This window comes from Pseudophryne corroboree, chromosome 2 (genome assembly GCF_028390025.1).
Source record: "Pseudophryne corroboree isolate aPseCor3 chromosome 2, aPseCor3.hap2, whole genome shotgun sequence".
Lineage (NCBI taxonomy): Eukaryota > Metazoa > Chordata > Amphibia > Anura > Myobatrachidae > Pseudophryne > Pseudophryne corroboree.
In genome coordinates, this window is record NC_086445.1 from 38,496,891 (window position 1) to 38,568,979 (window position 72,089).

General features: G+C 49.3%; 1 protein-coding gene across 2 annotated transcripts; it reads left to right on the forward strand.

The window, feature by feature from the left end:
• Positions 1-3,219: 3,219 nt before the first annotated feature.
• Positions 3,220-43,810, forward strand: RAB6A (RAB6A, member RAS oncogene family). 2 transcript variants are annotated; one of them, XM_063951181.1, is made up of 8 exons: positions 3,220-3,505; positions 36,040-36,098; positions 36,447-36,500; positions 38,392-38,497; positions 41,068-41,179; positions 41,329-41,422; positions 41,514-41,580; positions 42,681-43,810. In XM_063951181.1, the coding sequence occupies exons 1-8, from the start codon at positions 3,436-3,438 to the stop codon at positions 42,743-42,745; spliced, it is 627 nt and encodes a 208-aa protein (XP_063807251.1). In that variant the 5' UTR covers positions 3,220-3,435; the 3' UTR covers positions 42,746-43,810. The 2 variants fall into 2 exon arrangements, with proteins under 2 accessions (XP_063807251.1, XP_063807250.1); XM_063951180.1 differs by lacking the exon at positions 38,392-38,497 and adding an exon at positions 38,193-38,298 and having other exon boundaries at positions 3,336-3,505.
• The last annotated feature ends 28,279 nt before the right edge of the window (positions 43,811-72,089 follow it).

Sequence of the window (72,089 nt, forward strand, 5' to 3'; positions counted from 1 at the left end):
TCAAAAGGTCGACAGGGTCAAAAGGTCGACAGGAACAATGTCGACATGGAAAAAGGTCGACATGATTTTTTCACGATTTTTTTCTTTTTTTGAACCTTTTCATACTTAACGATCCACGTGGACTACGATTGGAACGGTAAAGTGTGCCGAGCGAAGCGGAGCGGAGCGAAGGCACCATGCCCGAAGCATGGCGAGCGAAGCGAGCCATGCGAGGGGACGCGGTGCACTAATTCCGGTTCCCGGTCACTCTACGAAGAAAACGACACCAAAAAAACATAAAAAACTCATGTCGACCTTTTTCCATGTCGACCTTGTTGTTGTCGACCTTTTGACCCTGTCGACCATTTGACCCTGTCGACCTAATGTGTGTCAACCAATTGGCGTCGACCTAAAGTTTGTCGACCTTTGTGCTGTCGACCCTGAGTCCCAGACCCGTCTTATTATATAGCCATGCCGCACATATTCGTTATCTTAAAGATTGGTTGACCAATAACCAAATCTATGCCAACTTTCTTTTGGAACAAGGCTTTATGCCAACGATATTCCTTGTGGCATTTCTACACTTAGCTGACACCGATGTTCCTACGGAACTGTTCAATAACCCTCTTTTAAAGACTACACGCAAAGTATGGCTGATACTTCGACACAACTATAAGGTCCATCAACATTACACCATTCATCTGCCTCTTTTGAAAAGTCCACAATTTCAAACTGGTGAGGCTGCCCAACCGTTCACTAGATGGGACTCGGTAGGGCTATCTTACATCGGTCAATTAATTAACCCCACTTCTCATAAACCTCTCCTGTACTCGGATGCTTCCAAGTTTAAAAGTATAGTTCCCCATAGGATGGCGTTTTTACAAGTGCAACATTATGTAAACTCGGTTATAAAACAGATTCCAATAAATTACTAGGACAATAACCTGAATAATTTCTTATTAAAACCTCCTATGTCCAAGGGGGCTATCTCTTCATATTATAAATTTCTTCACCACAACATTGATTATTCTTTGATAAAATCAGGGATGACAAAATGTTTGGAACATTTCCCCTCTTTAACAATAGAAAACTTCTTGAAAATGCTACTTGTCTCGTCACTACGTTTCCAGCAGCTAAATATGCCGAGATGTATTACAACATATTCCATCGCTCATACATATGTCCTCATAGAGGGTACACAATTGGTTTATTAGCGGATTCCTCTTGCCCTAAATGCGGTCACCCCTCCGCTGATTTATATCATTGCCTTTGGGCTTGTCCATTGCTTAAGCGGTTTTGGTTACAAATCTGGAGGTTTTCTATAGAACATTCAGGGCCGGAGCTTCCACTAGGCAGCTGCCTAGGGGCGCCGGGACCTAAGGGGGCGGCCTTCTACAGATGCCTGAAAAAGGTAGCGTGGTCCTACCTCCCACAACCGCCACAATTGCCCCGGCACTCATATCTTACAGTAGCCGTGACTGCCAAGCTCCCGTATTGCAGCCTCCAGCTCCTGCTCCACCCGGAACAGGCAGTAACTTTAACAGTTCCTGGAATCCTGGCTGGGGGTGACATGCGGCGCTGCTCTTCATTCCAGGCACTTTCACAGACTACTCAGTCCCACTCTGCATCGCAGTCCGCAGGTAAGGTGGCTGCACAGTGCACTCTCTGCATTTGATAAGGAAAGAGGGGGAGAACAGCAGTCGGGAAGGGGGTGGGGGGTGGAGATGAGCAGCAGAATGCACACAGATAGTGGGGGGATAGAACAGCAGACATTTAACACAGTGGGGAGGGGGTGAGAGCAGCAGGAACCAACACGGACTGGGGAGATGGGGAGAAGAGAGCAGCCATGCAATAGACTGGGGGTGGGGGAGAGCAGCAGTATGCCTTTCACCTGAAGGACGGGTAGGGGGAAAGGGCAGTAGGCAGAAGTTTTGCCTAGGGTGCCGAGAAACCTTGCACCGGCCCTGAGAACATTTAGTCAATTACGCGCCTCTTACACCTGAATGGGCAATTTTCGGCATACTACCCATGGGTACTAGAGCCCCCAAAGCAGTTAAAAAACTTTATTAGCAATATCCTCTGCAGCCCAAAAATCCATCCTACAACTATCCTACAAAGTTCGATCCCAACCCTAGAGATGTTCAGGGAAAAATAGTTTTTCATCTGCCACATGGATTGGCTGGAAGCCTCTCTTCAAAAAGAATCCCATACGGAAAGATTCTTTGACACTTGGGAAAGTTTTATTGAAACTCTACGCATTCCTACCAAAGAAGCGATTATGCAATGTTTCCACAATACTTTGTGGCATGAAACGAGAGTCTATCTGAGAGACCCCAGTGTTATTATATAACCCCGTGTTTTATGGGTGTTAGCAGCGGCTCTGGATCTTGTCCAGTTTATGTTCACTTAATGTCTATTTGGTACTAAAGTTTTGACCTGTATCTGTTATCGTTAATCAAATGATCTTGTTATTTGTACGATTTGAGATTTATTATCATTGTATCTACATATTCACATTACTTATGTTTCAAGAAAACATGTCAACTGTTATTGATTTCTCTGTTTCAATAAAAGAAATGTTTAAAAAAAAAAAAAAGTAATGCAAATAGGCTGCCAGGAGGTGCCGCTACCCTTAGCCTCTCTTTGGGACAGATTCAATTAGACGTGCATAATGGTCAGGTGCGGAAGCTGATTTCTGCTCGCAGCCTATAGAGAATCAGCGGGACACAGATACCGCTAACCCATTGCGGCGCCCGCTCACGGCTAACTGAGACTGCCCCTTTGTGTGGTAAAAACAATACATAATTATTTAGTAACAATATATTTGGTAAGCAGTGATGTCATAACTTATATTTGCCGAGTAGTGATGTCACTAGGGTAGAATATAAGGATTCAGTAGGATTTCCTGATAGTTGGGATCTTGGCGGTTGAAAATAATGAATATAACTTTTATTGGGAGAGCAGTGGTGTCAGTGCCGTCACCTGGATCACATCCATCTATCTATCTATCGCTATACAGATAGATATATCTATATATATATTAAATATACACATATTGAGTATAGAAGATAATGGAAGTTTGTTTTATGGCCAGGAGACTCAGACAAGGCTGGGTGTTCCTCTCTGCTCTGCCACACTTTTAATGGCGTCCTGCTCCTGCCGCTCAGCCCTAAACACTCCCCAGCGATTGGCTGTCATTGCGGCGCTGTGATTGGCTGCTCTGGCCGGTTGCCACAGAGACAAGCGCAGGCAGCAGAGCTCTCCGGGGACGGCTTGCGTGCTCTGGGCACAGTCGGGGCGGGGTTTCCCTATCAGGTGTGTGTGAGAGGTCACGGGAAGCGGCTCCCTCAGCAGCGACGCTCCCGGTTCCCAGGCCTCCCCCATCTCCCCGGGACCCCGCCACGGGCAGGACTGCCATCAGCAGCACCGATTCCCTGCGCACCCTTACCCGTCACCATGTCCACGGGAGGAGACTTTGGGAACCCGCTTAGGAAATTCAAGCTGGTCTTCCTGGGAGAGCAAAGCGGTAAGAGATTATATAGGTCACCCCCTGATCAGCCCCATGCCACTCCCAGACCTGCCTCTGATCAGCCCTATGCCATGTCACCCCCAGATCTGCCTCTGATCAGCCCTATGCCATGTCACCCCCATGCCACCCCCTATGTCACCCCCAGACCTGCCTCTGATCACACCCATGTCACCGTGCCAGCCACTGATCAGCCCCAGGCCTGCCTCTGATCAGCCCTATGCCATGTCACCCCCAGATCTGCCTCTGATCAGCCCTATGCCATGTCACCCCCAGACCTGCCTCTGATCAGCCCCATGCCATGTCACCCCCAGACCTGCCTCTGATCAGCCCTATGCCATGTCACCCCCAGACCTGCCTCTGATCAGCCCTATGCCATGTCACCCCCAGACCTGCCTCTGATCAGCCCCATGCCATGTCACCCCCAGACCTGCCTCTGATCAGCCCTATGCCATGTCACCCCCAGACCTGCCTCTGATCAGCCCCGTGTCACCCCCAGATCTGCCTTTGATCAGCCCCGTGTCACCCCCTGATCTGCCTCTGATCACACCCATGTCACCCCCAGACCTGCCTTTGATCAGCCACATGTCACCCCCATGCCACCCCCTATGTCACCCCCAGACCTGCCTCTGATCACACCCATGTCACCGTGCCAGCCACTGATCAGCCCCAGGCCTGCCTCTGTCCACCCCCTTGCCACCCTCGTATCACCCCCACATCAGCTCTAGACAATCCTCTGAACACCCCCATGCCACCCTCTGATCACCCCATGTCAAACCCTGATTGCCCCCATCTCATCCCCCAAGACCATCCTCTGATCGCCCCCATGTCATTCCCCAAACCAATACCTTGATCAGCCCCATGTCACCCCCAGACCATCCTCAGATTGCCCCCAAACCATCCCCTGATCACCCCACCCGATCCCCCCCAGACCATCCTCTGATCCCCCTCCCCCAGACCATCCTCTGATTTCCCCCCCCCGACCATCCTCTGATTTCCCCCCCCCCCGACCATCCTCTGATTCCCCCCCCCCCCCCCCGACCATCCTCATTTCCCCCCCCCCCAGACCATCCTCATTTCCCCCCCCCCCAGACCATCCTCTGATCCCCCCCCCAGACCATCCTCTGATCCCCCCCCAGACCATCCTCTGATCCCCCCCCCCAGACCATCCTCTGATCCCCCCCCCCCCCCACCATCCTCTGATCCCCCCCCCCCCAGACCATCCTCTGATCCTCCCCCCCCAGACCATCCTCTGATCCTCCCCCCCCCCCCAGACCATCCTCTGATCCTCCCCCCCCCAGACCATCCTCTGATCCTCCCCCCCCCCCCAGACCATCCTCTGATCCTCCCCCCAGACCATCCTCTGATCCTCCCCCCAGACCATCCTCTGATGCCCCCCCCCCCAGACCATCCTCTGATGCCCCCCCCCAGACCATCCTCTGATGCCCCCCCCCCAGACCATCCTCTGATGCCCCCCCCCCAGACCATCCTCTGATGCCCCCCCCCCCAGACCATCCTCTGATGCCCCCCCCCCCAGACCATCCTCTGATGCCCCCCCCCCCCAGACCATCCTCTGATGCCCCCCCCCCAGACCATCCTCTGATCCCCCCCCCCAGACCATCCTCTGATCCCCCCCCCAGACCATCCTCTGATCCCCCCCCCCAGACCATCCTCTGATCCCCCCCCCCAGACCATCCTCTGATCCCCCCCCCCCCCCAGACCATCCTCTGATCCCCCCCCAGACCATCCTCTGACCCCCCCCCCCCATCTCATCCTCCCAGACCATCCTCTGACCCCCCCCCCCCCACCCAGACCATCCTCTGATCCCCCCCCCACCCAGACCATCCTCTGATCCCCCCCATCTCATCCCCCCAGACCATCCTCTGATCACCCCATCTCATCCCCCCATACCATCCCTTGATCAGCCCCATGTCGCCACCAGACTATTCTCTAATTACCCCCATGTCCCTGGTCATCCTCATCTATCCCTCTCCTGTTCCACACATCCTCCTGTCACGCCTAGCCACCCCGATCACTTATAGATCTCTATTATACATAATGATATAGAGCCCCTGCGCTGTATACGTGCTGATATACAGCGAATCCCTGCATGTAATGACCATGTGTATATAATCATGTATAATATGTGTGTATATATGATGTACATGTCTGGTGTGGGAGCAGCCTGCAATCACTGTGTATATATTGATAGCCGTGTGTGTGTGGTTTCTGATGTGAGAGATGGCCGTTCTGTATCCTCAGTGATGCCAGGTGTTGTTACTGACCCTTATACACACGTGATGCTAATGTATATAATCTCCTGTACGTGGCTCTCTATAGGGTGAGCGCAGGAAACCATGTGTCACCCTCTCCAGAATTTTTCCAGATACTGGGAATCACTGAGACCTGTAGAAAGCATCTCCCCCGTGCACTTATATGGTCCTTACATCCTTTTCATTTATATGCAGTTTATTATCCTATATGCACCTACACACCTATATGTATATTGTTTTGTACAGGCATACATTATTATTTGAACCTATAATGAGCAATTCAGCCATAAGACTTGAGCTGAGGCCTGCGTTGCCTATATATTCTGCAGGCGCAGCCGGAAACGGTCCCGTCGCATACATCTCTGCGCATACGGGGTGTGCAATTAGTGCCCTTATCAGGCAGCTCTTCATTGAGTATGCAGAGATCTGCGTGTGATGAGACAGATGCGTCATCTCTTTGCAGGTGATAGGTTACCAGTCAGTGCCTGATGGCTGCGATTGAGCAATCTGAGATGTTCTGCAGACGTCACACACAGACACAATGAGTGGAAGAGCTGCAGTACAGTGCTGTGTATGTGACAGATCCCATTCTCAGCAATCACTCCTGCATGCCGCATCTGCAGCTCCTTCTCTGATCAATACGGACTATTTACTGCAAGAATCTGGTGGATGTTAATATTCATTTGTCACTGCCGGATGAATCCACGTGGTGCTTTAGGGTTTGTCTGTATTAGAGCATGCTGGGTAATTGCTGCTGTGGTAAAGCAGGAGCAGGCCAGACACATGGGCCCGTGCTGTGCAGAATAATATACAGCAGGTGCTAATGTACAGCACTGAGCATGCTGTCTGTGAATTTGGACAGAAATAATAAAGTTGGAATTGCGCATCACGTTCTAACTCAGAGCTTGGCGGCCTAATACTCATCAGCTGTTGCTCAAGCCGTCCTGTGTGAGCGACTCTGCCGGTTTCTCCCGGATGGCAAAAAGCCGGACAAAGTTTGTCCGGCTTTTTGCCATCCGGGAGAAACCGGCCAGTGTGTTACAGCCCTTATACTCTGCTCCTGGGGACCCTGCTCCTCCCACTATATAACTCTCAGTCTATGGCTTCCTGCTGCCTCCATTCCCCTCCTCACATCATGTCACTGTCCCTGTCACATGCAGCCCTGTCCTCACTGACACATCACTCATCTCCTGATATACTCTGTGCTGCTGGGGACCCTGCTCCTCCCACTATATAACTCTCAGTCTATGGCTTCCTGCTGCCTCCATTCCCCTCCTCACATCATGTCACTGTCCCTGTCACATGCAGCCCTGTCCTCACTGACACATCACTCATCTCCTGATATACTCTGTGCTGCTGGGGACCCTGCTCCTCCCACTATATAACTCTCAGTCTGTGGCTTCCTGCTGCCTCCATTCCCCTCCTCACATCATGTCACTGCCTCTGTCACATGTAGCCCTGTCCTCACTGACACATCACTCATCTCCTGATATACTCTGTGCTGCTGGGGACCCTGCTCCTCCCACTATATATCTCAGTCTGTGACTTCCTGCTGCCTCCATTCCCCTCCTCACATCATGTCACTGCCCCTGTCACATGCTGCCCTGTCCTCACTGACACATCACCCCTCTCCTGATATACTCTGTGCTGCTGGGGAACCTGCTCCTTGCACTATAAAACTCTGTCTGGGGTGTTATCGCTGCCTCCATTCCCCTCCTCACATCATGATTTGCTTTGTGCTATTGTGAGTTTTATGATCAAATTAGTTTGAGTTTGTTGTGTGTGCGTCCACAATTGCGGCCACACGGATGAACACGAGACGAAGGTTGATAATTAAATGTCACTATGGCCTTATTGATATGCACTTTTAAGATCCATTATTGTGCTGACATGTTTAATAGCGTGGTATAATATAGTATAGTACAGTACAGCATAGCATAATGTATTGCAAAATATTATATAGCCTATTATGACATAGCATATAATGGGGCAGATGTATTAAGCCTGAAGAATTGATAAAGCAGTGTTAAGTGCAAGGTGATAATGCACCAGCCAATCAGCTTCTATCTGTCAATTTACATATTGGAGCTGATTGGCTGATGCGTTATCACCTTGCACTTATCACTGCTTTATCACTTCTCCAGGCTTAATACATCTGTCCCATTATAACAGGGGTGGGGAACCTTTTTTCTACCGAGGGCCATTGGATATTTATAAAATCCTTCGGGGGCCATACAAAAATTCTCAACTTAAAAAATTACTCTGCCCCCCCAGTAGGTCTGCCCCTTAGAGGTACTGCGTGTGCGCGCCGGAGGCGCGCGTGCCAAAAAAACGGGTGTGGCCAGTTAAAATGGGACGCGATACACATATGCCCCCAATAGTGCAGTGTCAGATCCACAATTGCCCCCACAGTGCCAGGTATACAGATGCCCCTCACAGTGCCAGGTATACAGATGCCCCTCACAGTGCCAGGTATACAGATGCCCCTCACAGTGCCAGGTATACAGATGCCCCTCACAGTGCCAGGTATACAGATGCCCCCCCGTGCTGCTTACCGCTCCTTTCGGCGGGAACGCGGAGGAGAGCGCGGCTATGTTGGGCGGCGGCGTGTAGGACTTGAAACCAGCCGCCGGTTCGAGAGCCAATCAGAGCTCGCGGACCGGCAGCCGCGGCTCCTGATTGGCTGCCGGTCCGCAAGCTCTGATTGGCTCATGAACCGGCGGCTGGTTTCAAGTCCTACACGCCGCCGCTCCCACCCGACAGCTGCGCTCTCCTCCCTGTTCTGACAGCTGAGACGCTGCCGCCGGACTGAGCGGTGGCGTGTCTCACTGAGAAGCGGGTGGGCCGGAGCAAACGGCTTTGCGGGCCTTATACGGCCCGCGGGCCGGAGGTTCCCCACCCCTGCATTATAACATAGCATAAAATAGTAATAGTATAACATAACATAGTACAGCATACTATAACAGAAAAATATAGCTTGGTAGTATAAAATAGTAATAGTATACATAGTATGGCATAGTACTGTATAATATAGAATATAATAGTACAGCATACTATAACAGAATAATATAACTTAGTATAGTATAAAATAGTAATGGTATGGCCTAGTACTGTGTAATATAGTATAAAATAGTACAGCATACTATAACAGAATAATATAGCTTAGTATAGTATAAAATAGTAATAGGATACATAGTATGGCATAGTACTGTATAATATAGAAAAGGGGTTCTCAAACTCGGTCCTCAGGACCCCACACAGTGCATGTTTTGCAGGTAACACAGCAGGTGTACAGGTGTATTAACTCACAGACACATTTTTTAAATGTCCACAGGTGGAGCAAATTATTTCACTTGTGATTCTGTGGGGAGACCTGCAAAACATTCACTGTGTGGGGTCCTGAGGACCGAGTTTGAGAACCTGTGATATAGAATAAAATAGTACAGCATACTATAACTGAATAATATAGCTTAGTATGGTGTAAAACAGTAATAGTATAACAGCATAACATAGTACTATAGTATAGTGTAACATTTTTACAATGGGGGTCATTCCGAGTTGTTCGCTCGCAAGCTGCTTTTAGCAGCTTTGCACACGCTAAGCCGCCGCCTACTGGGAGTGAATCTTAGCTTATCAAAATTGCGAACGAAAGATTCTCTAAATTGCGAATAGACACTTCTTAGCAGTTTCTGAGTAGCTCCAGACTTACTCGGCATCTGCGATCAGTTCAGTCAGTTTCGTTCCTGGTTTGACGTCACAAACACACCCAGCGTTCGCCCAGACACTCCTCCGTTTCTCCAGCCACTCCCGCGTTTTTCCCAGAAACGGTAGCGTTTTTTCACACACTCCCATTAAACGGCCAGTTTCCGCCCAGAAACACCCACTTCCTGTCAATCACATTACGATCACCAGAACGAAGAAAAAGCCTCGTAATGCCGTGAGTAAAAAACCTAACTGCATAGCAAATTTACTTGGCGCAGTCACACTGCGGACATTGCGCATTAGCGACTAATCGCTCCGTTGCGAGAAAAAAATAACGAGCGAACAACTCGGAATGACCCCCCAATGTCAAAATGTGATTTTCAGAGTCCTATGGCCTCTCCTGCATTATATTTGTGACCAGTGCATCACACAGACATTGCGCTGTGGGTGCTTCCTCAGCTTACAGTTGTGGGTCGCTCTGGCATTTATTCGGCACACTTGGCGTAGCGTTGCGGTGTAGGTGCTTTCTCAGCTTATAGTCATGGGTCGCTCTGGCATTTATTTGGCACACTTGGCGTAGCATTGCACTGTGGGTGGTTTCTCAGCTTATAGTCATGGGTCATTGTGGCATTTATTTGGCACACTTGGGTTGCTCTGGCATTTATTTGGCACACTTGGCGTAGCATTGCACTGTGGGTGGTTTATCAGCTTATAGTCATGGGTCGCTCTGGCATTTATTCGGCACACTTGGGTCGCTCTGGCATTTATTTGGCACACTTGGCGTAGCATTGCACTGTGGGTGGTTTTTCAGCTTATAGTCATGGGTCATTGTGGCATTTATTTGGCACACTTGGGTTGCTCTGGCATTTATTTGGCACACTTGGCGTAGCATTGCACTGTGGGTGGTTTCTCAGCTTATAGTCATGGGTCACTCTGGCATTTATTCGGCACACTTGGCGTAACGTGGGTAATGGCACCAGTCCTCGCCCAGTTCTCCCTCAGTATCTGAGATCAGAAGCTTCTGGCATTCCTGCTGGATGAGCCCTGGATAAGCTTCAACCCTGTAAATACAGCTGTTGTTCTGGGGGAATGTGACCGGTGTGTACTGAGGACGTATCAGACACAGGCTCCAGTGTCACAATGACATTTTATTGACCTTTAATCTTCTTTTATTGCATCTGTCCACAGACATTGTATGAAATGCTGATAACAAGGAGCTGACTCCCAGCCTCTGATCAGTCACCTATGACGTTATTCTCACCTTTAACCCTTCTGATGCTTATTACAGCGGCAGCTCTCACATAGGTGACCCCGAGAGGGTACAGGTGCCACCTGTCTCATTAATAAAGGGAATATACAGTATCTGTGATCTGATGTGTATAGCTGTAGCACAGGTCATTGCTGAGGGGCTCATTGCTGGAAGGGACCCCCCTCACTGTGGGTATAGGATGACGGATTTTGCTATGTGCACCGTACAGCGAGAAGGGATCCTTCTTCTGCCTATTGGGCCGCACTGTGGTGCGCTGAATATTCCGTAGATGTCTGTAAATGAACACCTCGTTCTGTAATAAACTAGACTGTAAATGCCACCAGGTTCCTGCTTTGTCACATACGTCTGCGATAGCCTCGTACTTTTAAAGCGCATCTGTAAAGCCTTTTAAATGCACTTTAACTCCTAAGGTGGATGGACCTGTAGACGCCATCAGATAAGTATTCTCCTAGTGCGAAGTCTGACGGATACATCAATGGTTAGTGAACACAACAGCGTTCTGTGGGGGGCGCAGACTAAGCACCTGATACCGCTGCTTTCACCTAGTGCCATCTCCCAGCTCACAGTGTATCAGCCCTTTACCGAGCCGCTTCCCATTCCTGTGACCCTAGTGAGACTCATCCCCATTGTCTGTGCGACCTGTCTCCCAAGACTCCGGAACTAGAGAGGAAGAGGGTGTTGCTTCCCCTCGCAGCTCTTCCATGTGATACGGATGCCCCCAGATGTGTGTAATGCTGCTGATCCCAGCTCCTGGGGGGGTAGTAAATGTAATCTATCCATGAGTCATGAGTAGGGAATACACTTAGGGCAGGAAATTGGAATTCTTGGCAGTGCGGACGAGCAGAGCACTTCCAAGCGGATCAATACGTTTATGTGTCCGGTAGTGCGTCTGCAGATCGCTCCTGATAAATCTGCGCTGAGTGCCCCAGGTGTTTCTACGGCATACCCTCTAATGAGCTGGGGCAGTAACGCCCTGGCATCATACATTGGTGGTGACGGCAGGCCTGGCACTCGCAGCTTACTGGTAGGTAAATCCTGGTTTTAGGTTTACTAGGCAGACATTCAGTGAGTGCATTGGCTGCTGCAGAGAAATGCGTGCCCCAGTGTGTTATACGAGTACTGGGATAGCTAGTCCTAGTGTACATCGCACAGTGCGCCACATTCTGATGCGGCCGCAATGCCGACGCAGCATCGATCCTTTTCAGTGACGGAATTGCAAGGCAGTGCAAGTGTAGCAGCCGACCCACAAGTGGACAAAGACACCCACCGAATCCATCGCAACATTTTAAGCAACTGCGTACCCCGTCGCAACCACGACACAGAAGCGAGGAACATAGACTCCCATCAGTGTCTCCGCAGCTGCGCAGAATGGCTGCGACACTGGTGCCACGTTTTATGCGTAGGAGATTGCATTTGAACGCAGACACGCCCAGAAATCGGTCACGCCTGCATTTTAGCAGACACTCCCCGTTACCGCCCCCCAAATGGCCTCTTCCTGTCACTCACTCTCTGCGAGCGGCATCGCAAAGGTACCTTGGCGTGTTTGCACTGCGGCTGTGACGTATGCGCGGTCTGCTGATAATCGCTCAGTGGTGACCGCATCAGGCCCTATGTTATTCTTAGAGGTAGTCACTGACTAACGTGGTCTTTACATGTTATTATAACTCACGCAATCACAGACGCTGTTAGCACAAAAATGAAAGTGTTGTGTTTATAATGCGTCATTATGTCCATACATCGCTTACGTCGTTAATGACATATTGCTGGCAGTATGCAGACTTTGTATACATGGGTCACGTTACATGTTGTTGGAATGAAGGGTTTCCAATGTTAGGCCAGACTGAATCATATATAAAACATAAGGGGGGGGGGGGGGGTTTCAATTCAAAGCGCTGTCCTGTGGCAATGTCCTTCTGTGCACATGTCGACCACAAACACTATGGCTAATGTTGCCAGCTTTTGCTGCCACCGGGGGGCAATGTGTCATCCCGGAGCTGCTCATAGCATCCATTGCGCTGAATTGAATCTCCCCATAGTGTTCCATAGCGACATACAGGAAGATTGGGATCATCTTGTATTAGCCCCAGTATACACAATCATCTGAAACTGAATGTGTAGTGCTGAAGGTCTCTAGCCAGCCCCTATTGGGGCGTATATGGATGTTGGCTGCCGGGAGATTTACCATGGTATGCTATTTGTCCCTTCCCTGCCATACATTCTGCAGCTGTACTGGGTGATTTCCCTCCGCTGTCAGGTAATTTAATATTAGACGGCAGATAATAACCAGATGACCCATCCAGTTTGCCTTTAGGGTTAGTGTAGGGGATTGGGTTAGGGTATTAAGGAAAGGGTATTGGGGTTGGTTTAGTGGTTTGCGATAGGGTATTAAGTTAGTTTAGGGGGATTGGGAGAGGGGGTTAGGGTTTGTATAGCGGTTTGGGATAGGGTATTAGGGTTAGTTTAAGCAATTGGGGTAGGGTATTGGGGTTTGTTTAGCGGTTTGGGATAGGGTATTAAGTATAGCGGTTATGGTTAGTTTTATTGAGGATGGGCCTTAATCTTCTTCCCCTGGATTTTCCCGTTTAATTGTAAAGTAATTAATTGTAGGAAGATTTGCTGGCACGTATTTGCTGGTACGTCATTATTATACTTTTACTTTTCAGAAAAATTTACCAATCCTAAAGAGGTTAAGTGGATGTGTTGCCTGTAGCAACCAATCAGATTGCAGCTATCGTTTTTATTAAACATACTAGATAAACAATTGGCAGAATCTGATTCGTTGCTGTGGGCAACACCTCCTTTTTAGAAGGTTTGATAAATCTTCCCCATGTGGTGTGGGGCTATATGAATAAATGTGTTGTTGTCTGTTGCGTCCCTTTACTCTTGGCTGGGAATACACCATCCGTACTGACCAGCCAATGACAAGTTTCTAACTTCTTTGTATGTATCTATGTATTGTTCGCTCTAAGATTTTTCGGGCAGGGTGCCGATGACTGAGGAGGGCAAAAGTTTGGATGCAACGCATCACTAAAGCTTTTACATACAATTATCGTAATAAATTATATATACTCTAATGCACCCAAAATCGTGTACTACCCCCAGTTCATATTACGCTTCACAGTAGTGACTCACAATCCTATTGCACCACAAAGTAGTGACTCCTAATTTATATGTAGACCTCTGGACTGTGTGATTTGTACACAGGGGCGGAGCCATTTGTGTCACAGTAGCCCAAATAACGATCGGATTCTATAAAGATGTGGGAGGAGCTACAGCTGTGCGTGTGTGTGCTCACGTGTGGAGTAACAGAGGTTCCCAAACGCAGTCCTCAAGGCACCCTAACAGTCCAGGATTTAGGTACAGATGGTTAAATCAAATTGACCAAGGTGCTAATTAAGTTACCTGTGGCCAATCATGGATAACCTTTATATCCAGGACTGTCGGGGTGCCTTGAGGACCACGTTTGTGAACCTCTGGAGTAACACTTTACCATTGTTACAGCTGCAGTGCAAGCAACAGCACATTTTGGAGGGGAATTAAATTTCCTAACATTGATGCGTTCCATGAGATGTGAGGGAAAACTTGTTATGTGCAGGCTATTGTAACTGGCTGATATATGTGCACTTGGGCGTCCTCGCACATTGCCATAAATCCTAATGCGATTCATCGTTTTACCTTGAAATAACCAGTGTCTGTATTTCTGCTGTGTTCAAATTCAGAGACAGATCTTTTCTCTGCCTGTGTATGGCAGATAGGCTTTCCTCAGTGGAATGATGAGCATGCTGTGGCTTGTAGTTCCACTTAGGAGGGCTCAGAGCATAGTTTGAATGCTGGACTTGTTGTGTCCCGTGTTATCGATGGGCGCAGTTCCATTTCACAGTAGCGTCTAGGTCCAAGAGTTTATGTAGTGGCGTCTGCGTTGCGGAGAAACGCGACTTGAGTTGTGCGGCTATTTTTTGCCATTGGGTGTGGTGCTGTCCTCTTGTGCTGCAACTCAGTGTGAAAGCAGGGGTTTGCCATTGTCTTGTAGTCTCCTAGGTAACGGAAATGCGTTTTCATATACTGTGGGAGTAGCTGCTGGAGAGGGAGGAAGAGATGAATTTACTATATAACAGACTAGTGGGACTGACATGGGCTGTATCTGTAATTTTAGTGAAAGCTTGTTTCCGGATCCTGTCGAACCTGCGGCGAGGTTATAGGATAGACGTCCATGTTGTTGGGTGGAGTTGGGGGTATGCTCCTGAGGCTGCAGTGTGACTCCCGCCTCACCATTAGCACAGCTTTGTAGGGTTGATGATGTCTGGGAGCCTCCAGCCCAGCTGGAAAGACACGTTTGCTTTGTGAGTGCAGCCGAGCGAGGGATACGTGTCCGGACAGCTGGGATGGGAGGTGCAGCGGTGTCTGGGCAGAGAGCTGCGCTGTGCTGGGATTATCTCTGCAGTGCTGCTGAAGGTATCTTGTGTTCCTCTTCTGGTCCCCAACTATTCTCATCACAGACCGTCCGGGTCACACAAGGCGCTAATGGGCCTATGTACTAAGCCTTGGGTGGAGATAAAGTGGAGAGAGAGAAAGTATCAGACAACTCACTGTCATTTCTCTGACGTCCTAAGTGGATGCTGGGACTCCGTAAGGACCATGGGGAATAGCGGCTCCGCAGGAGACTGGGCACGACTAAAGAAAGCTTTAGGACTACCTGGTGTGCACTGGCTCCTCCCCCTATGACCCTCCTCCAGACCTCAGTTAGATTCTTGTGCCCGGCTGAGCTGGATGCACACTAGGGGCTCCTGAGCTCCTAGAAAGAAAGTATATGTTAGGTTTTTTATTTTACAGTGAGACCTGCTGGCAACAGGCTCACTGCATCGAGGGACTAAGGGGAGAAGAAGCGAACCTACCTGCTTGCAGCCAGCTTGGGCTTCTTAGGCTACTGGACACCATTAGCACCAGAGGGATCGACCGCATGGAACCGGCCATTGATGTTCGGTCCCGGAGCCGCGCCGCCGGCCCCCTTACAGAGCCAGAAGCAAGAAGAGTCCGGAAAATCGGCGGCAGAAGACATCAGTCTTCACCAAGGTAGCGCACAGCACTGCAGCTGTGCGCCATTGCTCCTCATACACACTTCACACTCCGGTCACTGAGGGTGCAGGGCGCTGGGGGGGGGGGGGGGGCGCCCTGAGAAGCAATAAATACACCTTGGCTGGCAAAATAATCACAATATATAGCCCCAGAGGCTATATATGTGATAAATACCCCTGCCAGAATCCAGAAAAAAGCGGGAGAAAAGTCCGCGAAAAAGGGGCGGAGCTATCTCCCTCAGCACACTGGCGCCATTTTCTCTTCACAGTGCAGCTGGAAGACTGCTCCCCAGGCTCTCCCCTGTAGTTTTCAGGCTCAAAGGGTTAAAAAGAGAGGGGGGGCACTAAATTTAGGCGCAATATTGTTTATACAAGCAGCTATTGGGGGGAAAAATCACTCAGTTATAGTGTTAATCCCTGCATTATATAGCGCTCTGGTGTGTGCTGGCATACTCTCTCTGTCTCCCCAAAGGACTTTGTGGGGTCCTGTCCTCAGTCAGAGCATTCCCTGTGTGTGTGCTGTGTGTCGGTATGGCTGTGTCGACATGTGGGATGAGGAAGGTTACGTGGAGGTGGAGCAGAGGCCGATAAATGGGATGTCGCCCCCTGTGGGGCCGACACCAGAGTGGATGGATAGGTGGAAGGTATTAACCGACAATGTCAACTCCTTACATAGAAGGCTGGATGACGTAAAACAGCTGTGGGACAGCCGGCTTCTCAGCCCGCGCCTGCCCAGGCGTCTCAAAGGCCATCAGGGGCTCAAAAAAGCGCCCGTTACCTCAGATGGCAGACACAGATGTCGACACGGAGTCTGACTCCAGTGTCGACGAGGTTGAGACATATACACAATCCACTAGGAACATCCGTTACATGATCTCGGCAATGAAAAATGTGTTAAGCATTTCTGACCTGAACCCAAGTACCACATAAAAGGGGTTTTATTTTTGGGGAGAAAAAGCAGCCAGTGTTTTGTTCCCCCATCAGATGAATGAATGAAGTGTGTAAAAAGTAGCGAGGGTTCCCCCGATAAGAAACTGGTAATTTCTAAAAAGTTACTGATGGCGTACCCTTTCCCGCCAGTGGATAGGTCACGTTGGGAGATATCCCTTAGGGTGGATAAGGCGCTCACACATTTGTCAAAAAAGGTGGCACTGCCGTCTTAGGATACGGCCACCTTGAAGGAGCCTGCTGATAAAAAGCAGGAGGCTATCCTGAAGTCTGTATATACACACTCAGGTTATATACTGAGACCTGCAATTACCTCAGCATAAATAGTGCTGCTGCAGCGTGGTCTGATACCAAGTCAGATAATATTAATACTCTAAGACAGGGATAATAGTTTGCTAACATAGAGCATATTAAAGACGTCGTCTTAGATATAAAGGATGCACAGAGGGATATTTGCCGTCTGGCATCCAGAATTAATGCAATGTCCATTCTGCCAGGAGGGTATTAGAAACCCGGCAGTGGACAGGTGATGCTGCCTATAAAAGGCACATGGAGATTCTGCCTTATAAGGGTGAGGAATTGTTTGGGGATGGTCTCTGGGACCTCGTATCCACAGCAACAGCTGGGAAGAAAATTTTTTACCTCAGGTTTCCTCACAGCCTAAGAAAGCACTGTATTTTCAGGTACAGTCCTTTCGGCTTCAGAAAAGCAAGCAGGTCAAAGGCGCTTCCTTTCTGCACAGAGACAAGGGAAGAAGGAAAAAGCTGCACCAGCAGCCAGTTCCCAGGATCAAAAATCTTCGCCCGCTTCCTCTGAGTCCACCGCATGACGTTGGGGCTCCACAGGTGGAGACAGGTGCGGTAGGGGCGCGTCTCGGGAACTTCAGGGACCAGTGGGCTTGCCCACAGGTGGATCCCTAGGTTCTGCAAATAGTATCACAGGGATACAGGCTGGAGTTCGAGGAGACTCCCCCTCGCCGTTACCTCACATCAGCCTTGCCTGCTGCCCTCGGAGAATGGTAGTACTGGCGGCAATTCACAAGCTGTACTTCCAGCAGGTGAAATCAAGGTACCCCTCCTTCAACAAGGCCGGGGTTACTATTCCAAAATGTTGTGGTACCGAAACCAGACGGTTAGGTGATACCCATTCTAAAATTGAAAGCCTTGAACACTTTTATATACGAAGGTTCAAGTTCAAAATGGAATCGCTCATGGAATTTCATGGTATCACTGGACATCAAGGATGCTTACCTGCATGTCCCTATTTACCCTCTTCACCAGGAGTACCTCAAAATTGTGGTACAGGATTGTCATTACCAATTCCAGACGTTGCCGTTGGTCTGTCCCCGGCACAGAGGTATTTACCAAGGTAATGGCCGAAATAATATTCCCGTACTTGGAAGATCTCCTTATAAAGGCGAGGTCCAGGGAGCAGTTGTTCGGCGGAGTAGCACTATCTCGGGAAGTGCTACAACAGCACGGCTGGATTCTGAATATTCCAAAGTCGCAGCTGGTTCCTACGACGCGTCTACTGTTCCTGGGTATGGTTCTGGACACAGAAAAGGATAAAAAGGGTTTCTCCCGGAGGAGAAGTCCAAGGAGTTGTCGTCTCTAGACAGAGACCTCCTAATACGTATACAGGTGTCGGTGCATCAATGCACGCGAGCCCTGGGAAGGATGGTAGCTTCTTACGAAGAAATTCCATTCGCCAGGTCCCATGCAAGGATTTTCCAGTGGGATCTGTTGGACAAGTGGTCCGGGTCGCATCTTCAGATGCATCTGCGGATAACCCTGTCTCCAAGGGCCAGGGTGTCGCTGTTGTGGTGGCTGCAGAGTGCTCATCTTCTAGGGGGCCGCAGATTCGGCATACAGGACTGGGTCCTGGTGACCACGGATGCCAGCCTTCGAGGCTGGGGGGCAGTCACACAGGGAAGAAACTTCCAAGGCTATGGAGAAGTCAAGAGACTTCCCTACACATAAATATTCTGGAACTAAGGGCCATTTACAATGCCCTAAGTCAGGCTAGACCCCTGCTTCAACACCGGCCGGTGCTGATCCAGTCAGACAACATCACGGCGGTCGCTCATGTAAACCGACAGGGCGGCACAAGAAGCAGGATGGCGATGGCAGAAGCCACAAGGATTCTCCGATGGGCGGAAAATCATGTGTTAGCACTGTCAGCAGTGTTCATTCCCGGAGTGGACAACTGAGAAGCAGACTTTCTCAGAAGACACGACCTCCACCCGGGAGAGTGGGGACTTCATCCAGAAGTTTTCCAAATGATTGTACACCGTTGGGAAAGGCCACAGGTGGACATGATGGCGTCCCGCCTCAACAAAAAGCTACAAAGATATTGCGCCAGGTCAAGGGACCCTCAGGCGATAGCTGTGGACGCTCTGTTAACACCGTGGGTGTACCAGTCGGTGTATGTGTTCCCTTCTCTGCCTCTCTTACCCAGGGTAATGAGAATAATAAGAAGGGGAGGAGTAAGAACTATACTCATTGTTCCGGGTTGGCCAAGAAGAGCTTGGTAACCAGAACTCCAAGAAATGATCTCAGAGGACCCATGGCCTCTGCCGCTCAGACAGGACCTGCTGCAGCAGGGGGCCTGTCTGTTCCAAGACGTACCGCGGCTGCGTTTGACGGCATGGCGGTTGAACGCCGGATCCTGAAGGAAAAGGGCATTCCGGAGGAAGTTATCCCTACGCTATTTAAAGCTAGGAAAGAAGTGAACGCAAACCATTATTACCGCATATGGTGGAAATATGTTGCGTGCTGTGAGGCCAGGAAGGCCCCAAAGGAGAAATTTCAGCTAGGTCGATTTCTGCACTTCCTACAGTCAGAGGTGACTATGGGCCTAAAATTGGGTTCCATGAAGGTCCAGATTTCGGCTCTATCGATTTTCTTCCAAAATAGAACTGGCTTCACTGCCTGAAGTTCGGACTTTTGTTAAGGGAGTGCTGCATAGTCAGCCCCCGTTTGTGCCTCAAGTGGCACCGTGGGATCTAAACGTGGTGTTGGATTTCCTGAAGTCGCATTGGGTTGAGCCACTTAAATCCGTGGAGCTACAATACCTCACGTGGAAAGTGGTCATGCTGTGGGCTGTGGCGTCGGCCAGGCGTGTATCGGAATTGGCGGCTTTGTCATACAAAAGCCTTATCTGTATTTTATATGGATAAGGCGGAATTGAGGACTCGTTCCCAATTCCTTCCTAAGGTGGTATCAGTTTTTCATGTGAACCAACCTATTGTGGTGCCTGCGGCTACTTGGGACTTGGAGGATTCCAAGTTACTGGACGTAGTCAGGGCCCTGAAAAGTATATGTTTCCAGGACGGCTGGAGTCAGGAAAACTGACTCGCTATTTATCCTGTATGCACCCAACAAGCTGGGTGCTCCTGCTTCTAAGCAGACTATTGCTCGCTGGATCTGTAGCACGATTCAACTTGAACATGCTGCGGCTGGACTGCCGCACCCTAAATCTGTAAAAGCCCATTCCACGAGGAAAGTGGGCTCTTCTTGGGTGGCTGCCCGAGGGGTCTCGGCTTTACAACTTTGCCGAGCTGTTACTTGGTCGGGTTCAAACATTTTTGCAACAGTCTACAAGTTTGATACCCTGGCTGAGGAGGACCTAGAGTTTGCTCATTCGGTGCTGCAGAGTCATCCGCACTCTCCCGCCCGTTTGGGAGCTTTGGTATAATCCCCATGGTCCTTACGGAGTCCCAGCATCCACTTAGGACGTCAGAGAAAATAAGATTTTACTCACCGGTAAATCTATTTCTCGTAGTCCGTAGTGGATGCTGGGCGCCCATCCCAAGTGCGGATTGTCTGCAATACTTGTTTATAGTTATTGCCTAACTAAAGGGTTATTGTTGAGCCATCTGTTGAGAGGCTCAGTTATATTTCATACTGTTAACTGGGTATAGTATCACGAGTTATACGGTGTGATTGGTGTGGCTGGTATGAGTCTTACCCGGGATTCAAAATCCTTCCTTATTGTGTCAGCTCTTCCGGGCACAGTGTCCTAACTGAGGCTTGGAGGAGGGTCATAGGGGGAGGAGCCAGTGCACACCAGGTAGTCCTAAAGCTTTCTTTAGTTGTGCCCAGTCTCCTGCGGAGCCGCTATTCCCCATGTTCTTACGGAGTCCCAGCATCCACTACGGACTACGAGAGATAGATTTACCGGTGAGTAAAATCTTATTTTTTTTCAAACACAGCCTGTGACATATACCCGTTAGTCTGCGCACAATGGGGTCGATTCAATTCGGCAACAGTTGAATAGCGCCGGGAGTTTGCTCCCGGCGCTATTCAATACAGCGACGACTGACCCGCAATTGTTGGGAATTCTACTCTCATCCCCGGGGGATGAGAGAAGAAACCCGACAAAAGTGCTGCCGCGAGGCTGATTCTGTCGGGAATCAGCATCGCCGCGGGTAGTTAAGTCGGAGAATGCCCTTTCTCCCGACAAAAATACCTGTTAAGTTGGCGAGAACGGGCCATCTCCGACTTAACTGGAGCTGAATTGAATAGCGTCGGGAGCTAATTCCCGGCGCTATTCAACTGTTGCCGAATTGAATCGACCCCAATGGAGGAAGCCATTTTGTGGGTGGAACTGATGCGCAGTCTATCGGTTCACTTTAAACTAGTGATCTGACTAGTGATGGAGCCTCGTGCCTCAATGATGTCACTAGTTCTTGGTGGCTCTGCCCACAAGGAGAATGGAGGATACACCCTGGGGCAGATATAAGTGGGAGCTTCCCATCCATTCACCTGGGTGAGATACTGAAATCTCACGGAGGGGGAGATGTATCAAGCCTTCTAGAGAGGAAGGGGAGGTGTTGTCCATAATATCCAATCCGTTTTTGGCATGTAGTGGATAAATGGTAGCTGGGCAGTGATTGGTTGTGATCAGATCTCCCCCTGAGGGACAATGGTTTCATATTCCAGGGTCAGAAATGGGAAAACTGAAAATGTGCGGCTGTGTAACCGCTATATCCTCCGCTATGGGTGATGTATAGTGTCTGCAATATGTATATACCTGGTGCCTTCTGTGTATTCCATAGGAGACCCATCAGCCCCCTACAATGTCACCCTGTACTTACCTGTAACACGGCACTGTAACTCATGCTACCCTGCAGCCCAGATGCCTCCTCTCACAGCAGGTATTTACTTACTGCACATCTGCCCCCTCTGATGTCATCCTGTACTTGCCTGTAACACGGCACAGTGCCTGATGCTAGCTTGCAGCTCATCATCCTAATTATATGCTGCATGTATTGGGGTACCTGTTCCCCAGCAGCGATGGTCTGGTTCGGCCCGTAGAGATATTACAGGAACGTACGTTCCATGCAGTCTGTGGGATTCTACCAGTGCCGGAAGCTTCCAGCCAATTACAGTTGTAGCTGAGAGCAAGGTGCTCAGTGGGAGATCATTCATCCCGCGGACAAGGCTTCCTCCTGCTTTCCCAGTGTGGATAATGGGCGCCGGGGTCAAGGCAGAAATGAGACAAGGTTTTATAACTGTCTCTATTCAGAGAAGATGGCGTCCCTCCCTCTGTAGTTATCCTGAGGTAACAGCCATCCCACCCATACTATGAAAGTTGACATTTGTGTATAGAACAAAGGCAATTTACTGGGAATAAAATATAAGAATACGGTGGCTGGGTTCTTAACATCACATGCGGTCCACGAGTATATTATACGCTATTTCCGTTCTGATGATTACAAAACTGTAAAGTATTGCCTTGTAATGGGCAGGTGACCGTCTCGCACAGCTCTCCTGCTTGTCGTAGTCATGTGTGATAGCCCCCTGTGGACGTAGTGGCGAGTGCCGCAGCGATGGGGTCGGCTTGTCAGCATTGTGCGACGATATTGGTTGCGCAGTGAAAGGTTCTGAAAATATCCTAGAGATCAGTCTGAGATAACACAGGCTGAGTCTCTCACACACAGTCCTCCCTCTGTTATTCAGTAGAGCACCTGCAGTATCAGCGCCCTCTTACGGACAGGAGGCCAGGTAGTTATTACCTGTGTGTACACCTGGAATGGTCCCAGGTGATACAGTTTTAGCTCTGTGGAATGCGGGAATGGTCTCGTGTATGGAGAGGGTCCTTTCTCAGGATGGAGATGAGTTAATGTTTGCGCTGGAAGGGAACGTGCCCCAGGGATACGGTTTTAGATAGTAAAGACTCTCTCATCTGTCTGACTTCCCCAATTACTACAGCACAACTTGGTTGGAAGCCAGGGCCACTGTCTGCAAAAAATACATTATAGTCGTATAGAAGAATCTGCTCTACCCAAGCATGCGTTACAGTATAGTGTAGCAGGTCAGTGGTCGCTGTTCCCCAGCATGCTTTACAGTATTGCGTAGCAGGTCGATGGGTGCCCTTCCCCCAGCCTGTGGTACAGTATAGTGTAGCAGGTCGGTGGTCGCTGTTCCCCAGCCTGTGTTACAGTATCACATAACAGGTCGGTGGTCGCTGTTCCCCAGCCTGTGTTACAGTATCACATAGCAGGTCAGTAGACTCTGTTCCCCAGCCGGCGTTACAGTATCACATAGCAGATTGGTGGTCGCTGTTCCCCAGCCGGCGTTACAGTATCACATAGCAGGTCAGTGGTCGCTGTTCCCCAGCCGGCGTTACAGTATCACATAGCAGGTCAGTGGTCGCTGTTCCTCAGCCGGCGTTACAGTATCACATAGCAGGTTGGTGGTCGCTGTTCCCCAGCCGGCGTTACAGTATCACATAGTAGGTCAGTGGTCGCTGTTCCTCAGCCGGCGTTACAGTATCACATAGCAGGTTGGTGGTCGCTGTTCCCCAGCCGGCGTTACAGTATCACATAGCAGGTCAGTGGTCGCTGTTCCCCAGCCGGCGTTACAGTATCACATAGCAGGTCAGTAGACGCTGTTCCCCAGCCTGGGGTACAGTATCACATAGCAGGTTGGTGGTCGCTGTTCCCCAGCCGGCGTTACAGTATCACATAGCAGGTTGGTGGTCGCTGTTCCCCAGCCGGCGTTACAGTATCACATAGCAGGTTGGTGGTCGCTGTTCCCCAGCCGGCGTTATAGTATCACATAGCAGGTCAGTGGTCGCTGTTCCCCAGCCGGCGTTACAGTATCACATAGCAGGTCGGTGGTCGCTGTTCCCCAGCCGGCGTTACAGTATCACATAGCAGATTGGTGGTCGCTGTTCCCCAGCCGGCGTTACAGTATCACATAGCAGGTCGGTGGTCGCTGTTCCCCAGCCTGTGGTACAGTAACACATAGCAGGTCAGTGGTCGCTGTTCCCCAGCCGGCGTTACAGTATCACATAGCAGGTCGGTGGTCGCTGTTCCCCAGCCTGTGTTACAGTATCACATAGCAGGTCAGTAGACTCTGTTCCCCAGCCTGTGGTACAGTATCACATAGCAGGTTGGTGGTCGCTGTTCCCCAGCCGGCGTTACAGTATCACATAGCAGGTCAGTGGTCGCTGTTCCCCAGCCGGCGTTACAGTATCACATAGCAGGTCGGTGGTCGCTGTTCCCCAGCCTGTGGTACAGTAACACATAGCAGGTCAGTGGTCGCTGTTCCCCAGCCGGCGTTACAGTATCACATAGCAGGTCGGTGGTCGCTGTTCCCCAGCCTGTGTTACAGTATCACATAGCAGGTCAGTAGACTCTGTTCCCCAGCCTGTGGTACAGTATCACATAGCAGGTTGGTGGTCGCTGTTCCCCAGCCGGCGTTACAGTATCACATAGCAGGTCAGTGGTCGCTGTTCCCCAGCCGGCGTTACAGTATCACATAGCAGGTCAGTAGACGCTGTTCCCCAGCCTGGGGTACAGTATCACATAGCAGGTTGGTGGTCGCTGTTCCCCAGCCGGCGTTACAGTATCACATAGCAGGTTGGTGGTTTCTGTACCGTTGTAGGGATACTGTCATAGGGAGCGATTCAGGAATGGACGCTTCTTAAATTGTTGCTGCATCTTTGGAGGCAGCAGTGATGCTTAAATATGCTAATGCCGCAGGAGGCATCTAAGGGCAGAAGATACCCACTGCCACTATCGCAGATCCGAGGACGCTGCTTCAGATCATCAGTCATGTCTGCCGCATCGGCCATCTGAGTCTGCGGCTACTCTGATTTACTGGCCTCGGTAGCGCAGATGAGGCGGTCAATCTGACACCTGCCCTGGCACTTTCATAAAACGTAGATGACGTGCCCCCATTATCGGGAGAATGCTGCTTGGTGCCGCCCCCTCACTGCTCCCATAAGGCGCTGCGGCTTAGGGAGCAGAGCGTGCTACGATGAAGGACCTGCGCAGTCCTCCCAGGATCTGAATTGTATGGAGACCATCATGGTTGCGTACAACGGTGAATAAGGCCCATAGTCCGGCAGATGTTCTGCAGGGCAGAGAGCCTCTCGCCCACACGTAAACAAATAGGGCACAGCTTAATGACTAATTAATGCTGGCATCACTAGGACATACTGTGCGATGTTCTGCTAGACTCGGCCTGGTGCATTATACATGAGTTCCTGCGCTGTCCGCCGGCAGTGGGGAGTCTCCTTTCAGCCGCGCTTGTTGCTTTATGTCCATGGAATATAGAGTATTGCGCTTTCCTTGTGTTATGTGTCTCACTGATGCGATTTAGAGTTACCGGTTTATGTAACTTCTGTCCCAGTAACCTTCAGCTGTTCCCTCATGGCGTCTGTTGTCGTTACTCCGCTCCGATTCCTTCCCACAGGACTTGTGTGAACAGATCCCTAATAACTGCGCGTGTTGTACCTCAGTGCATGTGATCCTACAACATAGAACACGTCGTGGCATTATCCTGAACGCCGGTTTATTGACTGCTTCCTACACTGTTCTTACTGGCACCTGCTGGAATCTGGGTAACCGTGATTCCTGCGATTCTGGCGCTTTACTGTCTCCATGGAAACAGGAAGAATCGTTTGCCCGATGCATGATGGCATTGGCGCTTAGTGGTGCATTGCAGGCACAACGGTGAATGGAGTGATCCTTTCAGGGAAAATAAGCCTTCCCGAACATTGCGCTACACGTAAGACGGCACCTTTTCTGATATGGTGGTTCCAGTGTAGAAAGTGGTAAAGGCTCATCAGGATCCCAGTGGATCTTCCACTAGGAGGACTGCTATAAATGGAGGTATCCATCATCAGTTGCCTTGTCTAACAAGGCCACAAGTCACCTATATCCCTTCTGTTCCTGCCTACATGAGCAAACTGAGAAAGAGATTACCTACCCCGGTAGCCACGGAAGTGTCCCTACTACCTGCTGTGCCAGTGGTTCACAAACGCCATCCCCAAGGCATCCCAACGGTTCCATGTTTTAAGTATATCTATGGCTGAACACAGATGCTTAAATCAAAATTTACCAAGGTACTGATTAATTCACCTGTGCTCTGTCATGGATACTCTTAAAACCTGGACCGTTGGGGTGCCTTGATGAGGACCGCGTTTTGGAGCCAATGTGGTTGGAGAAACAGACTCTATTCCATCATATCGTATATTGCAATTGGTGTTGGGTGCTCCCCAGCTGGTGACTAGGGATTCCCTACCCCGTCCCCCAGCCGGTGATTAGTGCTTCCCCTGCCCCGTCCTCCAGCCGGTGACTAGTGCTTCCCCTGCTCCGTACCCTAGCCGGTAACTAGAGCTTCCCCTGCCCCGTCCTCCAGCCGGTGACTAGGGCTTCCCCTGCTCCGTACCCTAGCCGGTGACTTGGGCTTCCACCGCCCACACCCCCAAGCCGGTTACCTGAACAGAGAAACAAGAGAGCAGGTGCACCATACATCCATTGTAATTATAATAAACAGAACCATACACCATATCCGAGGATCTAGACATAAAGTTGGCCAATAATATGAGCCTGATAACAATCGTCAAGGTGACCTCATCGCCTCTGGCGAACTCCTATAATGTTAGGGAACTGCTTGAAGAGGTCACCTTGACGATTGTGGGCAGGCTCATATTGTTGGCCAACTTTATGCCTAGAGATCCTCGGATATGGTGTATGGTTCAGTTTAATATAATTCCAATGGTTGTATGGTGCACCTGCTCTCTTGTTCCTATGTTGTACTAAGTCCCAGCTAGGTAGCACATCCCATTATAAGTAGCCAGGGTGTGTAGTCTAGGCCACCTCCCCCCAATATATATAACCGGTGACTTGGGCTCCTCTCCACCACGCTCCCCTCTCCCTGACTTTGATCCTAATAGAAACATCGAATTTAACTGCCGATAACATCATTTGATGGCAGATACGATAGCTATCATATGTAAGCAGTAATTATTGTGCAACCACCGTAGGTGCGGCTCCTTCCGCCATGCCCCCTGAGAGAGGCTCTGCTCCTGACACGCAGGGCTCACTTCTCCTCCTTGTAATACACTCAGGCTTCTCTTGGTTTTATTTTTGGATGCTCTGTAGCTCTGCCGTAAGAGTCTCATTAATCCTGCGACTCCCAGCTGTGTGTGTGAAAGCCATTCCTGCGCTGCGGGCCGCTCGCTGGTCCTGAGAGAGAATTAGCTGCGCGTTCATCTGTGAAGACTAATTACTTCCTAATAATTCTTATTTTAGTCGCATCTCTGTGATTATCTCATTTATATTACCGCTCAGATCCCAGAGAGCAGAGATGGGCTCCTGAGACACTAACAGGACCGTTATAAATGTCTCAGTCACCCTCTGCCGACCTCCTCGCCTGTGCCTGCCGTCGGCAGAGATCAGAGCACTCTGTATCCTCGCAGCTGCTGTGGATGGGGGAATGTATTATCTGAGTGCGGGGAGAGGCCTGTACAGAGCAAGATATGGCGGAGGGTGATCTATGGCTTACGGCAGAGCAACTCCTTGTAAGAATCTGTTTCCTTTTTACATGGCTGTCACTTACCATGTTTCCCAGGATGTCGGTCAGTGATTTTGAATATACACGTTTCTTTCTTCCGTCTAAGTCTATCAAGTTTTTGTGGTACAGATCCATTCCCCTCCTCACATCATGTCACTGCCCCTGTCACATGCAGCCCTGTCCTCACTGACACATCACTCATCTCCTGATATACTCTGTGCTGCTGGAGACCCTGCTCCTCCCACTATATAACTGTCTGTGTCATCCTGCTGCCTCCATTCCCCTCCTCACATCATGTCACTGCCCCTGTCACATGCAGCCCTGTCCTCACTGACACATCACTCATCTCCTGATATACTCTGTGCTGCTGGGGACCCTGCTCCTCCCACTATATAACTCTCAGTCTGTTGCTGCTGCCTCCATTCTCCTCCTCACATCATGTCACTGCCCCTGTCACATGCAGCCCTGTCCTCACTGACACATCACTCATCTCCTGATATACTCTGTGCTGCTGGGGACCCTGCTCCTCCCACTATATAACTCTCAGTCTGTGGCTGCTGCCTCCATTCTCCTCCTCACATCATGTCACTGCCCCTGTCCTCCCATGAGTGGATTGGTTGATACGTCACACAGGATGACCTGATTGGCTGCAGGTGTTCTCTCCCAGCTCACTGTGATACTGGGGCAGTGCAGGCGGTCAGCAGGTGCGGGTCACATACAGAGGAGCGCTCAGAGCCTGGTTAGACTGTATTATAGCGGACGTACCTTACACAGTGAGATTTCCTTTGTTCAGCAGATTCAGACCTGGTCGTTTATCACTGACAGGAGCCTCTCTGGCACCTAATTACCCTGTGATACCCACATCTGCTCTGCCCGCTGTGCGCACCTCGTCCTGCCGACACACCTGGCCACGTTATAGATTTCCTGGGTAATAGGATTCCTGTAAGCCAGGAGTCCCTTTGTTACCCACACTTTAGTTACGTTTTCATGTCTCCCTAAAAACAAAACGTAAAGGTGTAATCTAATCATTTGTTCTCGATGCTGCGGATCCCGTGTTCCCTTCCAGCATATAAAACATTTCCCCCATTAATATTTATTACTACACCAGCGATGGCGACGGCACATGAGCCCCGGGGGACGGCCTGTTCGGGGTTACACGTTTCTGCTTACTACTGTCCGCCCTTAGCTCCTGTACAGCTGGAATCCAGGGTGGTCACTCGGGGGGGGGGGCCTCCTGTGTATGTTCCGCTGTGTGTGTGTGTCCCATGTAAAGTGGGTGAATGATCAGGAATAATGTGATGTATAGGTGCTATATACGCAGGTTCGCCACCTGCAGCTGCTATGTGGTTACTCATTCAGCCCACTCCATCTCTGTACAGCCCTGAACCATACCGCCTCCACCTAAAAAAAACGTAATGGGTGTCTCTAGGACCGCCCCATAGCATTTTAGCCTACTGCTGTCCAGCAATCAAGGGGTTAACACTCTGCGCTCCAGCAGGCACAGGCTTGCCCCAAATAGACAAAATTCCTTGGGGGGGGGGGGGGGGGGGGCTTCATGCAAAAGCTGCAAAATAGAATGAACGGGACCCTCCTAAACCAAATCTAATTCTGTACAGAGCTTCCCGTCAGAAATCCGGCCTCGGAGCATGACGCAGTATGAGATGTTAGTGCGTCGTCTTGTGCGGTTAGAGGTCTCCCCACCCTCATTATGCCAGGTGTATTCAGTGCTGTGGCCTCCTTTGTCATCCAGCCAGGTCATATCGCGCTCTGGATCCTCCTAAAGGCTCTGTACGCTCCAGTTGTTGTCTGCGGGACGTCCTGTGTGATTACTGGTGTTTGCCGTTTCCTAATTGTCCGTGTGCCGGAGATACGGCCTACGTCTCCCTTATGTGGGTTACTCAGCCCAGGCTGGACACACGAGTGATTCTACAGCCGCACCTACACTGAGATCACATCCGCATATACATGACTACAAACTATATAAAACGGTTTTACTATACTCACAAGCTCCCAGGGCCTGTTGATTAACCCTTCCTTGACTTAGGATATCATTATTATCATGGACTAAGTCTCCTTGGTGACTTATAATATCCTTATTACACTGTATGGAGTACATTATAGGGGTATATGCAATTCCGGGCGAATTGCGGCACTTTTTCACACGTTTTTAAATTCGACCGTCGAATTCCGGCAGGTGGGTGCCGGAATTCGACATATTCAATAAAAAAATTCGACAGTCCCGCTGTAGAAAAACGGCCGATTTGACGGATTTTTATTAGATTTTTAAAAATGTTTTAATAACGGTAAAAAACCCGAAATTTTTTTGCGTGGGGTCCCCCCTCCTAAGTATAACCAGCCTCAGGCTCTTTGAGCCGATCCTGGTTGCCAAAATACGGGGGGGAAAAATTACACGGGATCCCCCGTATTTTAACAACCAGCACCGGGCTCTGCGCCTGGTCCTGGTGCAAAAAATATGGGGGACAAAAAGAGTAGGGGTCCCCCGTATTTTTTGTACCAGCACCGGGCTCCACTAGCTGGACAGATAATGCCACAGCCGGGGGACACTTCTATACCGCTCCCTGCGGCCGTGGCATTAAATACCCAACTAGTCACCCAAGGGCCAGGGGTGAAGCCCGAGGCTGTCCCCCCCCCCCCCCCCCCATCCATGGGCTGCGGATGGGGGGCTGATAGCCTTGTTGAAAATGTAAGAATATTGTTTTTTGCAGAAGAACTAAAAGTTTTGTTTTGCCAAGTACGTGGATTACAATAAAAGAACCGGACACTGGATCATTTGAGTATAATTTTATTTTCAGGTACCCCGGATTCGTCGACATTGGAGACGTGGCAGTCGGCGTGTCAAAATAAGTAAGTATGTATGTGTCGGCATGTGTGAAATAAAGTTGTATTTTCACGGTGTGCGTGTCCTGTTTTTATTTGGGTATTTTTTTTCCAGAAGAACTACAGGTACCAGCGGGCCCGTTTCCCCCCCGCATGCTGGTACTTGCGGTGGAGGCTTGCTGGGACTTGTAGTTCTTCTGCAAAAAAAACAATATTCTTTCATTTTTACACATGGCTATCAGCCCCCCATCCGCAGCCCTTGGATGGGGGGGGCAGTTTCTGGCTTCACCCCTGGCCCTTGGGTGGCTGGGGAGGGGGACCCCTTGATTGAGGGGGCCGCAGGGAGCTGTATAAAAGTGTCCCCCGGCTGTTGCATTATCTGTCCAGCTAGTGGAGCCCGGTGCTGGTACAAAAAATACGGGGGACCTCTACTCTTTTTGTCCCCCGTATTTTTGGACCAGGCGCAGAGCTCGGTGCTGGTTGTTAAAAAACTGGGGATCCCCTGTCATTCCTCCCCCCCCCCCCGAATTTTGGCAACCAGGACCGGCTCAATTTTTTTCCGGTTTTTTGTAACATTTTTGAAAATCTAATCAAAATCCGTCAAATCGGCCGTTTTTCGACAGCGGGACTGTCGAATTCGTTTTTTATTGAATATGTCGAATTCCGGCACCCACCTGCCGGAATTAGACGGTCGAATTGTGTCGAATTTAAAAACGGGTGAAAAAGTGCCGCAATTCGCCCGGAATTGCATATACCCCTCAGTGGTCATTCTAGGATTTTTTTAGGGCAGGGTGCTGATCATTTTGAAGGGCACATTTTTGATGTGACTCTTTGCGCCCAAAGCATAGCGCATATGTTTATAGTTTTTATATATATATTTTCCCTTTAATGTATCATTTACCGCTACATACATATAGGACACCCATGAAACACCCAACATCTGTACGGAGAAAAATACTATATTTGTCCAGTCTCCTTAAAAGAATGGCTATAGTATATACACATAATAAGTAGATGGTAATAATAAATGTCTCCTCCACTGATTAAGTAGTTATAATCCTTATGCGTTATAAAACAGAAAAGTTAAGCAGAGGGTTAAAATATACAGTATAGGTACAAAACAAGTCTGTTCTTCTATTAAGGAAATAGTGTAAGCAGTACATGCTCACTGCTTACCCTGTTCTTTCCCTCTATATCAGAGTGCTGTGTTATGCCGGCAGCCACAGCAGTGATGCCATGTACAATGCCTCCTCTGCCATCCATTTCATTAAGGATAGAAATTGTTTCCAGTTTCAGAGGTGAGCAAGGAGTAGACAACTACATTGTAACATGCGCTCTGACTGTTGCATTCTGTATACAAGGGGGCGATTTATGATCCTGCAGGGTGCACTGAAAAAGGGCAGGGTGCTTTTTCACATTTCAAAAATGGGCAGGGTGCAGCACCCTGCTGAAACAGCCTAGAAGGAACACTACATTATATACTACACAGAAGGAGACAAATGCTTGCATACACATAACATATGATCAGTATCCTTACCTTTTGTCACTCTGACGTTATTAGTCATTAAACATAACCTATTTAGCTATGGTATACAGGTTAGGAGACGCCCCGTCCATTCCAGGAGGTGACGGATAACCTAGCCGAGTGTACCTAATTGTTCATGCACAGTGTGCAGTGCTCACTGCTTCACGCCTCTTTCCCTGCATACAGGAACAATCGCTGGGCGCACACTTAGAGTGATCACATCTGATAATGGCCCTCATTCCGAGTTGATCGCTCGCTAGCTGCTTTCAGCAGCAATGCACACGCTAGGCCGCCACTCTCTGGGAGTGTATCTTAGCTTAGCAGAAGTGCAAACGAAAGGTTCGCAGAACTGGGTCAAAATATTTTCATGCAGTTTGAGTAGCTGCAGACCTACTCCTACCTTGCGATCACTTCAGACTATTTAGTTCCTGTTTTGACGTCAAAACACGCCCTGCGTTCAGCCAGCCACTCCCCCGTTTCCCCAGGCACGCCTGCGTTATCTTCTGACACGCCGCGTTTTTTAGCACACTCCCGGAAAACGGGCAGTTAACTCCCAGAATCACCCCTTTCCTGTCAATCACTCAACGATCAACAGAGCGACTGAAAAGAGTCGCTCGACCTTGCGTGAAACTGCATAGTTTGTTGTGAAAGTACGTTGTGCATGCGCACTGCGGCCCATACGCAGAAATGCCGATTTATTTATTTTTAAGCTTGATCGCTGCGCTGCGAACGACGGCAGCTAGCGATCAACTCTGAATGACCCCCCATGTGCGAGTCTGAGTACCCAAATATAGCGGACTCTCCAATGGAGGGCGCGTAAAACTATTACTCAGCCCTAGAAAGAGCTTTTAATTATAATAATTAGTTCACATACACACAAAGCTCATTTGTGTAGTGAGGGTAATTAGTAATAGCTTTAATTCCATTTGCACATTTCTCTTCAGCCGCCGCCGCGGCCCGCCACCCCAACAGTCCGGACACGCCTCTGTTGCCCGGACCCCGCCAACGGCACGTCCCCTCCCGCCCCGCGACCTCCTCTGCCTGTCAATCAGGCAGAGGCGATAGCATCTCACTAAGCTCCAGGGGAGCACGGGCGCACTCCACAAAGTGATTCAGACTGCGGCCGCTGCAGCAATGCAGTCTGAATTACCCCCATAGTGCGTACTCACTGTGCAATCTTCAAACGACCCACTATAGCTTGCGTCGTTTGGTTGTTTGGTCATTAACGATATATCGGGTATATACGTAGGTAGGGCGTACACACTAGACCAGGCTTTCCCAACCACGGTCCTCAAGGCACACCAACAGTGCATGTTTTAGTGATATCCAGGCTTCAGCACAGATGACTTAATTAGTAGCTCAGTTATTTTGATTTCATCATCTGTGCTGCAGCCTGGATATCGCTAAAACCTGCACTGTTGGTGTGCCTCGAGGACCGTGGTTGGGAATGCCTGCACTAGACTATTTGAATAAAATCGTTAAACATATCTTCAGGTTGGCCGGCACTGTGGGCAGATCTGACGGCGTGAGGAGCGAGGCACGGGAGCGCGCAATAGTGTGGACACACTGGACGATTTGTCCTTCTAGTTTGGCTAAAAATGACAAATCGTCCAATATATGGTCTAGTGTGTACCCTTCATGGTTTGTGCTACTTGTACCCGTGTGTGGCAGAGTGGGCAACCGTCAGGCCTCATCCAGAGCTATGCACAGTGTGGTCCAGGCACGGGTCATGTTCCCTCTCCTCATGGAGTATGTGATGGCAGAAGACCCTTCTCTAGAGCTTGCCATGTACTATAGGGGACTAGTGCTGGGCGGTGACGGCTTTGTGTGTTCCGTGCGGACAGAGGTTATGTTGCGAGTGCAGACTCCTGAGCTAGTCCCGCTCTGCTGCTGTTGGCACAGCTGGTACGTGCCCGGGAGCTGTACGTAGTGCGCCCATCCCCTACTGAGTAGCAGTGAGAGCTGGCACCCGGGCACTGCGGCTTTGATCTTTAATCCCTCTCGGTGACAGTCACCCGGCACCTCAGCCAGGCAGACACGTGGCAGGGATTACACACCGCTGTCTGTGCCAGGAGTCGCCGCGCTCCTCTGCAGACCAGGCTCAGGCTGCCTCCTATTTACACTGGAGCTGGCACTGCAGCTTGTTCCACATTGCAGATGCGTTTCTTACACTGCCGAGTAGGGGCCCGACAGGGGCCCGTGTATAATGTAATGGTTCTAGGATAGGAAGTGATTTGTTCTCATCTGTCTGTCCTAACTCCTCCAACCGTTCCATTCTCTCCCATGAACTATAATGCGGGGGGGGGGGGGGGGTTACCCAGCACAGAGCTAGTCCGCCCCACATGACAGGCCCTACCCATTCCCCCCCCCCCCGCACAAGTACAAAAGCATCACACAGCGGCGATGCTTTTGTACTTTAGGAGTAGTTCCCGACCAGCGCAGCTAGCTGTCGCTGTGAGGGTCGAAACAGCTATGTGTGACGTCACGCAGCCACTGCAGCCTGCCCGCCCCCCCCCCCAACCGGTTCAGGCACGCCTTCATTGCCCGGACCGCGCCCCATAAACGGTGGCCACACGCCGCCGGCCTGCCCTCTCCCTCCCAGCAACCGCCTCAGCCTGTCAATCAGGCAGAGGCGATCGCAGAGCTGAGACAGCCGTCGGCTGTCTGACATGTGCCGGCACAAAAAACGCACAGCTTTCGTCAGGTCTCTCTCTTTGCCTATACCTGCACCACGTGTTTCCCACATGCATCTGGAGGCTATGTAGCCACGATGTAACTACAGGTCCCAGCATGCACTGGCAGCCTGACCCCAGCCAGAATCCACAGGCCATGTCCCATTACATGGTGGCGATGTCCTGGTCACCTGAATGTGACACTTTACTTCCCACTGCTCTACCCTGCTCTAGTGATCATCTGTGTGTCCTAACAGCCCACTGTGATTGTGCTACACAGACGGCGCTCACACTGAGATACACACGGTGTGTACATGTAAGTGGTGTGCCCCGATCACTGTAAGCTGTATGTTAGCGGTGCACACGGAACGGTGTATGTTTTGCGGGCATTCTATGTTAGCTGCGTACACGGACTGGTGTATGGTTATAGCATGTTAGCAGTGCACACGGACCAGTGTATGGTTATAGCATGTTAGCGGTGCACACGGACCAGTATATGTTGTGCGGGTATTGTATGTTAGCAGTGCACACGGGCCAGTATATGGTGTATGGTTATTGTATGTTAGCAGTGCACACGGGCCAGTATATGATGTATGGTTATTGTATGTTAGCAGTGCACACGGACCAGTATATGGTGTACGGTTATAGCATGTTAGCGGTGCACACGGACCAGTATATGGTGTACGGTTATAGCATGTTAGCGGTGCACACGGACCAGTATATGGTGTACGGTTATAGCATGTTAGCGGTGCACACGGACCAGTATATGGTGTATGGTTATTGTATGTTAGCAGTGCACACGGGCCAGTATATGATGTATGGTTATTGTATGTTAGCAGTGCACACGGACCAGTATATGGTGTATGGTTATAGCATGTTAGCGGTGCACACGGACCAGTATATGGTGTATGGTTATAGCATGTTAGCGGTGCACACGGACCAGTATATGTTGTGCGGGTATTGTATGTTAGCAGTGCACACGGGCCAGTATATGATGTATGGTTATTGTATGTTAGCAGTGCACACGGACCAGTATATGGTGTATGGTTATAGCATGTTAGCGGTGCACACGGACCAGTATATGTTGTGCGGGTATTGTATGTTAGCAGTGCACACGGGCCAGTATATGGTGTATGGTTATTGTATGTTAGCAGTGCACACGGGCCAGTATATGATGTATGGTTATTGTATGTTAGCAGTGCACACGGACCAGTATATGGTGTATGGTTATAGCATGTTACCGGTGCACACGGACCAGTATATGTTGTGCGGGTATTGTATGTTAGCAGTGCACACGGGCCGGTATATGGTGTATGGTTATTGTATGTTAGCAGTGCACACGGGCCAGTATATGGTGTATGGTTATTGTATGTTAGCAGTGCACACGGGTGTATAATCTCCTGTCCCTATTTTCTTGCAGTTGGAAAGACCTCCTTAATCACACGATTCATGTATGACAGCTTCGACAACACCTACCAGGTAATCCTCATCCCTGTTTAAGTCTCTGTCTGTAAACCCCTACCCCCCCCAACACACTCACTCACTCACTCACTCACAGCATCTCCCCTCCGGTTGCCTTACTCTGTCCTCCTCGGATCAGACAATGAATGCTGGGAGATGACTATACTCACTGTTCGGTAGCGTTCTGGCCCCCTGTCCTTACACATGACCGCTGTGGTATTGTATTGTATCACAAAACATGGCGGCCTCCCTTGTGTACAGTTGACACACATCCTGTATGCACAAGGAGTAGCCCCTCCCCCCCCATTCCCAAGCTTGGGCTGTGCTTAGTATTGATGTTAAATCCATGTATTTATCTCCTTGCAGGCAACCATCGGTATAGACTTCTTATCAAAGACCATGTATCTAGAGGACAGAACAGTAAGTGTTTCCTTGTCCGGAGTCTCTGAGGTAGACTGTAGAACTCCCAGATTGGGGATGGAGCTATGCAGCACAGAACCTCTCCCCCGTATTCTCTGCCTTAGATTAAGTTGTATCCACAGATCTGTAAGGGCCCAGTTCCTGTCCAGCCGCCTCCTCTGTCACTTCTCCTGTATCCAGGCCTCTGACAATGCGGATCTGTTATATAATGGCCAGGGAGCGTTATATACCATCTGCAAACTGTAAGCAAAAGAGAGGAACCCAAGAACAAGTCCTTTTACCAATATCCTGGCCAGTATGGCGGATGAGTTAGGACGGATTATTGTGTGTGTCCATTGTAACTGCTGGGTGATCAGTCTCCTGTACCAGGGGAGGTGACCCCATTCCATACCACGCTCCAAGTCAGGGGACATCCCTAAAGACTGCCACATATGTAACACTAAAGGACCACTAAATATAAAATGTTTGTACGGACGACCTGATAACATTCACAGATATACGCCAAGTTCCCTTGCTGCTTACATACATTCGCTGTGGAGCTGCGTGAAATCTATTGCTCTGCTATCGGCTATTTTGGGCTGAAGGAGTCTGGCTGCAGCTTCCTTCCCTGTGATTACTGGCAGGGGAAGTCTGCTGTGCGCAGGAAAATGTCTCCCCCCCCCCCCCACCCCCCCCCCTTGGCCAGATATGAAAATAGTCACAAATAAGTGTGTAAACATTTTACAAGTTTGCGATCGCTCACAGTCAACTTCACAGCAAATCGTACATTCCTCTCAAGCAACCGGATTTCATCAGTTCCTATTTGAGGGCTTGGGGGGGGGGGGGATTCAATCAGCAGTGACAAAAAAAATCCCGATAACTAGGGGGCTAACAGTTGCCGAGACCCTATGAGCACAAGAATCCATTAATTTTTCACGCATTCTGTGTTATCACATTAATTTGACAGGCATTGGTTAACAGGGGCTTGGGTGAAAATGGATCTGGAGTTGAATAGCCCCCGGGAGTTAAAGCCCGAGGCCACCACCCTTTTTCACCCGCAGTAATTTACTGTGTATCATTGAATCCCCCTCCTAGTAATGATTGTGAGTAACTGTTCCGATTGCCGGGCAGTTGGGAGGTATGTATGTCCACGGTTGCTCTGGTGAGCGGTTGCGGCAGGAACCCCACCACTGTTCCATGCAGCCATGGACGGATATTGGGGAGGGATAAGGTTCATTGTAACATTGGAAAGTCCTAGGCACGCGTTCTGCCTTTTGGGGTCATGCCCCTGTGCCCTGATCTGCAGACCCCCATTGTTGTCAGGTATGCAAATGTCAGTACAATGTGAACTATACCATGTTCTATCAGATGTGGGAACTTCCCTGTATATATTTGTGAATGTTATTAGATTGTGGGGGGGCAGTGCAGTTAGCGGTGGTGTAGTGCGCACTTACCGCACTTATGGTAGCCCTAATATGTGTGATGTAGGGGCAGTTTAAGGTGTCGTTGCTGGCGTTCCAGCAGCACATGGCGGTGATCACCCGCAGTACACCCCTAATTGAATTGCCCCTTTATGTTTGTGGGCCCTTAGTGTATGGAAGAGAAGAGGTGACCTCGGTGTCTCTGCCGTACAGGTGGAGTTGACCCTTCCCCTGCTCCTGCCATGGTTTCCTGTTGCTGTCTCCACCTGTTTGATTGTTCTCCATCCCGCAGATCAGATTGCAGCTCTGGGATACGGCGGGACAGGAACGATTCCGCAGCCTGATCCCCAGCTACATCCGCGATTCTGCCGCCGCCGTAGTAGTTTACGATATCACAAGTAGGTATTCCGGCAGGCAAACCTTTTTTGACGGTGTGTTTTTATTTTCTCTCTCCCCTTCTTCTGCTGTGCCGGCGGCTCACCCCTTGTTAGGTCCGGCTGCAGTTGTGGGACACAGCAGGTCAGGAACGCTTCAGGAGTTTGATCCCTAGCTACATTCGTGACTCCACAGTGGCAGTTGTTGTTTATGATATCACAAGTGAGTGTGGACGAGAACGTCTTTCCTTTTCCTATAATGTCGTCTGGTAGCCGTCGCTGCAGTGCAGACCTGTTTATAACGGACCTTACTCACTCCTTCCTCCGGGCAGTGCCCCCCCGCATTACTGTATGGCATTATTACAGTCTGGTTCTGGGTAATACTGGGTAAGGTAAATGCAGTGAGATTTGCAACGCTCTATCCATCCAGAGTCCGGGGGAGTGGCTTCACGGGTGTCCAGGGGCGGCGCTATGCTCCGTGTCCTTGACACCCTGGAGAAAAAAAGAAAAACAAAATTGATAGCTCTTTATCATCGATGGCGGGAAACCATCTGGTTCTCACCCATCGATGGTAAAAGTAATTACCATCGGTCATAGACCATCAATGATTTTGAATCTTCGATGGTCGATGGCCATCCCTAGTTCCACTACAGCTGTAATGTTGTTCACTGGCTGCCTGAGCTCGTAGCAATTACTGGTTCCCATGTCCAAAGTACAGACCCTTGCCGCAGAGTGCAGGCTTCGATACTGTGTAATCGGCCACTGTAGACTGCGGGGAGAGCTTTCCCTACTGTACCGAGAAGTAGATTTATTGACAGGAAGTCTTGAGTGCATCTGAAAAAAGCTTCCCCCTTGATCTGCACCGTAAATATGAACGTTACGACATAGTATTGTAGTAAAATTCCATTAGGTCCTTTGTTATACTATATGTTATTGGTGCGTAGATGTACACACACATACATGTAACTGAGCATGTCAGCTACATGTTATAGAGCACAGGTTCTCAAACTCGGTCCTCAGGACCCCACACGGTCCACGTTTTGCAGGTCACCTGTACATTTTTAAAATGTGACAGTTGGTCATACACAGTGCAGCTGCCGGGTGACATGGAAAACGTGAACCGTGTGGGGTCCCGAGGACCGAGTTTGAGAACCACTGTTATAGAGCATAACACATAGCCAGGTAATGATATAAGCTACGTGTAGTCATCCTGCCGGGGACGGTAAGTATTACTTAGGGGTGCAGCGCAGGGGCTGTCCAGCCAGTAACATCAAACACACCTATTACTGTATGAGGCGTGTGCTATGGCTGCTGTGTAATAGAGCAATGCTCTGCATCATACGTGTGCGTCTGGGGTCGGTAGCCACCCAATAACCCACGTGTTCCTTACTAACTGTTGGTTTGTGAAAACCCAGATTTCTAGGGAAATGTCACGCCCCATCCACCAGTCACGCACAGAATCCCATGTCTGTGTCTCCGGCCCCTGTCAGACCCGCTTCTGTTCGTGGCTTCCTGTTACATGTCACAGTGTCCAGGAATAGGTCTGTTTCTTACACCCAGCAGGGGCAGCCATTTTGTGTGCCGAATCAGTGACCACACAAGATGGCTTCCGGCGCGGTGTGTAGGTAACAAGCGTCCATTACCAGAAGCTGTCTTGTTTCCAGCCACGGTCCGTTATAAGCGGAGAGCACTGTACTGTGTGTGTGCATGCTGCGTATGCTCGATGTCTGCTGCTGGCTTACCTGTGTCTTGTATCTGCATGTCGCACCCGTTGTGCATGGTCTGCTTGCAGTCGCACTGGTTTCACATTAATGTAATACAGTTCAAATGTTTATGTGGGAATGTGGCAAGCCTTGGAGAGAGAGAGAGAGGATCAACCAATCAGCTTCTAACTGTCATATTTGAAAAATAACAGGAGCTGATGGTTGGTACTTTGTCTCTCTCTCCAAGGTTTGAAGACGCTTCCCCTTAGTCCTGTATTCCTGCGGCAGGCATGTCAGGTCAGGCTGCTGTGTAGGGGTCTCACTGAGGGGTGATGAAGGCTCGGGATCCCTAGACTTAAGGCTCCCATACATCTTGCACCGATCCACCGACTGGATCTGCTGATTGGCTGCCAGAGATGATGGGTGATCCATAGGGGTAATTAAGCATGTAAAAAGTGCCAGGATTTTTAAACATGTTTAATAGTCGCAATCCCTAACACGGCCGTCTGGGGATTGGGCCACTGACCCAATACATGATCTGATGTATGGCGGCCGTTATCCGTTAATTTTGAAGAGACTGTCATACCCAATAATACAGGTAGAATTTATCATTAAGGGTTTATACTGATAGGTGACAGCTGTATAGTCCCCTAAGTTTCCATCATGTATTCCTGTGCACTGATCCCTATAGTAAATGTGCAGTCAGTAAATGACACTTTTCTATGAAAGTATCTGGAATTACTGACCGCTCAAACATTATATGGTGGGGTTTAATGGATTATGTTACAGGCATTTAAGCTGCTGTGATCTCATCTGTAGTGGTTATATATTTCCCCAATTTCTTCTAGTTTTTGCAGAATCTGTCTCCTTTCTCTAATTTGCATAAAATGGGTGGGGCATAGACACACCCACTTCCGTATCCCCTGTCTTATTCTATAAGCCCCTGGCATTGCATTCTATATATCGTGCACCCCCAGAAACTATACACCCCCCCGATCTTACATGGCCTGTTGGAAATGTCAGCTCTGCGGTCTTGCCCTATGACCTCTTACACCTGAACAATAATCTTAATTCCTGCTGTTACCAACAGATGTGAACTCGTTCCAGCAAACGACAAAATGGATCGATGACGTCCGGACGGAGAGGGGAAGCGACGTCATCATCATGCTCGTGGGGAATAAAACAGATCTAGCGGACAAAAGGTAAAATATTCTCTGTGTGCCTATGACGAGCCTCTGTCCCGCCGGCCTCTGTCTCTTGTATCTGGCACCGCCTGGCAGAGACCAGCCGCGGTCTTCTCCATAGCCCCAGGACTCTGCATTAACTGGCCGGGTCTCGTCTCCCCCTGCAGGCAAGTGTCCATTGAGGAGGGTGAAAGGAAAGCCAAGGAGCTGAATGTAATGTTCATCGAGACTAGCGCCAAAGCCGGATATAATGTAAAACAGGTGAGTGGCTCTCGGTTCTCAGGACTGGCCGGCGAGGAAAGCGCAGGTCTTCCCTGTAATATTCACCCGTTTGCTCTTTCTTGTCTTCCAGCTCTTCAGACGCGTGGCAGCTGCTCTCCCCGGCATGGAAAGCTCACAGGACAAAAGCAGAGAAGACAGTATCCTTCTCTTACCTGCCTGTAGAGGGCGCCAGAGCCTGGCCTCGATGCCTGGAATAGTTCTTGATAATAATCAGTACAGTAGGTTAAGTGGTGACCTTAACGGGCTTGTTCATGGGTTGTGTGGTATATACACTGTGTTGCCAGGGCCTTGGGGGCGAATTCAGACCTGATGGTAGCAGCAAATCTGTTAGCAGTTGGGAATAACCATGCTGCAGTGCAGGGGGCGGCAAATGTAACACGTGCAGAGAGAGAGTTAGATTTGGGTGGGGTGTTCAAAGTGAAATCTAAATTGCAGTGTAAAAATAAAGCAGCCAGTATTTACCCTGCACAGAAACAAAATAACCCACCCAAATCTAACTTTCTCTGCACGTTACATCTGCCACACCTGCAGTGCACATGGGGGGTCACTCAGACCCGTTCACACGCAGCGTTTCTTCGCTGCGGTGCGAACGGGTCGGAACTGCGCATGCGCGGCGGCCGCAATGCGCATGCGCGGCGTCGGACAGCGGCCAGAATAAAGAAGAAAGTGATCGCTAGCGCAAGAAGATTGACAGCGGGGAGGAGTTCCGGGGCGTCTACCCACCGGTTTCTGGGCGTGGAGATCCGAACGCAGGTGTGTCCAGGCGTTTGGAGGGCGGATGTCTGACGTCAATCCCGGGACCTTCGTCGCTGGATCCGTTCCACAGGGTAAGTAAGTCTGACCCTGGTCTTGTTTTGCAGGAAACTTTTTTAGCATAGCAGGTCTGCCCAAGCGATCGCAACCCTGCTATGCTAAAATACACTCCCCCATAGGCGGCGTCTAGTTGATCACAGCAGCAGTAAAAAGTTGCTACGTGCGATCAACTCGGAATGACCATCAGGGTTTTTCCTAACTGCTAACAAATTTGCTACTACGATCTGGTCTGAATTACCCCCTTATGTTTCCTTTGGTCCTGGTGCTCAGGTTACATTCACACCGATGGGTCAGAGTCCAAAATATATGGACCACGTGAATCCTGGTTTAGGTTATCTATTGCTGCGGGAAAAGTCTGCTCCGGAAACTGGCGGCGTAATTGGTTCCAAGTTATTTTTTTGTCCTTAACTCACGTCTTCTACAGTGATTGACATTAAACTGGAAAAGCCTCACGAAGCTCCGGTCAGCGAAGGCGGCTGCTCCTGTTAAGACCACCCGCCCTCCCACCCCCCCCCCCCCCCAATCCCACCCCAGATTCCTCCGTCTCTCCTCCCCCATTAACCTGAGTGTGAATATCGGCTCGACTCCTCTCCTGTCCATGGCTGGTTGTCTGGTGACTCTATGAACAATTAGCTCCACAGGCTCATTAATATATATATAAATATATACAATGTCTTCATTATTTAAATGAACCAGAAAATGATATAAGGAAAAAACACAAACCTGCCTGTTGTTGTTCTGTACTAAAGCCGCAGTTCACATCTGCAAGGGGGGTGGAGGGGGGGGTTTACAGCCTCGCGGGACAACAGGGGGTTTATATGTCTGTTCTGATGCACTGTGACTCCTGTGCCGACGGCGCCCACGGAAACCTACCTGTTGGAATGCCTATACAGGGTGCCGATCGCATACTCGTAACACTTTATGGAAGTAGCCATTCTGTGGCACGAGGGGCGAGTGGCCTCATGCCTCCGGGCGGTCGCTAGTGCCTGGTGAATTGATAGGCCGTCTCCCTAATCGGCATGGCTGCCTCTACTGTGTGGAATTGATTGGAACCCCCCTCTTAATCTAAGCAAAGTATTAAGCTGTGGTCATACTCGCCACTGTTTTATATAGCGGCACGTTCCTGCTTACACGGTGTGAACTGCAGCTTTAAATGGTTTTCCTTTTTATTAACAGTTATTTTTTTTTTTTTTTTAATAAAGTATAAATAATGCACTTTGTAATGTCGCAGAGCGGAATGGGTAAGAGTCATTGTGTATCACTGAGCACCGGGAGCAGCCAATCAGACACTGTATAGAAATAAACAGCGGCCCTGGTTGGGGGACGGCTCTTCCCTCTCTGATATTGTGTGGGGTGTGGGTCTTGCTCTCTTGGGGGTGGTGGCTCTGGGATTTCAGACGGGTCACACTTCCGTCCTGTGTAATAGCACATTAATACTCTGCTGCGTGCAAGTGGACCGGCAGCTCCGGACTGAGACTATTATAACACGAAGGACATCAATGACTGTATATTATTTCTCTCTATTGATAAAAATCCAGATTTTTTTTTCTCTCATCGCTTGTGTCATTTGACAGCCTCCTACATTACAGAGCTTAATTAGAAGACTAAACACTAAATTTATACAGTGCAAATATTTAGATATATAATATATTAAGTGTCTGTATTTGCCGACTTAACTGTTATTTAGAGATTCAGTCCTTCACCTGTCGCCCAATCGCTATCCTCCCCTCCCCCGCCCTTTCCTTGCTACAGCACCCGTTTCCCCCACCAGGCTCAGCACGCACATCACCTGACCCCAGCGCCCCTCTTTACTTGCGTAGACTGTAGTGCTCTTCTTGACTGTGCCTTGTAGTCTTTATTATACAATGGAACCATAATCGGAATGTTTCTTGCTGTGCTCAACTTATAATTTTATATACCTTGCTGCATGATTATGTGGCCTTATATCCTCAATCTACTTCCTAACAAGATGGTTGATGTGCTATGTGTGCCCCTGTTATGTATGGTGCAGCTCCCGAAACCCAATGTCCCAGTAACAGTGTTTTAAAGTATATGGCAAGGAGATCATTTTGAGAGTGTAGAATATCTTCACCACTTCTAATGGAAGCCTTCATTTAAAATTATCGGCAAATATAACTGCAAAAAATCCCAAATCAATCTGCGTGCCCTGTACGTGCTTTTAGTACCCGCGCGTTTCATCGCTCAGCAACATGTGCCCTGGCGACGTCTTACCTACGCGTTTCATCGCTTAGGATCATGTACCCTGGTGACATTAGCCCATGCGTTTCATTGTTCAGGATCATGTACCCTGGTGACGTTTTACCCACGTGTGTCATTGCTCAAGATCATGTTCCCTGGTGATGTTAGACCCATGCTTTTCATCGTTCGGGATCATGTACCCTGGTGACGTCTGACCCACGCGTTTCATCGCTCAGGATCATGTACCCTGGTGACGTCTGACCCACGTGTTTCATCGTTCAGGATCATCTACCCTGGTGACGTCTGACCCACGCATTTCATCGCTCAGGATCATCTACCCTGGTAACGTCTGACCCACGCGTTTCATCGCTCAGGATCATGTACCCTGGTGACGTCTGACCCACGCGTTTCATCGCTCAGGAACATGTACTCTGGTGACGACTGACCCACCGTTTCATCTTTCAGGATCCTGTACCTTGGTGATGTCTTATCAGTGCTGCCTTATAAAGCAATCGTAATTCAGTAACAGAAGTAAGGGAGGATCAGGTCACCTGAATTATTGGCTGGTTTTATCTGGTTTCATGTCACCCCGCGTCACGATGTGTGTTTGCTGAATAAGCTCTACTGTTTTTGGTGTTGGTTTATTTGTTTAATATTTTTGTATTTCTCTGACGTCCTAGTGGATGCTGGGGACTCCGTAAGGACCATGGGGAATATACGGCTCCGCAGGAGACTGGGCACATCTAAAGAAAGATTTAGGTCTATCTGGTGTGCACTGGCTCCTCCCTCTATGACCCTCCTCCAAGCCCCAGTTAGATTTCTGTGCCCGGCCGAGCTGGATGCACACTAGGGGCTCTCCTGAGCTACTAGAAAGAAAGTATAGTTTAGGTTTTTTTATTTTACAGTGAGACCTGCTGGCAACAGGCTCACTGCAGCGAGGGACTAAGGGGAGAAGAAGCGAACCTACCTAAGTGGTGGTAGCTTGGGCTTCTTAGGCTACTGGACACCATTAGCTCCAGAGGGATCGCACACAGGACCCGACCTCGTCGTCCGTTCCCGGAGCCGCGCCGCCGTCCCCCTTACAGAGCCAGAAGCAAGAAGGTCCGGAAAATCGGCGGCTGAAGACTTCTGTCTTCTCCAAGGTAGCGCACAGCACTGCAGCTGTGCGCCATTGCTCCTCATGCACACCACACACTTCGGTCACTGATGGGTGCAGGGCGCTGGGGGGGGGGGCGCCCTGAGCAGCAATATTAACACCTTGGCTGGCAAAACTGACACCATATATAGCCCCAGAGGCTATATAGGTGTAAATTACCCCTGCCAGAATAACACAAAAAGCGGGAGAAAGCCCGCCGAAAAAGGGGCGGAGCCATCTCCCTCAGCACACTGGCGCCATTTTCCCTCACAGCTCCGCTGGAAGGATCGCTCCCTGGCTCTCCCCTGCAGTCCTGCACTACAGAAAGGGTAAAAAAGAGAGGGGGGGCACAAATTTAGGCGCAGTATAATATATATATGCAGCTATAAGGGAAAACACTCTTTATAGGTGATATCCCTGTGGTATATAGCGCTCTGGTGTGTGCTGGCATACTCTCCCTCTGTCTCCCCAAAGGGCTTTGTGGGGTCCTGTCCTCTGTCAGAGCATTCCCTGTGTGTGTACTGTGTGTCGGTACCGCTGTGTCGACATGTATGATGAGGAAAATGATGTGGAGGCAGAGCAAATGCCTGTAAATGTGTTGTCACCCCCTGAGGGGTCGACACCTGTGTGGATGGACTTATGGAAGGAATTACGTGACAGTGTCAGCTCCTTACATAAAAGGTTTGACGACATAGGACAGCCGGCTACTCAGCTTGTGACTGTTCCAGCGTCTCAAATGTCATCAGGGGCTTTAAAACGCCCGCTACCTCAGATGGCAGACACAGATGTTGACACGGATACCGACTCCAGTGTCGACGACGATGAGACCAGTGTACCCTCCAATAGGTCCACCCGTTACATGATTGAGGCAATGAAAAATGTATTACACATTTCTGATAGTACCCCAGGTACCACAAAAAAGGGTATTATGTTCGGTGAGAAAAAACTACCAGTAGTTTTTCCTGCATCTGAGGAATTAAATGAGGTGTGTGAGGAAGCCTGGACTTCCCCCGATAAGAAATTGATAATTTCTAAACGGTTATTAGCAGCGTACCCTTTCCCGCCAGAGGATAGGTCACGTTGGGAAACGTCCCCTAGGGTAGATAAAGCGCTTACACGTTTATCAAAACAGGTGGCACTACCGTCTCCGGATACGGCCGCCCTAAAGGATCCTGCTGATAGAAAGCAGGAGGCTACCCTAAAAGCTATATATACACACACGGGCATTATATTGCGACCAGCGATTGCATCAGCATGGATGTGCAGTGCTCCTGCTGCGTGGTCAGATTCCCTGTCGGATAATATTGATACCCTGGATAGGGACACTATTTTGCTGACAGAGCATATAAAGGACGCTGTCTTATACATGCGTGATGCACAGAGGGATATTTGCCGGCTTGCATCAAAAATAAGCGCAGTGTCCATTGCCGCCAGAAGGGGGTTATGGACTCGGCAGTGGTCAGGTGATGCCGATTCAAAAAGGCACATGGAAGTTTTGCCTTATAAGGGGGTGGAACTGTTTGGGGATGGTCTTTCAGACCTCGTTTCCACAGCTACGGCTGGGAAATCGACATTTTTGCCACAGGCTACCCCACAGCAGAAGAAGGCACTGTATTATCAAGTACAGTCCTTTCGGCCCCATAAACACAAGAGGGCTCGAGGCGCATCCTTTCTGCCGAGAGGCAAAGGTAGAGGGAAAAAGCTGCAGCATACAGCCAGTTCCCAAGAGCAAAAGTCCTCCCCCGCGTCCGGTAAGTCCACAGCATGACGCTGGGGCTTCACAGGCGGATCCGGGTACGGTGGGGGCCCGTCTCAGAAATTTCAGCACACAGTGGGCTCTCTCACAGGTGGATCCCTGGGCCCTTCAAGTAGTATCTCAGGGGTACAGGCTGGAATTCGAGACGTCCCCCCCCCGTTTTCTAAAATCTGCCTTACCAGCAACTCCCTCTGCCAGGGGGGCAGTGTTGGTGGCTATCCGAAAACTGTATTCACAGCAAGTGATTGTCAAGGTACCCCTCCTTCAGCAAGGGAAGGGTTACTATTCCACAATGTTTGTGGTACCGAAACCGGACGGTTCGGTGAGACCCATCTTAAATTTAAAATCCTTGAACACTTATATCAAAAGGTTCAAGTTCAAGATGGAATCGCTCAGGGCGGTTATTGCGAGCCTGGACGAGGGGGATTACATGGTCTCCCTGGACATCAAGGATGCATACCTGCATGTCCCCATTTACCCTCCTCACCAGAAGTACCTCAGATTTGTGGTACAGAACTGTCACTATCAGTTCCAGACGCTGCCGTTTGGGTTATCCACGGCACCGAGGGTCTTTACCAAGGTAATGGCCGAAATGATGATACTCCTTCGCAAGAAGGGAGTTTTAATTATCCCGTACTTGGACGATCTCCTGATAAAGGCGAGGTCCAAGGAACAGTTGGTAGTGGGGGTAGCACTTTCTCGGGAAGTGCTACAACAGCACGGCTGGATTCTCAATATTCCACAGTCACAGCTGGTCCCGACGACACGTCTTCTGTTCCTGGGAATGATTCTGGACACAGACCAGAAAAAAGTGTTTCTTCCAGTGGAAAAAGCCGAGGAGTTGTCATCTCTAGTCAGAGACCTCCTAAAACCGGGACAGGTGTCGGTACATCAATGCACACGAGTCCTGGGAAAAATGGTAGCTTCGTACGAAGCGATTCCATTCGGAAGGTTCCACGCAAGGACTTTCCAGTGGGACCTGTTGGACAAATGGTCCGGGTCCCATCTCCAGATGCAACAGCGGATAACCCTGTCGGCAAGGACCAGGGTGTCGCTGCTGTGGTGGCTGCAGAGGGCTCATCTACTAGAGGGCCGCAGATTCTGAATACAGGACTGGGTCCTAGTGACCACGGATGCCAGCCTTCGGGGCTGGGGCGCAGTCACACAGGGAAGAAATTTCCAAGGACTGTGGTCAAATCAGGAGATTTCGCTTCACATAAATATTCTAGAGCTAAGGGCCATTTACAATGCCCTAAGCCAAGCAAGGCCCCTGCTTCAGAACCAGCCGGTACTGATCCAATCAGACAACATCACGGCGGTCGCCCATGTAAACAGACAGGGCGGCACAAGAAGCAGGAGGGCAATGGCAGAAGCCACAAGGATTCTCCGATGGGCGGAAAATCATGTGTTGGCACTGACAGCAGTGTTCATTCCGGGAGTGGACAACTGGGAAGCAGACTTCCTCAGCAGGCACGACCTCCACCCGGGAAAATGGGGACTTCATCCAGAAGTCTTCCAAATGCTGGTAAACCGGTGGGAAAGACCACAGGTGGACATGATGGCGTCCCGCCTCAACAAAAAGCTAAAAAGATATTGCGCCAGGTCAAGGGACCCTCAGGCGATCGCTGTGGACGCTCTAGTAACACGACGTGGGTGTACCAGTCGGTTTATGTGTTTCCTCCTCTGCCTCTCATTCCCAAGGTACTGAGAAAAGGGCATTCCGGAGGAAGTCATCCCTACCCTGATCAAAGCCAGGAAGGATGTCACTGCAAAACATTATCACCGCATTTGGCGGAAATATGTTGCTTGGTGTGAGGCCAGGAAGGCCCCAACGGAGGAATTTCAACTGGGTCGATTCCTGCATCTCCTGCAAGCAGGGGTGACGTTGGGCCTCAAATTGGGGTCCATTAAGGTCCAGATTTCGGCCCTGTCGATTTTCTTCCAGAAAGAACTGGCTTCACTGCCTGAAGTTCAGACTTTTGTCAAAGGAGTTCTGCGTATTCAGCCTCCTTTTGTGCCCCCAGTGGCACCTTGGGATCTCAATGTGGTTTTGGAGTTCCTGAAATCACATTGGTTTGAACCACTTAAGACTGTGGATTCGAAATATCTCACGTGGAAGGTGGTCATGCTGTTGGCTCTGGCTTCGGCCAGGCGTGTGTCAGAATTGTCGGCTTTGTCCTATAAAAGCCCTTATCTGATTTTCCATATGGATAGGGCAGAGTTGAGGACTCGTCCTCAGTTTCTCCCGAAGGTGGTATCAGCGTTTTCACTTGAACCAGCCTATTGTGGTGCCTGCGGCTACTAGGAACTAGTACAATAAAACAAAAAGAAGGTGAATCCGCATCAGAGTATTTTCACCGGGCTCTGCAGGATATGGCTAGGTACACTGGTATAGATGACATTGAAACTATCGTACACCACAGAGAGGTAGCTGTGTCTGTATTAATGGACAGCTTAAAAGACACACTAAAAATTAGGGTACAAACCTCTATACCTCATTGGAGAGGTATCTCGGTGGCTGCATTAAGAGAGTCCGCTATCGAGCATGACCAAAATATCCAAAGAACCAGGGAAGCACAGGGCCCTGAAAATTTATGTTTCCAGGACGGCTGGAGTCAGGAAAACTGACTCACTGTTTATCCTGTATGCACCCAACAAACTGGGTGCTCCTGCTTCTAAGCAGACTATCGCGCGCTGGATTTGTAGCACTATTCAGCTGGCGCATTCTGCGGTGGGACTACCGCAGCCTAAATCTGTAAAAGCCCATTCCACAAGGAAGGTGGGCTCATCTTGGGCGGCTGCCCGAGGGGTCTCGGCTTTACAACTTTGCCGAGCTGCTACTTGGTCAGGGGCAAACACGTTTGCAAAATTCTACAAATTTGATACCCTGGCTAAGGAGGACCTGGAGTTCTCTCATTCGGTGTTGCAGAGTCGTCCGCACTCTCCCGCCCGTTTGGGAGCTTTGGTATAATCCCCATGGTCCTTACGGAGTCCCCAGCATCCACTAGGACGTCAGAGAAAATAAGAATTTACTCACCGGTAATTCTATTTCTCGTAGTCCGTAGTGGATGCTGGGCGCCCATCCCAAGTGCGGATTGTCTGCAATACTTGTAAATAGTTATTGTTACACAAATCGGGTTGTTATTGCGAGCCATCTGTTCAGAGGCTCCGTTGTTATCATACTGTTAACCGGGGTTACTATCACGAGTTATACGGTGTGATTGGTGTGGCTGGTACGAGTCTTACCCGGGATTCAAAATCCTTCCTTATTGTGTCAGCTCTTCCGGGCACAGTGTCCTAACTGAGGCTTGGAGGAGGGTCATAGGGGGAGGAGCCAGTGCACACCAGATAGACCTAAATCTTTCTTTAGATGTGCCCAGTCTCCTGCGGAGCCGTCTATTCCCCATGGTCCTTACGGAGTCCCCAGCATCCACTACGGACTACGAGAAATAGAATTACCGGTGAGTAAATTCTTATTTTTTTTTTTATATTCTAAGTCCATTTTCAGTCACATTAAACCTCAACCTATTGTAATTATGCCGAGGTAGAGCGATGCATAAAATGCGTCTTCTTCACAACACTATGCGAATAAGAGGCACAAGCAGACTCTGCTGATTAAAACAGAGTTTGTATCTGCATACGAAATGCTGTGCTAGTTTTTTCTTCGAAAACACTGTAGCGTAGCATTTCGTATGCAGATGGAGCCGCTGCACACAGAATATAGGCATGCCATATAATTTTACAATCTGCAAAAGCTGCTTGTGCCTCCTTTTCGCATCGTTTTGCGAATAAGATGCATGTTAATGGTAAAAGTTGCACAAAAAGACGCTCAACGCTTTCAAGTCATGCACGGCATGGTGTGATTTAGAAGGGCTGTGTAACTTGCAGGGAGGCTAGATGTTAGTGGATACATCTGTAATAAGGAATTATGGGATAGAGACAAAAATAATGGCTCTGTAGTGAAGCAAAACTTATCAAGCTGCCTATTAGCACAAACTATGATGTTTGTACATCAGACAAATAGATTTACTTTACAAAGGAAGATGTTAATATAGAGGTCTGTGTGCTTATTACTGCCTGTCCATCACTTTTGGGATGATAAATAGATATTTTTCAATTTAAAAGGTTTCTGTGATGAATGTAGACATTTGGGGATTGGGAGTACAGCAAAGGAAAAATAAAAATATCGTAGATTTGGGTGAGGTGTGTCCAAACTCGAATCTAAATTGCAATGTAAGAATAAAGTGGATTGAGTTATGTGACCGGCGGTCAGGAGACTGCCCCCTCACAATCCCGACGGTCAGCATGCTGACCAGCAGGAATTATTCCCACTCGTGGGTTTCCACGACACCCATAGAGTGGGAATAGACCCCCAAACCCGCAGCGTGCCGAGTGCTTTCTGCATAACTATAGGGATGCACTCGCATAACACCGCCCGCGTGCTTACTGCATAACTATAGAAACGCCCTCACATAACACCGCCCGCGTGCTTACTGCATAACTATAGAAACGCCCTCACATAACACCGCCCGCGTGCTTACTGCATAACTATAGAAACGCCCTCACATAACACCGCCCGCGCGCCTACTGCATAACTATAGAAACGCCCTCACATAACACCGCCCGCGTGCTTACTGCATAACTATAGAAACGCCCTCACATAACACCGCCCGCGTGCTTACTGCATAACTATAGAAACGCCCTCACATAACACCGCCCGCGCGCCTACTGCATAACTATAGAAACGCCCTCGCATAACACCGCCCGCGCGCTTACTGCGTAGCTATTGGGGTGCTCTCGCGCCTACTGCATAACTACTCACGTAACACTGCCTGTTTGCTTACTGCATAACTATAGAGACATCATCATGTAACACTGCTCGTGCACTTTCTGAATAGCTATAGGGGCGCCTTCACGTAACACGACCACGCGCTTACTGCATAACTATAGAAACGCCCTCACATAACACCGCCCGCGCACTTACTGCATAACTATAGGGATGCCCTCACATAACACCGCCCGCGCGCTTACTGCATAACTATAGGGATGCCCTCACATAACACCGCCCGCGCGCTTACTGCATAACTATAGGGATGCACTCACATAACACCGCCCGCGCGCTTACTGCATAACTATAGGGATGCACTCACATAACACCGCCCGCGCGCTTACTGCATAACTATAGGGATGCACTCACATAACACCGCCCGCGCGCTTACTGCATAACTATAGGGATGCCCTCACATAACACCGCCCGCGTGCTTACTGCATAACTATAGAAACGCCCTCACATAACACCGCCCGCGTGCTTACTGCATAACTATAGAAACGCCCTCACATAACACCGCCCGCGTGCTTACTGCATAACTATAGGGATGCACTCACATAACACCGCCCGCGCGCTTACTGCATAACTATAGAAACGCCCTCACATAACACCGCCCGCGTGCTTACTGCATAACTATAGAAACGCCCTCACATAACACCGCCCGCGCGCCTACTGCATAACTATAGAAACGCCCTCACATAACACCGCCCGCGCGCTTACTGCATAACTATAGAAACGCCCTCACATAACACCGCCCGCGCGCTTACTGCATAACTATAGGGATGCCCTCGCATAACACCACCCGCGCGCTTACTGCATAACTATAGGGATGCCCTCTCATAACACCGCCCGCGTGCTTACTGCATAACTATAGGGATGCACTCGCATAACACCGACCGTGCGCTTACTGCGTAGCTATTGGGGTGCCCTCGCGCTTACTGCATTACTACTCACGTAACACTGCCTGTTTGCTTACTGTATAACTATAGAGACATCATCACTTACTGCATAGCTATAGGGGCACCTTCACGTAACACGACCACGCGTTTACTGCATAACTACAGCGATGCCCTCGCGTTACACCGACCGTACGCTTACTGCATAGCTATAGGGATTGCATTGGCTGAGGAAACAACTGTGGGCATAATGTGATCCTCTACTTTGCATGAAACACTTAGATCTGTCCGTGTGGCTCTGTCACTCAGTGGTTATGGGTGAAAAGTCTGTGGGGCTTTCTCACAGGTGCAGGGTCTTCTGTGTGGGAGCAGCAACGAAAATTAAACTGTACTGGATCCTTCACATCATACTATAAAAAAACAAATCCATTTCTCTGAATCCACTCGGGTTCACTGGAACTCCTTCAGACAGCTGGGGGTGTGAAGTATGCAGACCGGAGGTGGCACAATCTAAATAAAAAAATGTATGCATAGCTGGCTCCTCCCCTTTCACGCTCCCCAATCCCTCAGTTTGACAAATTTGATGGATAGAAGAGGGATCATGAAACTAAGGCCCCATGGAGAGGAACCAACCGTAGCAACGAGTCGAACAGCAACCAAGAACCATTAACAGAATAACGAAAGCAGTTTGAACTAAATTTAACAAGAACACGCAGGCTGACAGCTTCGAGGCGGGCGTCCAGTGTCCCTGAGTGGATTCAGAGAAATGGATTTATCGGTAAGTACCAAAATCCTCTTTTCTCTTTCATCCACTAGAGGACACTGGAACTCCTTCAGACAGCTGGGGATGTCCCAAAGTGTCCGAAACCTCTAGAACCAAGCGTCCAAACCTGGTATTCCTAGATGCAAACGTATCAAACTTGTAGAAACTAGTGAACGTGTGTGCTGATGACCACGTTGCAGCTCTGCAAAGTTGGGTAGTGGAGGCTCCTCTTGCCGCAGCCCAGGAAGCCTCCACTGATCTTGTGGTATGAGCACCTAACCGAAAATGGACCCTCTTACCACTAGAGATATAAGCCTGCTTGATAGTAAATCGGATCCATCTGGCTAGAGTCTGCTTTGAAGCTGGCCAACCCTTCTTAGGTCCATCATATAGAACAAACAAAGTGCCAGACTTTCTGCTAGAGACCGTAGTCTGAACGTAAACCTTCAAGGCTCTGACCACATCCAAAGACAAGTCCCCCTCCACAAATCCTTGGAAAGAGGCGACCACAATAAGCTGGTTGATGTGGAAACCCGAAACCACCTTAGGGAGGAACTCCGCTTTTGTACGGAGCTCTGTCCTCATGAAAAAAAAAACCAAGGAATGGACTTTTGCATGACAGAGCCCCTAATTCTGAGACCCTTCTTGCCGATGCCAAAGCTAGAAGCAAGGTAACCTTCCAGGATATGTATTTAAGATCAGCCTTCTGCAAAGGCTCAAACTGCCGATTTCAAAAATTCGAGCTCTAAATTTAAATCCCACGGGGCCGTGGGAGGTTGAAAAGGTGGTTGAATCCTCAGCACACCTTGTAAAAATGTCTGGACCTCCTGAAAGGATTCCAGACGTTGTTGGAACAGAATAGAGAGGGCCAAGACCTGTACCTTCAAGGATTCCAACCTCAAACCTCCATCTAAACCATTCTGGAGAAACCGCAAAAGTCTATTGAGGCGGAACTTTCTGGAATTCCAACCCTTAGACTGATACCAGTCTATATACTTCTTCCATATTCTATAATAATGTGCCGCCGTGACAGGCTTCCTTGCCTCTAACATGGTAGGGATAGCCGATTTCGGAATACCCTTGTCTGTCAGAATCCTGGTCTCAAGAACCACGCCGTCAAACGTAGACGGTTCAGGTCTGGGTGAAGAAAAGGGCCTTGAGATAGGAGGTCCTCCCTCTGTGGCAGCCTCCAAGGATCTTCCGCTAGGAGTCCCTTCAGGTCCGAGTACCAGCTTCTGCGAGACCAATCTGGTGCTATTAAAATCACCTATGCTCTTTCCTGTTTCACCTTCTTTAACACTCTCAGTAAAAGGGGGAACGGCGGAAGGATGTACACCAGCGCGTCCACCGCTTCTGCTGCTGGATCCCGCGTCTTGCTTACATACCGGTCTATTTGCGGTAGGCCCCACCTTCGCACTACTGCTTCGAAAACCTGTGGGTGTAGAGACCACTCCCCTGGATGCATATCTTGATGACGGGGAGAGTCTGCTTCCCAATTTTCCACTCCTTGAATGAAGACTGCTGACAGGATTATGTTGCACTTTCCTGTTCAAGACAGGATCCTTGTGGCCTCCCTTAAAGCCATGCGGCTATTCGTTCCTACCTGGCAGTTTATGTAGGCTTTCGCTGTCACATTCTCCGACTGAATTCTCATATGTTGAGCCCTCACTAGGTCTTCCACCAGAAGAAGAGCATTGTAAATGGCTCTTAGTTCCAGAATATTTATTGGGAGACTGCTCTCCTGTAGTGACCGTCTTCCCTGAAACTGATGGTCTTCCAGTACTGGTCCCCATACTCTCAGACTGGCATCTGTTGTCAGAATCTTCCAATCCCATATTCCAAACCTCTTTCTCGCCGCTAGATTTTTGTGTATCGACCACCAAATTAGCGAGGTCCTGGCCTGGGGCGACAAGCTAATCCTTCCGTGAAGAAGCCAATGAATGCCTGCCCCCTGAGCAATCAGATTCATCTGAAAAGGTCTGGAATGGAGTCTGCCATATTTGATCGCTTCTAAGGATGCCTCCATCTTTCCAAGAAGCTTTACACAAACTTGCAGAGAGACTATCTGGTTCTGCAGAAGCTGATGTACCATTTCCATGATGTCTTGAATCTTGTCTTCTGGGAGAAACACCTTTTAGATGTACCGTATCTAAAATGAGGCCCAGGAATTGAATCCTCTGCATTGGTTGTAGGTTGGATTTTTGGAAATTCACGATCCAGCCTTGTCAAATCAGAAACTGATGAGTGGTCTGAGCATCTCGGATCAGCTGGTCCTGAGAGGGCGCCTTGATCAGAAGGTCTTCTAGATATGGTATGATCATCACCCCTAACAATCTCAAATTCACGACCATGACTGCCACGATCTTTGTGAAGATTCTCGGGGCTGATGATAGGCTGAATGGTAGGGCTCTGAACTTATAGTGATTCTTGCCCACTGCAAACCATAAATAAGCTTGGTGAGGGGTCCAAATTGGAACATGAAGGTACGCATCCTTTATGTCCATGGACACCATGAACTTTTTTTTGTTCCAGTCCCGCAATAACCGACGGTATTGACTCCATCTTGAACCTGTAAACATTCAGGAATTGATTCAAAACTTTTAAATTGAGGATTGTCCTGACGGACCCATCTGGTTTTGGCATTATAAAAAGATTTGAATAAAATACTTTCCCTCTTTGAGAATTTGGGACAGGCATAATTACTTCCGTCTGAAGTAACTTTTGAAATGCTATATCCAATGCCTTCGCTCTCTGAGGAAGACCTGTTGTAAAGAACTGACTGTGAGGGTGGTTTAGAAAATTTATTTTGTATCCCTGGGAGATCATATTGTTGATCCAGACTTCTGGTGAGGTTTCGGCCCAGGTGTCCCGGAACCTTTCCAACTGTACGCCCACCAAAGGAGACCCAAGGTGAGCTGGGAGACCGTCATGCCACGGTCTTGTCAGCAGGTTTAGGGTCCTGCTTTCTGGTTGTGGTCTGGGAATGGCCTCTACCTCTGTTTCCACAAGCTTGACCACCAAAACCTCTTCCTCTAGCTCGAATGGATTGAGACCTAAACAAACTGAACACCGGACCAGAATTATTTCTTCTGACTGGCATGGTCCTAGGAGACGTGGTAGGCAGAAAAGTGGATTTTCCTGCTGTTGCCTGCGAAATCCACTTCTCTAATTCCGTCCCGAATAAAGTCTCCCCTACAAAGGGAATCGCCTCCACTGCCTTCTTGGAATCAGAAGCCACTTGCCATTCTTTGAGCCACAGACTCCTGGCGGATATAGCCGAGGCCGAGATGCGTGACGCTATTCTGCTAGCATACTTTGTGGCTTGGCAAATGTATGTAGCAGATTCACAGATATGCTCCGCTAGTCTAACTATCTCCTCTTGGCTGTTATCTTCCTCCACAGCTTGAACAATATGACCAGCCCATACTACAGTAGCCTTGGTCACCCAAGCACTAATAATTGTAGGTTTGTGCGATGCTCCAGCAGCCACAAAAATAGATTTCAGTGCTGTCTAACTTACGGTCTGATGCATCCTTTAAAGTAGTCACATTTGGTTATCGGCAAGATTGTCTTTTTTGACAGTCTAGCCAGGGAGGCGTCCACAATCGGCGTAACCTCCCACTTGGACATGACACCCTTGGGTGATTAGTCAGGAAATTTCTTAGAATTTGGAAGCGTCTATCAGGCTGTTTCCATGCTTCACTCATTTGATCCTGGAGAGTCTGAGGAATTGGAAAGACCGCGGTTTCTGGGATTCAAATAAACCAGAAACCTCCGGTTCCTTAACTTCTTCTTCCTTGAAGTTAAGGTCCTGTTTTACCTCCTCAATAAGGGAAACTAATCCCTTAACCTCAGCATCCTCCTCCTGAGGACTGACATCCAGAATTTGCTCCACTGACTCTCCCAACTCTTCCTGTAGGAGGAGGAGTGGTCTCTTTACTGCTTTATGCACACTCTTCTGCTTGTGCGGGTGGAGTAAGTCGAATTAGAAATTCCATTTCTTTAAAAATATCTGCTAGGGCACTTTACTATGACGCTGACGGACCACTACTCCCAGGTTGAGCGTCCATTCCTAAACATGTGTCACACACACTGGAGCTGCCAACATTCGTGCTCTTTTTACCACATTTAGAGCATACATAGCAAGTTTTTGTGGTCTTGGTTGGTGCTTTTGACATGTTAAAACACACACACACTTACACCACTTAGCATTGCTTTCACCCTATTAGAATAGGCAGAGAAAGACCGTAGGGATATAGGGAGCAACATGAACTTCGAGTCACACAGCTGGATTATATTGTACAGAGAAAATTAACCAGCCTGATGTTTGCAACCCTCACACCACCAACTGATAGTACAGCTTGAGTTGGTAATTCTGTTGCTCCTTCTCCGCAGAACCTGTCAGCAGCGTCCTTTGGAAGATAAACACATATGTGTAGATAAATTATATACAGAGAGATCACAGCAGCAGAACTCATACACTAACAGCGCCAGAATATATATGTATGGAGCTTCAGCGCTCATATACTGCTAAGTATCATATACACTTATACTACATTAGCTATGTGACCGGCTCTGTTTAAATCCCCCCCTCAGAGAGGAATCCCGCTCAAACTGCGCACCTACATACTAAAAAACAAAATGGGCGCAACTAAAAATTCATGGTCACTTCATGTATTACCTTCCTGCAGTCCTGATAGTGTTGCCATGGCTGCGGGGATAGTGTAGGGAGGAAGGCTGAGCTCTATTCCCGCACCCGTTCCGATATGCGTCTCGCGATTTGTGAGCCTTCAGTCCTGCCACGCCCGGAACATCCGACGGCTCTCATAGCGTCTGTAAATCCAAGGCACCGGGTCTCCGCTAGCAGCAGTGACCCCAGCGGCTCCCTTGCGCTGTCTCACTGACGTGGTGACCCCAGCGGCTTCCGTGCGCTGCCTCAGTAAAGCGGCTAATGTGGGAATGAAACTAGGTTTCCCTACAAAGTTGCTCCACAGTGATCAGGGAGGGACGGTCGCGTAGCTGCCTGGCCTCTAACCGCTGTACCTAGCTGCGCTTGTATTCACTCAGCTCCTGCTGCTGCTGGATCTACTGAGAGAGATGCAGATCCCTTCATACGGGATCTTTGTCTATCACTTTTGAAACCTTTGCCCCTCTTTTAAATAGGTTGGCTCGGTCCAATACTTTAAAAGTTAATAATCTTATGAAGCAGGAGCTACTTTTCTGTGCTGCACCTCCAGCACAATTTTTCAAACTGAGGGATTGGGGGGCGTGAAGGGGAGGAGCCGGTTGTGGATACATATTTTTATTTTATTTAGATTGTGCCACCTCCGGTCTGCATACTTCACACCCCCAGCTGTCTGAAGTAGTTCCAGTGTCCCCTAGTGGATGAAAGAGAAATCTAATTACGGTTGGGAGTTATTATTTTTCTACCCCAGGTGCTTCAGCTACCGCTAGTAATCCTGTCCGTGAAACTAGGAAAACCGATCCCGTGTGCCAGTATTGATACGCAACGTGTAGAAGCAGGGGAACAATGCGATATAGTCACTAAGAAAAGGAATTATAGAACACGTGCTATGCATGGGATATAGAGATGCCGTAAATAGCAATATACACGGACAGGATGCACCTCGCTGCCCAGGGCGATCACAGATTTGAGTGAACCCACTGGAATGGGACTATTTGAGGATTCCCTCTTACCACCAGTAACTGCCTGTTACTGACTCCACCCACTGCGCAGTGGGTGGGTAACTTGCTGTCACCAAGCTCCTGCGAATGGTACCTGAAACCGCTTACTGCTATGTATGCGTGGGTACGGTGCTGCCATATTTCATGATGTTTTGGCTGATTCCCACTGGTCACCAACAATGGACCAGTCCCTGAATGGTAGCTGGCAGAGGGCAGTGTTACTAAGCTCAACCCAGAACAGCCGGAGAACAGAATAGCGTTTGGTGCAATTCTGTTGGTTGCAGGATACAGATGCAGTCATGTTAAAGGCAAGATGTTTATTGCTCAAAAAGCCTCTTCCCCTTGCAGGTACTGCTTGAGGGTGTTGCAGATGTTCACTAGCAGTACAATTCTTGATGTTACAGAAGATATACACATGTCAGGGCTCACATGCCCTGATTCTTCTTCAGGTTCCATAGGGCTCCGCAGGGCCCATCCTATCACACAGTACCGCAGGGCATAAATCTGCCCAAAATATAAATAAATACAGCTTACATTTCAAAGGAATTGAACGGTCTCCCAAAGCAGTGTGCATTCCTAAAACACAGTCTGATTTAGCATATAACGGTCTCTTTCATTCTTAAAAACAAATTGTTTTCCCCCCACCCTGCTGGGCATTTTACATAGCAACCTGGTTTTGCCTAGTAAATGATTGGCGCTTTAAAAAGACAGACTTTTTTTTTTTACACCACAACATGAGGTCAAATGAGCTCTACATGTGAGTGACACGGGCCATCCTTAGGCTGCAAAAACAAAAAAATCCATCTGAGAGGGCATGCAGTTAACATCCCAAAGGACGGGATCACTGTGGTCGATATACAGATTCCGGAGTCCTGAGGGACGCCAAAAACCTGGCGTCTGAATCCAGATAGAGGTCAGGATCCCGGCATCAAAATACTGACCGTCAGAATCCCAATCGTTATTCCAGCGGGATGTGCTGGCGTCCTACCGCGGGGGTGAGAGGTAGGTTTAGGCACTTAGAAGGGGAGGTTAGGTTTAGGAACCAAGCAAGGAGAGCTAAGTTAAGGCAGTGGGGAGGGTTAGGGTACTTTCCAGGGGGCTGTTGTAATTCTGAGAGTTGGGATGCAGCTGTCTGTATTCTGACCGCCGGCATCTCGTCCATCGGGATATCATACTGAATCCTCCAAGAGCTAGCGGGAACTGAAAGAGTGATGTTTTGGCTGATTCCCACTGGTAACTAACAGTGGACCAGTCCCTGAATGGTAGCTGGCAGAGTTACGGAGTTCAACCCAGAACAGCCGGACAACGGAATAGCGTTTGGAGCAATTTTGTTGGTTGCACGATACAGCTGCAGTCATCTTAAAGGCAAGTTGTTTATTGCTCAAAAAGCCTCTTCTCCTTGCAGGTACTGCTTTAGGGTATCGCAGCATACAGATGTTTACTAGCAGTCAGTGGCGTGCGGTGAGGTCAGTGGCTGGTGAGGCACTATAGCCATAATGTCCGCCGAATCCTGCCGATGGCCCCTACCGCCGCCGAGCCAATGCCCGCTACTTGCCCTGAGCCGCTGCTTGCTGCCACCGCCAATGGCTTACAAACTCACCCACCATCAACTGACCCAGCCCTCCGCCAATAATTTGCATCTCAGTCCAATGCCGCCAATGCCCGCTACCTGCCTGCTCATCATACTTGTGATATATTGTACATTTGTATAGAAAAAAAAATATATTCGTGTTTGGGAAGGGAGTGGGAGGATGACATGAATGCAATTTTGTTGTCCAGGGCTTCCATTAACTTAATGGAAAAGGGTCTGAATGGGTTAAAAAATGTAAAAAAAAAATGCGTGAGGTCCCCCCCTCCTAAGTATAACCAGCCTCGGGCTCTTTGAGCCGGTCCTGGTTGTTTAAATACCAGGAAAAAAATTGACAGGGGTTCCCCGTATTTAGACAACCAGCACCGGGCTCTTAGACCGGTCCTGGTTCCAAAAATACGGGGGACAAAAGATGTAGGGGTCCCCCGTATTTTTAAAACCAGCACCGGGCTCCACTAGCCAGGGACATAATGCCACAGCCGGGGGACACTTTTATGTAGGTCCCTGCGGCTGTGGCATTACCCCCCAACTAGTCACCCCTGGCCGGGGTTCCCTGGAGGAGTGGGGACCCCTTAAAGCAAGGGTCCGTCCCCCCCTCCAGGCACCCAAGGGCCAGGGGTGAAGCCCGAGGCTGTCCCCAGCACCCCTGGGCGGTGGGTGCCGGGCTGATAGCCATGTGTGTAAAACAAAAGAGTATTGTTTTTTTGTTGTGGAACTACAAGGCTCAGCAAGCCTCCCCCGCTTGCTGGTACTTGGGGAACCTCAAGCACCAGTGTGCGAGGAAATAACGGGCCCGCTGGTACCTGTAGTTCTACAACAACAAAAATACCCAAATAAAAACACAACACACACACCGTGAAAGTAAAAGTTAATTAAAAACACACACACACACACACACATACCTAAATCCCACGCCGGTCACGTCCACTTGTCCAGTAGAATCCAATAGGTGGTTCCTGTAAAAATGAGAGAGAGAGATTACTTGCCTACATCCCACGCCGGTCACGTCCACTTGTCCAGTAGAATCCATTAGGGCCGGTACCTGCAAAAACTGAAACTTATGCTTATATACATCAATGCACAGGAGAGAGAGAGAGAGATATGTGGATGTGCTGTACTCACCACAGGCGCCTCTCGCTGTCCCTGCACTCCGGACGTGGCTCCGCTGCACACACAGACAGACACCTGCTGCTGAGGCTGGAGGAGGAGAGCGCCACCGCCGCTGCTCCACTACAGACGCCGGCTCCAGGAGCGCTGCTGCCACTGTCTTCTACACAGGGTCCCTGACATGATCGGCGGCAGCAGCAGGTGACTGACGGACTACGGGGGGATGAAGGGAGGGAGCAGCTTACTGTCCCGCCGCCTCGTATGGATGATTGGACCAGCGGATCCAGCACTGGATCCGCTGTCCAATCATTTCTGCCTTGCTGACAGTGATGTCAGCGAGGCACTTCTATAGGTGCCGCTTTGCCTATGCTTTTCAATGGGCTTTTACAGCCCACTTCTTGGCCCCACCCCCGCTCGATCCCCGTTTCCATTATCTACGGGAGGCACTGCTATCAGTGCCTCCCAAACCTATTTAACCCCCTAAAATTATTAGAATAAAATAAAGAACATACTTATGACACAGAACATGTATCATAAATATCTTCTTTTTGTTATTTTAATAATTAATCACAGGGGAGGCACTGCCTCCCCTGACTGCACGTCCCTGCTAGCAGTACAATTCTTGATGTTACAGAAGATATACACATCAGGGCTCACCTGCCCCTTTAAAAAAATTTGGGGTTCTACTTCATTGTTTCTGGGTCTCATCACAGTTTATGCTTTTGGGCTCCCCATGTACCTCCCCACATGGCCTGTGATCAGGCCCGCCATAGGGGGGTGCTGTGGGCATAGATGTCCCGGGCCCGGCCTCTCTGACACAGAGAAGAGGGCCTGGGCCACTCATGCCGCCGCCTGCCCACTGCGATGCTCTGCCCACTTTTCATTACCGAGTTCTGGCACTGTCAAAGGAGGGAGAGAGGACGCTGCAAGCTTCTATTGTAAACGTCCCTCCAAAAATGGCCACCGCCTCAGAGGAGACCGTTAAGGATACTATGTGTGCAAATGCTAGGAGCTTAGGAGTTAAAATTCCAGAGCTAATTGCGATAACGACAAGGGATAACCTGGATTTTGTGGCAATTACAGAGCCATGGGGGGGGGGTCATTCCGAGTTGATCGCTCGCTAGCTACTTTTAGCAGCCGTGCAAATGCATAGTCACTGCCCACGGGGAAGTGTATTTTCGCTTTGCAAATGTGCAAACACGTGTGCAGCCGAGTGCAGCAAAAACATTTTGTGCAGTTTCAGAGTAGCTCTGGACTTACTCAGCCACTGCGATCATTTCAGCCTGTTCGTCTCCGGAATTGACGTCAGACACCCACCCTGCAAACACTTGGACACGCCTGCGTTTTTCCAAACACTCCCAGAAAACAATCGGTTGACACCCATAAACAACCTCTTCCTAACAATCACCTTGCGTTCGGCTGTGCGAATGGAATCTTCGCTAAATCCAGCGCCCGGCACCGTTCCTCTTTGGACCTGTACAACGCGCAGTTTTGCTGTTTTTTTACCTGATCGCAGCACTGCGAAAATCGGCAGCAAGCAATCAACTCAGAATGACCCCCATGGTGCAATGAGAATCACGACTGGGACATAGCTATACCAGGATACAATTTATTTAGGAAGGATAGAATGGGATGAATAGGAGGGGGGTAGCAATGTATGTGAAAAAAGCATAAATGCTACTTTAATACAAAATTTGGAAGATTAAAACTGAGGCCCTTTGGGTCACCATAGAAACCAGGGAGAAGGACATTTATTCGCATTGGGGTGATCTATAGACCACCAGGCCAGGGGCAGGATTTGGACAGGAACCTATTGTTGGACATCACTAAAATGGCTTTAAAGGGAGAAGTCATAATCATGGGAGACTTTAATTTACCTGATGTCAATTGGGAGGGGTCTTTTGCAAGTTCAGCTACAAGTGGCAAATTTCTACATTCCTTACATGGAGCATCTCTCAAGCAATTGGTGAGGGAGCCCACTCGCAAAGACTCCATATTAGATTTAATTCTTACAAATGGTGATAGGATATCCGACATATATGTGGGTGAGCACCTGGGATCCAGTGATCATCAAGCAGTATGGTTTAGTATAAAGACAGGATCCAACTCCTGTCACACAAAAACAAAGGTGTTGGATTTTAGAAATGTTGACTTTGCAAAAATGGGGAGATGTTTAAGTGATTTATTGGCGGACTGGAGGAATTTGGAAGGAGTGCTGGAGAAGTGGGAAAAACTGAAAAGTGCAATACTAAGTGCAACAGACCTTTGTATCAAAAAGGTTAGAAAAAGCACCAGGAAAAGGAAGCCAGTGTGATTCACAAAAGAAGTATCAACTAGTGTAAAAGCAAAAAAAAATGGCTTTTAGGAAATACAAACAGACTCAAAATAATAATGACAAAGAGGTGTATCGGGACAGACGGAAAGGATGCTAAGAAAGTGATCAGATGTGCAAAGGCAGAAGCTGAGGAGAAAATGGCCCAGTCAGTAGATAAAGGGGGCAAAACTTTTTTTACTTATATAAGTGAAAGGAGAAAATCAAATGGAGGAATAAGACTTAAGACGGAGAGTGAGCATTTGGTGGACGGAGACAAGGCAATAGCAGATCACCTAAATAATTATTTTTGCTCAGTATTTACTACAGAAGGAGAAGGGATGGGGCCACAGTTAAGTTGCAAGGACATTCATAAACATAAGGTAGATAAAAGTACATTTACAGAGAAGAGGGTCCTAACAGAACTTTCAAAACTAAAAGTGGATAAATCAATGGGGCCAGATGAGATACACCCAAGGATACTCAAAGATCTAAAAGATGTGCTGGTTACACCTTTTACAGAATTATTTAACCAGTCAATAAATACAGGTGCAATTCCAGAGGACTGGAAAAGAGTAAATGTAGTTCCACTGCACAAAAGTGGAAGCAAGGAAGAAGCAAGTAACTACAGACCAGTAAGCCTTATATCAGTAGTAGGAAAAGTAATGGAAAAACTATTAAAAGAGTTGTGGAATATTTTAAATCAAACAACTTACAGGATCCAAACCAGCATGGATTTACTGGTGGGAGATCATGCCAAACAAATCTTATTAACTTTTTTGACTCTATGACGAAAATAATAGATCAAGGGGGAGCTGTAGATGTAGCATATCTAGACTTTAGTAAGGCATTTGACACTGTCCCACATCGCAGACTGCTAAATAAACTTGAAAGCGTGGGGGTGGATTATAAAACAGTTAAATGGATAAGAACCTGGTTGCAGGATAGGAAACAGACAGTTGTAGTAAACGGAGTGCAACCTATGGAGGGAAATATTACCAGTTGAGTACCCCAAGGATCTATACTTGGTCCAGTTCTCTTTAATATCTTTGTTGGTGACATTGCAAATGGTATTGAAGGGAAAGTATGCCTTTTTGCAGATGATACAAAGATATGCAACAGGGTAGACACCGGGACGGGTAAAACAAATGATTGATGACCTAGGTAGGCTTGAGAAATGGTCAAGAACGTGGCAACTACAGTTTAATGCAAAAATAATGCAAAATCATGCACTTGGGTCTCAAAAACCCAAAGGCTAAATATAGTATCAAGGGTACTATAATGGAAACTACTGAGGAGGAAAGGGATTTAGGAGTCACTATTTCAAGTGACTTGAAGGCAGGAAAGCAATGCAACAAAGCAATGAGAAAGGCAAGTCCGATGCTTGGTTGCATAGGGAGAGGAATCAGTAGCAGGAAAGAAGAAGTGATAATGCCACTGTATAGGTCATTGGTACGGCCCCATCTGGAATACTGTGTCCAGTTCTGGAGACCATATCTCCAGAAGGATATAAATACATTAGAGAGTGTACAAATAAGGGCAGCTAAAATGGTGCATGGCCTACATCATAAAACGTACCCGGAAAGGCTAAAAGATCTTAACATGTATAGTTTGGAGGAGAGAAGGGAAAGGGGGGACATGATAGAAACTTTCAAATATATCAAGAGTCTTAACAAAGTTCAGGAGGGAAACATTCTTCAAAGGAAGAGAAGTATTAGAACTTGAGGACATACACTGAGACTGGAGAGGGGGGGGGGGAGTTCAGGGGAAACTTAAGGAAAAATTATTTCACAGAAAGGGTAGGAGATAAGTGAAATAGCCTCCCATCAGAGGTGGTCGATGCTAAGACTGTAGAGCAATTTAAACATGCTTGGGATAGGCATATGAATATCCTTAGAAAGAAGGTTCAAAAAGGGTTGAGATTGCCTAAAGGCTAAAAAAAAAAAAAAAAAGGGGCACACTAGATGGGCCAAGTGGTTCTTATCTGCTGTCAAATTCTATGTATACTAGAGGAGGCTCCTCTAGTATCTTTAATAACTGTCTCCTCTGAGGCGGCTGCCATTTTGGCAGAGACTTTTCAATAGAAGCTTGCAGCGTACTCTCCCCTCTCCTGTGACAGTGCCAAAGCTCGGTCATGAAAAGGGGGCGAAGCTACACAAAATGGAGGGAGTGGAGCTACACGGGACCAGGCTGCTACAGCTCCGGCCAGCCTGTGATAGGTAAGTTGAGGGAGAGTGAGTGGGAGAGAGAAAGTGTGTGTATGTATGTGTATTTATATTTATTTTCTCCTTCATCCACTAGGGGCCACTGGAGCGCAGTTACAATGGGGAAATAGTAGGCAGTAATTGGGAGCTGGCACTTTAAAATTCTAATACTGTGGCTAGCTCCTCCCCTACTATCTCCCCTCCAAGCCAGTCTTAGTGCCCGAGGTAGCTGGTTCACTTGGGTTTTAGCTGAAGAATTTTTTCTTTATTATTTTTATTTTTCTTACTTACACACACAGACTGGCAGCTTTGCCACTGCCAGTCTGCACCGCGGGAGCTGCCGGCGGGGTCCCATCGCAGCTGCGTGCGGCTCGGGATGGGCTCCGGCTGAGGGAGACACTGAGCTCTCCTGAGCTGGCCGGACACCGCTGCGTGCGGCGCGTCGGGGCCGCTCCACCAGCAGAAGATTCCGGCAGCATGGCAGCGGTAAGTTTACATGGCCGGACACCGCTGCGTGCGGCGTGTGTCGGGGCCACTCCACCACACGCTGAAAAGGTGAGTGTGTGCTTTATCCTCCACCCCCCTCTTCTCCCCCAGGCCCTCTACAGTGTGAGGATCACAGGGTGGCAGGGGGGCTTGAATAACTTGAGGGCAAGTGACTGGTTAATTTTTTTTATTATTATTTATTTATGGAGCCCTGCTCTGTCTCATAACTTTCATTACCACACGCACCCGCCCGCTTGCCCCCCTCTCCGCTCGGATCCCCGCCAGCGCAGCTCACAGAGCCGCTACGGGGATCCGGCAAAAGGCGCAAAGCAACTTTGAATTTGGTGCCTTTGTGGGGGGGCGGAGCTTAGTCCCGCTCTGCACCGCCGGAAGCATTGCGCGCTGGCGGCCATTCCCTTTGATGCAGCACGGGACGGAGGAGCGCCACGGAGCACAGTGAGACTGTTACAGTGGGGAAGGGGGGCACTGGGGGACACCTAGATCGTCCTACAAGCCTGTCATTGCACAGTATCGTGCAGGATAGATCAGGCTGCTGTGGCTGCTTTTTTCCCTGCTTTCCCCCCTCCCTCCCTTTCTGCCTATTGCTGTTTTCCTGCGGGGAAGGGTCAGAAGTGTTAGGTGCTGCCATGGCCAGTAAAGGCTCCAAGGCAACACAAAAGCAGGGTCACATTTTATGTGAGGAGTTACAGCCATCTGCTCAGCCCTCCTCAGAACCCCAGAGCGCTCCTGCATGGACGACACAACTCACAGAGGTTATGTCCCTGCTGACTGGGGAACTGAAGGCCTCTCGGCAAGATAGGGAGGCGGCCCGGTTCCGACAGCTTGTCCAGGTACCGGAGCTAGAACCTGCATGGGCTGTCTCATTGGCAAAGTCAGTGGAAGGGCTTTCTAGGGCTGTAATCCCTTCCCAAGCCCCGTCCTTTAGCCCCCCTCAACAGGCTTCTAAAAAGAGATTGCTAGCCTCTGTGTTGCAGGACTTTGACGATGATATGCCTCAATTAGATGAGGCAGGGTTAGATGTACAGGATATACAGGATGTTGATATACAGGATACTGATGAGGATCTGGTATGCGGGGACTCTGAACCAGTAGCTCAGAGTATAGAGGCTCTTATTACTGCTATTCGCTCAGTATTACAGGTGGAGGAGACTGGGCAGGACGCCTTACGCCCTTCAAGGTTTGGCACCAACCAATGCCTGCCGGTGACCTTTCCAGTTTCGGAAAAGCTGGATGCGCTCATAACGGCAGCCTGGAAACATCCAGACACAAAATTTCAGGTATCAAGAAAACTGTTGTCTTCCTATCCTTTTCCCGCAGATAGCAGGACACGTTATGAGACCTCTCCGATAGTGGATCCTTCGGTATCTCATCTGTCCAAAAAGACGGTCCTACCGGTTCCGGGTGCAACTTCGCTTAAGACTACCTTAAAGAATATTTACTCTGCGGCAGGGGTATTACATCGCCCGGCGCAGGTAGGTTGTTGGGTCAACAAGGCGATCGAAGCTTGGGCGGAGCATTTGTCCTCTGGAATTCGTGATGAATTGCCGGCGGATCAATTGATAGAGTTGGCGGAACACATCCGTGAATCAGCCCTTTATCTTTGCGAAGCGTCCAAGGACATAGGTATTCTCGGAGCTAGAATTTCCGCTTTAGCAATTGCGGCCTGCAGAGCTCTCTGGCTCCGGCAGTGGCAGGCGGATACGGAATCCAAAAGGGCGGCAGAAGCGTTGCCCTTTACGGGTGAGTTTCTGTTTGGTAAGGATCCGGATGCCTGGATCTCTCAGGCCACCGGAGGTAAGTCGACTTATCTTCCTTCTGCTGCTCCAGCCACTCGCAGGCCATACAATTACCTCTCTCCACTCCAGTCTATCCTCAATGCTGCTGCTCGGCTCATCTTCCTCACCAAACGCACGACATCCACCTCCCCTCTCCTACTAGCCCTTCACTGGCTTCCGTTCCCCTTCAGAATCCAATTCAAACTTCTCACTCTCACTTACAAAGCTCTCACCCAATCCTCTACCATTTACATCTCTGACCTTATCTCCCTTTACTCTCCCACCCGTCCTCTTCGCTCTGCTAATGCACGCCGGCTCTCCTGTCTCCTGATTACTTCCTCCCACTCCTATCTCCAAGATTTTTCACGTGCTGCTCCCTTCCTTTGGAATTCTTTACCTCTCCCCCTCAGACTCTCCACCTCTCTACAAAACTTCAAACGGGCTCTCAAGACCCATTTCTTTACCAAACCCAGCCAAATCTCATCCTAACCCTCTGTTCCATGCTCTCTATGTACCCCATCTGTGTCACCCCTGTCTGTCTACCCCTCCCATTAGAATGTAAGCTCTCACGAGTAGGGCCCTCTTCCCTCATGTGCTCACCCTTTTCTTACTTTAATAATTCTCAACTGCCCAAATCACACAGTTTTTGGGCCACCAGGAACTTATCTCTGTCATTTACTGGTGTAGTTATGCTTAGTTACCCTGTACTTGTCCAAAATTGATTTCAACTGTAAGTCACTGTTTTGATTATGTGCATATGTACTCTGTAGTTGGGCGCTGCGGAACCCTTGTGGCGCCATATAAATAAATGATAATAATAATAATATAGGCGTCCCTCTTTTCGATCCTTTCATGCCCCTTCCAGGTTTTGAGGCCAGGCCAGGGGTGGAGCTTCTACCTTCCGTGGCCATAGAGGTAGAGGAGGCGGCAGGGGTAGAGGTTCCGCATCCTCAGCCCAGTCAGAGGTTAAGTCCTCTACCACTACCACCGCATGACGGGCTTCCCTCCCACCTGGGAGATCACAGGGTGGGAGCTCGTCTGTGGGATTTCAAGGAGGTCTGGATACAGTCCTGCCCAGACGCTTGGGTCCGGGATCTAATCACTTGCGGTTACAAGCTCGATTTTCGGGAACAACCGCCCCAGCGGTTTTTTACCACGGGTTTGCCAGTTTCCGACAACCGAGGAGTTGCCTTACAGGCAGCGGTCCAGAAGCTTCTATCCGCAAGGGTGGTGATCCCTGTTCCCTCTCATCATCGGAAACAGGGCTATTACTCAAGCCTGTTTCTAGTACCAAAGCCGGACGGCTCGGTCAGGCCAATCCTGAACTTGAAAGATCTCAATCCGTATTTGAAGGTATTCAAGTTCAAGATGGAGTCCCTCCAGTCTGTTATTGCGGGGTTGGAAAAAAACGTTTTTCTGGCATCCTTAGACATCAAGGATGCATACTTACATGTTCCCATTTGGCCTCCTCATCAGGCTTTTCTCCGGTTCGCAATACAGGATGCTCATTTACAGTTCCAGGCCCTTCCTTTCGGTCTCTCTTCTGCTCCCAGAGTGTTCACAAAGGTCATGGCGGTCATGATGGCCCTACTTCGGAAGCAGGGTGTGACAATTGTTCCCTATCTGGATGATCTGCTAATAAAAGCAAGCTCAGCAGAACGGTTACTTCAGAATATCCGGATGACACAGGACCTTCTGATTCGACACTGGTGGATCCTGAATTTCCCGAAGTCTCACTTATGCCCCTCACAACGGCTGTTGTTTCTGGGGATGATTCTCGACACAGTCCGTCAGAGGGTTTTCCTTCCGCAGGACAAGATACTGTCTCTGCAGACACTGGTAAGATTGGTTCTTATACACCGTCGGGTGTCAGTGTATCTGTGCATTCGCCTACTGGGAAAGATGGTAGCAGCGTTCGAAGCTCTTCCGTACGGTCGCTTCCACTCTCGACCGTTTCAGCTGTGTCTTCTACATCAGTGGTCAGGATCTCATCTGTTCCTTCATCAGCGGGTGACGCTATCTCCAAAGGCACGGTCGTCGCTGCTCTGGTGGCTCCAGTCGACACATCTGTTGGAAGGAAGACGGTTCAGGAAATGGGATTGGACTCTCCTCACCACGGACGCCAGTCTGCGAGGCTGGGGGGCAGTGACCCTGGAACATCGGTTTCAGGGGCGCTGGTCAATCCACGAATCCGCTCTCCCCATAAACATTCTCGAACTAAGGGCGGTGTACAACGCCCTGCTTCAGGCACATCAACTACTGCGCGGTCGAGCGGTCAGAGTTCAGTCCGACAACGCCACGACGGTAGCGTACATCAACCGTCAGGGCTGCACTCGCAGCCGTGCGGCGATGAGGGAGGTCACCAATATCCTTCTCTGGGCGGAGAAGTATGATCTGTCCTTCTCGGCGATATTCATTCCGGGAGTGGACAATTGGGAAGCCGATTATCTAAGCCGACAGGACATGCACCCGGGAGAGTGGTCACTACATCCCCAGGTGTTTTGGCAACTGGTACGTCGGTGGGGAAAACCACAGATCGACCTCATGGCGTCCCGCCGGAACCATCAGTTGCCTCTTTATTACTCTCGGACAAGGGACCCAGCGGCGGCGGGCGTGGATGCCCTCACGGCTCCTTGGAATTTCCGGTTCGTTTACCTCTTTCCTCCTTTCCCGCTGTTGCCGAGGGTTCTGCAACGCATCAAGAGAGAAGACGCTCTGGTCCTCCTGGTGGCTCCGGATTGGCCACGCAGGGTTTGGTACTCCACCCTACACCTGTTAGTGGCCGAGCCTTGGCCCCTGCCACTACGAGACGATCTTCTACAACAGGGTCCTTTTCTTTATCCAGACTTACGCAGGCTAAGTTTGACGGCGTGTCTGTTGAGAAGGCCATCTTGAAAAGGAAGGGGATTCCTCGTACAGTTATCCTTACTATGCTTCGGGCTAGAAAGTCAGTCACATCTTCTCACTACTACCGCATTTGGAGGGCTTATGTAGCCTGGTGTGAACGTCGAGAATTTTCTCCTTCCGTGTTTAGCTTAGCCCGTCTTCTCAGTTTTTTGCAGGCGGGTTTTTCAGCAGG

Excerpts from the sequence above, each read along its gene's own strand:
- RAB6A (XM_063951181.1), top strand. The coding sequence starts at position 3,436 with ATGTCCACGGGAGGAGACTTTGGGAACCCGCTTAGGAAATTCAAGCTG. Across the intron at positions 41,180-41,328 it reads ACAGATCTAGCGGACAAAAG|GCAAGTGTCCATTGAGGAGG; the intron begins GTAAAATATTCT and ends CTCCCCCTGCAG. Across the intron at positions 41,581-42,680 it reads GGACAAAAGCAGAGAAGACA|TGATTGACATTAAACTGGAA; the intron begins GTATCCTTCTCT and ends CGTCTTCTACAG.